Here is a 72089-nt window from a genome sequence, read left to right on the forward strand (position 1 = left end):
AAACTGCGTTTCCTCACCACATCTTGACCCACGGAAACACTTTCAAATGATCTGTGCCATTTTTACTGGGGAACCTACTTTCGGGGACTGTCATTGTTTGTAACAGTCTGCTATTGGTCAGTGTGACTAGAAATCCACTTACCCAGCCCCTGGCAGTGACGGTCTGACGGCCGCTCCCTGGGCGCTCCCTACTGGGGACAGGGTGGGAGTCCCAGTCCAGCACAGGGAGGTCTGGCAGCCGCCCTGTCTAGTGGGGGCCTCCTTTCCAGCCTAGACCCATCCCATGACGTTAAGCACCTGCGAGTCACTGACTCCCTCTCTCCTGTCCCAAATCCTTCTTGCCCAGTCTACACTGGGTTGCAGCCTCTTCCCAGACTTCTGACGTGGCCCCGATCCTGCAGGGAGGTTGACATGCACCAGCTCTTGCCTTACATCAGTGATCGACCTGGTTCCTACCATTTCCCACTTCTGCAGAGGGAGGCCCGGGTGTCCGTGCAGAGCTAGGGCACAGCCCCAATCCGAGTGGCAGTCACAGCTCGGGACCCTGCGCCGCGGCCCACGCTCCACATCTAGGTGGGTCTCAACACAGCTCCGACAGCCTCATGATGGGAGAAAGAGGGGCCTCACACACTTCCTCCGTGAGCTCGGAGACTCAGCGCTTCCCACCCACGTCAGTGCAGGAGAGCAGCTGGCCAGGGCTGGCTCGCACATCACTGGCCCGGGCTCAGCAGCTCCCACACCTCCCAGCACTGGCTCACCAGGAACCACTGGCTGTGCCTCTTGTACCCCCGGGCACTCACATGCAAATCACCCTGGGCGCTGGGGAACAAATCCCCCTCACAGGCTGGGCCGGCGCGGTGATCTTCATCCTGCAGAGCCATGCAGATGCTGTGGACCCTCCTCTGCCTGGTGGCAGCTCCCCTGGGTGAGGGTCTGGGGGCTCCAGGTGTTTACATGGGCCTCTTTGTGGGATGAGACATACTCACTGTGACTCTCTTTGTCCCCAGGTGTCCTGTCCCAGCTGACCCTGCAGGAGTCGGGCCCAGGACTGGTGACGCCCTCCCAGACCCTGTCCCTCACCTGCTCTGTCTCTGGGGGCTCTGTCACCAGCAGTTACTACTGGAACTGGATCCGCCAGCGCCCCGGGAGAGCGCTGGAGTGGATGGGGTACTGGACAGGAAGCACAAGCTACAACCCAGCTTTCCGAGGCCGCATCTCCATAACCACTGACACGTCCAGGAACCAGTTCTCCCTGCAGCTGAGCTCCGTCACCGCCGAGGACACGGCCGTGTATTATTGTGCCAGAGACACAGTGAGGGGACTACAGTGTGAGCCCAGACACAAACCTCCTGCAGGGGTGTGAAGGACACCAGGGGGCGCGCGGGGCTGCTGGCAGCAGGGGCCAGCCCAGGGCAGGTGCAAGGAAGGAAGGGGGTGGGAGAGCGGCTTTCTCCTGCCTTCATGACAGGTTTGAGGTCCTCTCCCCTTGCCCTGTTCTGCATCCCCCCCAGGAGGCTCCTGCTCTGCAGGGCTCTGGGACTTAATTTGTTGAAGGCCCAGAAATATCCACCTAAATCTGTTGAAAGATGCTTTGGGTGTTGCCATTGAGCAAGAACAGAGGAGAGAGCTGGGGGACTGCCCTGGACGGTGACACTCAGCACGCAGACTCCAAGCAGCACCGACAGCCGTCTTCTCAGGAGGAATGACACAGAAAACACACGTGCTGTCACCTCAGAGGAACTGGTGTGAAAACACCCATCAGGCGTGTTCTGTGCTGGCAAAGTGAGTAGAGGACATGGGTGTGCGCGTGCGGGTTTCTGCGGAAGGAAAGGAAGGAGAGAAAACATGAACATATGATGCGTAACTATTGTAACATGGCTTTGGGGTAACTTAATGGCTTTCATTAGCTGATGACAAGAAATTAGCCAAATAAAAGAGACTGATGACAGAATAGTGCAATAGTTATCTTCAAATATAAATTTGAAGCATTTGTAATATGTGCTTTATAAAATAAAATGTGATAAATCATAAACTTCAGGCAACTTTTTTAACTAAATTAATTCTTATAAAATGATGGGCAAAGAACCTTTGTTCAAAAACAGCTGCATGTGCGCTGACTCCGCTTCTGGTATACGTAGCTGCAAGATGAACTCTCTCCCTTGGCAACAACGGGAAATGCCAGAAAACCCACAAACTCACAGTTGTTGGGCCTGTCAGAGATGGGAAGTGCACAAGTGAGGCACTCAGCAGGACTCCACAGAGTGACACACCCTCTGGAGGAACACGGCAGTGTCCCCTTTGGTGGAATGTCGGCAGAAGAGAGGCTGTCACAGAAGTGGGTCGGTGAACACTGGGGGTCTTCGCCACCTGCAGGGGCTGCGCGTGGGAGCCCAGAGCCAAGGGCGACTCAGCGCCTTCTCATGGGTGGTCACTGGGTGCTCCTGGGACATCGTGGGCAGGGCGAGAAACCATGCAGACACCGTGGTGGAACGGTATACAGCCGGTGCTCAAATGCCGTGAGGACTGGCATGGGTCACCAACACCCAATTTTCTGCAGCTTGAATTCCCCCTTAAGTCTCTCGCTGACATTTATTTGGTAAAGGAATGGTATTGGGCGGTGGGATCTTCACGAGGTGGTTAAGTCAGGAGAGCCCTGCCACATGCGTGGACTGATGCCACTGTCCAGGGACTGGGGTTGCTGTAGGTCCCCCTCGTCCTCTGTCTCACATTCTTTTCTGCCATCGGATGGTTTCCCCCATGTTATGATGCAGCAAGGACTTCCACAACAGATGTGGCCCCTAGATATTGGAAATGTCTGCCTCCTGATTTGTAAGCAAAATGAATTCCCTTTACTTATAAATTCCCCAGTCTGTGGTATTCTGTTATAGCAGCAGAAACAAACTGAGACAGAAAACGAGCACCAAGAAGAAAGAGTTGTTGCTTCCACACACACACAAAATGGGGAGGCGGCTTTGGAACTGAGCAATGGGAAGAGGCAGGAAGGATTCGGAGGGTCAGGCTAGGAAAAGCCTAAATTGCCACACATGGAGCATTAAGGGTGTTTCTGGGGAGGAAGGGCTCCAAGAGGAGAACAGCTGAGGGAACACCTGAATTTCCCTAGAGCTTACCTAAGTGGTCGTGAACGGAATGCTGGTGGAAGTGTGAACATTACGTGTCATTCTGACGAGGTCCCACACAGAAATGAGGCACAGAGAACTGTAAATTAGAGTAGAAACATCCCGACTGAGGGCAAAAAAAGAGAAAGAAACATCCCTACTGTCCAGCAGCGTGGAACTGGCTGAACTGTGTCCGTGCCAAGCGTGTCACAGAAGGGGGGAATCGAAGAGTGACAAGCTAGGCTGTCTGGCAGAGGACGTGTCCAATCAGAAAAACATTAAGGTTGCTGTGAGACTACTTTTAACTGTTTGTTGAAAGATGTGAGAGAAAACAGGGTGGAACAATTTGGAAAATTCGCAGCCTGGCCACACAAAGGGTGCAAACTCACGTGTGGGTGTGGCCCGGCAATCATTTGCCAAAGAGACTGGCAGGCACAGAAGGGGAAGATTCCATCACATTTGCCAGGACAATGGGAGGAAAACTCTGACGGCATCTCAGGGATCTTCAAGGCTGCCCACTGCACCTCAGGCTGCAAGCACCAGGAGGGCAGGATAGTTTGAGGACACGGGCCTGGGGACCCCATTATGGCTTGCTGCCCAGTGCCACTTGGGGTCTCTGCCCCCTGCACCCTGGCATGGCACCCAGCAAGCACCCAGCTGTGGCTCAAGGGACCCAGTGTGTGGCTAAAGCCACAGCTCTGGAAGGTACAAGTGGTCAAAGTTGGTGGCATCCAGCTGTTGCTAATTGTGTGTGGTGGGGGCGTGGCTTCCTCTGTTGGAGTAAGTTGTCAGCAGGAGCAGGGGGAGGGGATGGAAAAGACAGTCAACAACCCTTGAACAAACTGACCTGCGGAGAAGACAGGATGAACAGTGTTACGATTGCTGTGATAACAGCTATAGCACCCCAGCCCAAAGTGGTGCTGATTACGATGATTATGGACACGGACTCAGTGAGGAGACCTGTGATTCCTATGGACAAGAGGAGTGGACCAACTCCAGACACAAGGCACCTTCAGCGAGATCAGCAAAGGGCGTCTACAGAGACCAGCCATATGGCAGACACTGATTGTACTGCCTGATGTTGTGAAATAGCCAGTCTCCCCCAGTCCTGTATACTGTTCAAAGTAATGTTTTTCTATGAACAATCCCTTTTCAAATAAACCAAAATGCTTAAAATATGAATGGATGAAACTTAAAACTACCTTGGTGAACCATAAAGCTGGGCAGAAAAAAAACATGGAAAATTTTGTTATTTCCAGTCTGTATATGAAAAAATAGGTCATCCAAGGGAAAAAAATAACTTTGATTAACTAGTGTTAAATAAAAAACTAGGTTTACTAAATATGTTAATCTATTCTTTTATCATAAGACTCAGCTTTCATTTTAAAGGTTTCCATAGAATTTAGTTATGTGATCTTTCAGCCATATGCTAGTTATTTTTTTCTCTAGCCAACATGTGTAAAAAGGGAAGCCAATTGCACGTGCAGATAATGTAGTATTCTTTTGTAACTCACGTCTTGAAATGTTCCGCAGTGTTAAGCAAAGTCTCCTCTTGCTTGATACCAAATAAATTTTGAAAGACCTATTTTGCCTTCTTGACACAGGGAACACCACGAGGATGCTGACGTTCCCTGTGACTGGGAAGCATTTCCCACACGCAGAGATCCCAGCGCAGCCCCTGCACTCTGTGCTCAGCCTCTGCCTGCCTTCAGACAGTGCACAGACTGTCCCCACATGGTGTGACTGATGTTATCAGCCACCTTCCCAGGATAACCTTCTTCCAATTACGCAATCTCACCTCCCATGCAGATGGAACACATTTGTTTTATCTTCACGGGCAGACTGAGGGAGCTCAATGTCCTGGCTGCCTCTGATTTTGCCAGTCACATTCTGCCTTTATCTCCTTCTAAGCAAACAATTGAACAACTTGCTCTCGCTGATGTGATTAACTAACATTATGGATGTCAAATCTCATTGATCTTTTTCACGAATCTTCCTGCACAACCAGTCACAGCCCGACTACCCAATATCCACTTAGACCTCCTCACTGTGACCTTGGCAATGCTCTGTCCTGGCATGTGAGCTCCACATCTCTGTCACATCCTCCTGATGTTTCATTCACGTCGACAAGCCACTTAAATATTACAAGTTCTCAGCCATTAGCTCAGTTAACTAAACTCACAAAACTCTAGGGCAAATAACATCACAGAGTCCCCCAAAATATATTAGTCTTGAAAATGCATCAGCACCCCCAAGCAGCTGACAGCTGTTCTCCTGGGTCCGAGGGTCAAGGACAATCATACTTCAGTGACTTTGCGGACTCCAACCAACGTTGCCCCACCAGTTTCAGTGCTGCTGTGTCAACGTCAGGCCTCTTCCAGCTTGGACATGGAGTACGACCAATTCTGCCTCCCAGCAGGCCTGACCTAGCTCCTCCTGCTAAGTGACTGAGCCGACAGTGACACACATCACCCCAGCCTGTCAGCACAGCCCCATCCTGCAGGGACACCCACTGTCCGCATGGTAGCAAGTTCATTACTTCTGACCACGTCCCCTCTGGAGAGGCAGCGATCTGTCCAAACCAAAATTTGACAGCATCTTAATGTGAGTTGGCTTTTCCTGCCACAGCGCTTCTGTCAGACCCACTGCTCAGCTTCCGACGTCTGCGTCTCTGACATACAATCGTGTACGGTGTCGTCCAAGAGCCTAGCATCTGTCTGTTGCTAGAGGATACGAGCTGCAGCCATGGAATGTGAGCACAGGGTCCAGTCACACCACATCCTTCAGATTTTCCCAGAAATACACAACAGGATAGAAAAACTAAAGGGCTGATTCAAGTCTCTACAAATAGTTCTCAGTAGGTCTGACCTACACATTTTATGACACTGTCACCCAGGAGGCCACAAGATCCCTAAACAAAAGCCCATTGCGGGGCTTCCCAGGTCACGAAGGATGCTGCATGTCCCCAACACAACGGGCGCCACAGAGCGCTTGGCACGTGGGTCTGCAAATGTGACATGGGTTTCCAGAGATTAATTCCGATCAACACACCGGTGGTGACAACTTGTGAAATCTTTCTTACTGCCACGATTTTAGGCTCTGATGGGTTAGAATTCCTGGTTCCCAGGGAAGATGACTCCAGTTGCAGGCACAATGTGCTCCCCTGAATCTGAGGCCTGGTCTGAGGCCATTCACTTGGGGTCCTCATGACTGTGGACCAGCCAATAATGAAAGGCCTCCTCCCACTGACAGACACTCACTCTGCTTTGCAGGCTAAGCTCGTGTACCCATGGAGGCAGGGCCGTCCCTCAGGACCAGGCAGATTCTGTGGTTTCTCCACTGCATCCCACACTGGGGAGGTCAAGTGCATCAGCCACATGACTGCGGGTGGCCGAGGGACCAAGGACAATGGCTCTGCAGTGCTCAGGCCTGAGTCACTCCATCAGGGAACAACACACAGCAACCCTCGCTGCAAAGTGCTGCCTTGTGTTAGAGGGATGCAGAGTGGAGGTGGGAGGGGACACTAGTGAATGTCACGTATGACCACAGGGCCACCTGCAGCAGTGGACAGTGGAGACAGACCACTCACACTCACACTGTGACGTCCACAATGGTTAGGGCTGGCTACTGTCCCTAGCATGTGACAGCCCCATAGACTATACCTGAGCCTGTGTGGACCTGCCTGGCAAGAAGGAAACGTAAGGACAAACTTCAGTGGATCCTTCTAGGCCCAACTCTTGTGCCCTGGACCCAACACACAGGTAGCAGCAGTTGCATATGACAATTTGTGTGAACCTGAATCCCCTCAGCTGAGTGAGACTCATGTCACAGTTAATGCACAACAGTGTGAAGGGCAGTGTAGGTTCTGTGGCCCAAAACTTGATGCAGCCTTGAAGTTGTAACACTAGTATGCAGCAAAATCACACCATGTTCTCATAACAGGGGGAGGAATTTGCAAATCCTACGAGGAATGTTCACATGTATCCTGGAGTTGGTTCAGGGGAGCAGTAGGGTCTAGTGATGGGGAGCACAGGCCAGATACAGCAGGTGCCTCTCACCAGATACGTGCTTGCTCTTGCATGCATTGCACAGCTCCTCTATGCTTCTCTTCTTACAACTTCATCTTTAAAATATGACCCATAACCTCCCCCAGGAGTCTAACCTCTTCTCTGGGCCCTGGCCTCCCTCAGCTGTCCCACCCCATGGCTTGCTATATAGCAGGGGACATGCAAATAGGGCCCTCGCTCTGCTGATGAAAACCAGCCCAGCCCTCACCCTGCAGCTCTGGGACAGGAGCCCCAGCCCCGCCATTCCCAGGTGTCCCCATTCAGTGATCAGGACTGAACACAGGCACTCACCATGGAGTCTGGGCTGCGCTGGGTTTTCCTTGTTGCTCTGTTACAAGGTAATTCATGGAGAACTGGAGATATTGGGTGTGTGAATGCATGTGAGTGAGAGAAACAGGGGTGTGTGTGACAGTTTCTGACCAGGCTGTGTCTGTGTTTGCAGGTGTCCAGTGTGAGGTGCAGCTGGTGGAGTCTGGGGGAGGCTTGGTCCAGCCTGGGGGATCCCTGAGACTCTCCTGTGCAGCCTCCGGATTCACCTTCAGCAGCTATGCAATGAGCTGGGTCCGCCAGGCTCCAGGGAAGGGGCTGGAGTGGCTGGCAGAAATTAATGGTAATGGTGGTAGCACAAACTACGCAGACGCCGTGAAGGGCCGATTCACCATCTCCAGAGACAACGCCAAGAACACGGTATATCTGCAAATGAACAGTCTGAGAGCCCAGGACACGGCCCTATACTACTGTGCAAGAGACACAGTGAGGGGACATCAGTGTGAGCCCAGACACAAACCTCCTGCAGGGTGCACGGGGCCACCAGGGGGCGCGAGGGACACAAGGAGCAGAGTTAGCCCAGGGCAGGTGCAGGTTGGGGGTAAGGGCTGGTTTCCTCTCAGGGTCGTGGCTTCCTCTCCAGAAAACAGTTTCTTCTGGGGAACTTCTCTGAATTCACCATTCTGTGTTTCCCTCTGCAGTCTCTGAGTTAGATATGTTTGTGGTCATGAGAGAAAATATTCTCACCTGCACAAAAGGCAGAGGTTGGGTTCCAGTCTCTTTCTCCTGTCCCCAAATGTACATTAATTATCAATCCTTCTGAATACCTCTGAGGGACATCTGGGTCAGACGGAGTCAGCGTCCTAAGCAAGAGAGGTAAGACCCTGTGGTGCTCAGAGTCCCAGCACGAGGCTCACATTGATTATACTGGACACAATTCAAGGGCAGAGGGACCCACCGACATTTAGTGTAGATGTTGACTCTGATGGTGTTAGACGCCTACACACACGCACACACACACATGCATACACACACTCACACACTGAGTGCACATGGGAAGGGTGAGTCTCTCCACCACGGAGGTGTCTGCAGAGCAGGGCAGCAAGACAGTCCCAAGTGGCTTCATAGAACAAGAGGGGAGACTGGCTCAGGTTTTCACAACAGTTCCCTGGTGCAAAAGGGAGGGTGCTCTCACTGCCAGTAAGGATCTCCAGGGGTCTGGGCCTGTGACAGCCATCTGGTGAGAAAGCACCTGTGATTCCTTCCTGGGATTCCCATGAGTGGGGCAAACAGGCAAGATGAAGGATGGGCCTTCAGATGCCAGTGGACAGACAGCAGCTAAGAGACTCTGACTTCGTATTCCACTCAATGACTAGGAAATATTTAAAAAAAAAATTTTGAAAAGGAGGAAAATGCCATTATGGGTAAAAAACAATACGATCAGCAGGAAAAAAGAAGACATTTCATTAGTATGAACAAATGATAGTACTAATGAGGATGAGCAGGAGGAGGAGTTAAAAAGGGTCTTGGTCCAATGTCATAGGGAAAGCTTTTCACTGTCCAAGCTCATCAGCTTATCCTGAAGGCTGTGGGTCTGCTGTGGGCTTCAAAATTCCAGAACTTCCACAGGTTCTACAAGGATGCTCAGTTTGACATTCTCTACCACAGCAGCCTTCCAAGTGTCTAGAATTCTGAACTGATGCTGTCGTTGTGGATCATGAACCCGAGGGTTTCCTCCCTGGAATTGTACTGCTCGGTTTCCCTTAAAGTCTTTAATAATATTTGTTCCAGTATGGCTCAAGACCAGTATTTTCCTGATGTTTCTCCAACACACACTCTGTGCTGGATGAACACGACGAGAGACTGCTGAAAAGATGTAGTAAAAAGACCCTGATTCTGTGGTGATTGTGGTGTCTCTAACATGTGAACTGCTTACAAAATTGTTTACTCTTGCATGCGATAGGGAAAATGCTAGCAGTTGTGGTAAAATCTAAATGTTTGTTCAGTCCAGCTACCAAGTCATGGGGTAACAACTGATGTGTCCTGGAGGGACTGGACCACAATGCTGTAAGCAAGTGCTCATGGTACAATGGAGAAGGAGTTCAAGAATTGCTTAAAGCTGTGACACTTATATTCCATAATGCTAATTAGATCAATGTTTTCAGAAGATTTCCAATGAGTGGACGGTGTGATACGTGAGCAGTGGTGATGCCGCACAAGCTTAGACGGCATCACAAAGTAAGTTTAGGCTGCTTGTTCTGGGGAATGACCTCCCACAGCACTTCTTTAATCCCCATATTATTTTTTTGCATGATTCCTGTTTACTTTAGTTGGGTCTCTAGGATTTAGAAGTCTATCTCAAAGTTCCTTACCTTTGGTTAATTTTGATAGGTTTTCCAGAACTTTTGTTTGCAAAATATCCCAAGTTCATGGACTACTCTAAAAACATACCAATTCAATCCCAGTTTTCTGCTAATTGACAAGTACTAAAAAGGGCAATGACTTCTCCCACATGGGCTGATTTTACCTCCAGTTGAGCACAACATTGTAATGGAAATTTTTCTTCCGTAATATGAATCTCTGTTTAATAACTTCCAGTCTTATTACTGAAGTTTGATTGATCAACAAATAATATTGTCTCAAGGGTCTCAATGAGAATCTAATCCAAGAATATACAGAACTTTTCTCTGATGCAGACAAAATAGCTCTGTGCCCACACTTAGCTTTCAGCCACGTGTCCTAGCACAGAGTGAACCTCATGCCACTGTTGACCTCAGTGGAGGCTCCTGACTAGGAAATCAGGTACTTTTGATTTTAATGCCTGTAGACCGTCATATCTGGATATTTTAGCCAAAAGTAATGGCCACATGAAGTAACTAATCACTAAGGAAAATCATAATCTAATGAAACAAGAAGCCGTGATGTGAGTGGCTCCATCTTTGCCAATTTCAAAAGTTCATCCACACAAGGAGCTTCCTGTCTCAACGTTTCACACTGATATGCAGAAAACGTTCACTTCTTCCCCCAGACCCCCCTTGTGTGGATGTGATGAGAGAGTTTTCAGGGTCCCACAGATAGGACAAGGTTGGAAGAGGAGAAGACACCTTTCTGAAATTTCCCCTGGAGGATCAGCAAGGTCACAAAAGAGACTCTCTCCTGCCTCCATGACTAGAACTCTGTCACACGCCCACATGCACACGAATTCCTGATGGGCATAAATGCTACAATGATGAGGCTGACCATTTTATCACATAAAATTACTGGAAACTGACATAAATATTTTCTTTTCCTTCCTATGTTTTTTTCTTCTTCTTTGTTCTTTTGGAAAGAAGGTCCTGTTGTGCCACCTAGCCTACAGAACAGTGCCATCATCATAGCTCACAGCAACCTCAAAGTAATGGACACAAGTGATCCCACTGCCTCAGCCACCCAAGTATCTGGGACTACAGGTGCACCCACAGTGGCCGGGTTAGATACATATATGTATAAAGCATTGTCTCACTGTCCTGCCAACCAGACTGACCTCAAACTCTTCACCTGAAGTGACCCCCCTACTGGGGCCTCCCAAAGCGATGGCTTTACAGGCATGGGTCACAGCACATGATCATATTGAATAACTAACTTTCCTTAATCTAAAGTTAATTACTTTTTGATCATTACCTGAACTTTCACTGAAACATTCCTAGTGTGATTGAGTTTCATTTTCATTTCCAATGTTCAAAACTGGGGCTCCATGAGAGTCCCACAACTCAGGCCCTTTACCTGGAGCTCAGGTGTGGCCCAGGCTGTGGCTCCTGTGGGACCTGGGAAAGATTGATGAGACTGTGTCATCCACCATTGCTGGGAACCTCCTGCTGTCACCTGGGCCTGGACTCACGTTGGAAATGCAAGTGGCCATTAGTAGCTGAGAGAATGAGATTGATTGGTCAAAGTGGGATGTGTCCACTGAGACTCTCACAGAGTCACCTTCCTCACCTGTGGCATCAGGGAGACCTGCAGGTGGAAACCTCAGTGTGCTGAGAGCTCTGTGGTGGCATCCAGGTCCTTGTGAGTGGAGTCTTTGTGGCTCCATATGATGACACAGCACCCTGGAGTCAAGGCCCTCCTGTGTGAAGTGTCTGCCCCAGATGGACCTTTTTCTAAGAGCCTCCTCATCCTCCCCCCTCTGCTCCTCCTGACTGCCCTCTCCTATGTTCTCCTCCTTCCTATGGAGAGCAAAATCATTCCTTGTTTTTATTCTCACACCCATCGTTATCAAGAAGGACCTAAGGTCATGTATTGAACAAGGATTTCTCTATAAAGCACATGGGATTCACAAAAGATTTCTTCCACAGTGTGGTGTGTCATCATGGGAGACACTTGTGGAAAACGAGGGGCACCATCAATCTTACCAAGAGATCTCCATGCTTGAGAAATTTTTATGTCTATCTGGAGACACAGATGCATCCTCATTGCAAGTAGAGAAGGAATTTATAGCACGAGAGCCTTTGTGGCATTCTATGGGCCTTGCCTCTGCGATGGCTTCAGAGTAAGACAGTGAAGGGTGAGAACATGACAGTGTGTTTCGTGGAGTGTGGAGGAAGGCAGAAGAATGCCAGGGCAAAGGGGAGTGCTCTGATTTGCAGTTATTTTGTTTAGTTACTGATGGGGAGAAGACCACCGAGGCTTAGGGACCCCATTTCTGAGGCTGTGGGAGGACAGGAGGTGAAGGGATGCTGCCTGAGCAGGAGCCAGAGATAAGGGCAGAAGTTAACTGCCTAGTTGGGGGACATTCCAGCGATCTGGGAGTACAGCAGAGCAGACTCCCACCTTAAAGCCTGAGGGGCCTCATGCCTAAAAAGCCACGGAGCGGCTTGATATGAAAACCACACATGGCTATAAAGGAAGATTGCAAAATGTCAGCCCTGGAAAATGGACCCCAGACTCCCACCCTTAAAAAACACCAGATTGAGCTCCCTCCCTCCCCTTTCTCAGTAAAATGCCTCAGTTGATGGGGAGCTAACCTCCCAGTCAGAAGTACTAATCTCTTTGTTCCTCAATCGAATGGGCCACAGCTGCTGAGTTCAGAGATACTATCTGTACATAGCTTAAGGCGTAGTTGTGCTTAGTAATGAGCTACGTGTTCCTGCTTCTATAGACAAGAGTAATTAGCTAAGGCATCTTGTGACTTTTAGGGGAGACTTGAAACTTCTACACATTGTAACCCACAAGCTTTTCACGTGAAATCATTGTAATCTATAGCATGAAACAGGGAATAGACACAGGTGCTAGATTTCAGTCAATGCCACCAGGCTCACGGGAATGCTGGTGGCCCCTGACTTCCCTGCACCCTTTCACCTTACTTTTTCTGTCCGTGTCTTTGTCTCTCCCATCTTTGCAGCCCACAGTGCCTGGGGACCCGGTCATATCACGGGCTTCATGAACCCCCGATAGTTTACAGTATTTTTATTCTTCAAGATTGGTAGGGAGTGAAAACATACTGTATTTATGTAAAGCCCAGGAAAGCTTCTGGGCTCAGGTGTTGGTGAGTGGATACGATGCTGCAGGAAGCTGTCTGTGCCCCTGTGGGGGACAGAGGGAAGTGTTCACTCAGCCTGTAGCCCAGGACCAGGGACGAGGTGACAAAGAAGGCAGGTGTCCTCCTGGGGAGACCAGGACTTGGTCATTCTGTTGGCTATGTCAGCATGGGCTTGGGCAGGGGCACCAGGGTTTGTCCCAGAAAAATGGCATCTGATGAAAAGTCCTGATGTTAAGAGAGTCTGGGGTGGAGTGAGTTACGGGAACCTGCCCGGGCGGTGGGGGGTCTCCTATGAGGGCGTGAAGGGCATAAGGACACGACATATAGGTGCAATTCTCAATAGAAGTAGCAAACATATTTCATCAGAATCACTGAATGCTACAAGAGAAGATAATCCAGTAAACGTGTGAGGATAATATTTGAAAAACTGAAAACAAAGAATATTTTTCCCAGATATTTTTTCATTCAAAAACAAGGAAGAAATTTTTTTAAAATCCCAGACAAACAAAAGGTAAAGGAGTTCTTTACCAGTAGGCCTGCCTTATACGTGCCAAAAGGAGGGTTTTTACCTGAAAAAGTCCATTGATTAAAAACAAAACTTATGAAAGCATAAAACTTAATGATTTAATTAACATAGACACATATGAAGAGTACTCTATAATGTTGGTGTGTCAAACAATTTTAATCTCCTATAAGGGTCAAAATACAAAATTATCAATAACAACTCTCTTAAAATTATGTAAACTCTGACATCAGAAACATAAAATGTTATGGCTGTGTGTAAAAGTGTAAAATTTTTGATATGCAATGACAATTTAGTTGTTATCAATTGAAAATAGACACTTCTAAGTGTAAGGTGTTTTATGTAAGCCCCATGGTAACAACAAAAGTAAATTCTATACTAGGCACACAAAAGAATAATAGAAAGTATTCAGAGCATACCACTACAGAAAACTGTCAAACCACAAAGAAGTCAGCAAGAAAAGTAGAAACCACAGATATATCTATAAAACGTCCAGCAAACAAAACATAGGAGTAGTCACTACATATTGGAATTACTCGGAATATAAATGGATTAAATTATCCAATGAAAAGAAAGAATGACTGAAAGGTAAAACAAATAAATGAATAAAAAGACTCAACTATTCCTCTGGTACAAGAGACACACCTAACTTTTAAAAGTACACATAGACAGAAGTTGAAGCTATAGAAAAATAAATTTCATGAAAATGAAAACCAAAATAAAGTAGAGGTAGTTACACTGTTATGGTCTGAGATGTGAGAAATGACCACCTAAGGACCGAATTGAGCCAAATCAGGAGTCCTTATTAGCGGGCCAGCAACTACCCTCTGTACCGCCCAAAGGCGGCACAGAGAGCAGCAGTGAGCCTTTGAAACAGAAAGTTTTTATACTGTAAGTTTGTGGGTGGACAATTACTAAGATAGAGTAAGCACGTGTACAAAAAGCCTTGAGTAAGCATTATATCATTTTCTTATCCTTGGTGTAACAGGATCTGGACAGTTTGGGCTCTGGGCTGTATCTTGTTCATGCAAAACATGAGTGTTGTAATGGCTTCACGCAAAACGTGGGGGCTGTAATCACTTTATGCAGAACATGGGTGTTGTAGTCACTTAGAAATTTCTGTGTTGGGGGTAGCAAGCAGGAGCAAGCAGGTTTACAGAAGCAGAATGGCAGATTAATGATTTTTCGGCGCGAAACTCAGACTAAGAATACATACACGAAACACAATAGACTTCAGCTCAGAAGTAGAAATTAGAGAAAAAGAAGGACCTTGCGTAATTGTAACTTGTGAATTCATAAAAAGGATATCCCTTTTGTAAATAAATACCCCCTATCATCAGGGCACTGAAATATGAAAAGCAATTACGTAAAAAGCTGAAGGGATGAAAAGACTGCAATACAACAGAGTAGGAGACTTCATTGCCCCATTTTCAGCAATAGGCAGATCATTAAAAGAGGGAAAAAAAAGAAAATATAGGAGACTTCTTGATTTTTTTTTTTATTTATTTATTTTATTTTTTTTTTATTTTTAAATATTTATTTCTTTTTTTTTCTTTTTTTTTTTCAATTTAATTTTACAGAATCAAAGAGTCTAACAGTATATCTTGTTAGATACAATATGTCCTCATAATGTATACATTATTTCTTGTACAATGATATGAAATAATATGCGAAATATTCATGATAAATTATTAAGTGAACAGTGCAAGTTAAAAACAATAGTTTCATATTTTTTCCCCACCCCCCCTTTCCCGAGTCAGCACCTTCAAGTGTTACCACTCCCCAAACGGTGCGCAATGCACTCATTGTGTAGGCATACCCCCATCCCCTCCCTCACCCCCCACCTCAGTCTGATGTCCAATTGGTGTCGTTCCCAGATTTGTATTTAGGTGATGATCAGGGAAACCAATTTTCTGGTGAGTACATGTGATGCTTGTTTTTCCATTCTTGGGATACTTCACTTAATAGAATGGGTTCCAACTCTCTCCAGGAGAACCATAGAGATGTCGTATCTTCATCATTCCTTATAGCTGAGTAATATTCCATGGTATACATATACCACAGTTTACTAATCCAATCATGTATTGATGGGCATTTGGGTTGTTTCCACATCTTTGCTATTGTGAATTGTGCTGCTATAAACATTTGGGTACATGTGCCTTTGTTACACAATGACCTTTTTTCCTTTGGGTATATGCCCAGTAATGGGATTGCTGGGTCAAATGGCAGGTCTACTTGAATCTGTTTAAGATACCTCCATAATGCTTTCCACAGGGGTTGCACTAGTTTGCAGTCCCACCAGCAATGTATTAGTGTTCCTGTCTCTCCACACCCACGCCAACATGTGTTGTTTTGGGTTTTTTTGATAAAGGCCATTCTCACTGGGGTTAAGTGATATCTCATTGTGGTTTTGATGTGCATTTCCCTGATGATTAGAGATGTTGAACACTTTTTCATATGTTTGTTAGCCATTTTTATATCTTCTTTTGAAAAATTTCTATTCATGTCCTTTGCCCACTTTTTGATAGGGTTGCTTGATTTTTTCTTGCTGATTTTCCTGAGTTCTAAATAGATTCTTGTTATCAGTCCTTTATCTGATGTGTAGTATGCAAAAATTTTTTCCCATTCTGTAGGTGGTCTGTTTATTCTCTGGACTGTTTCTTTGGCTGTGCAGAAGCTTTTTAATTTAATCATGTCCCATTCATTTATTTTTGTTGCTGCTGTGATTGCCTTGGGGGTCTTCTTCATAAATTCTTTGCCTAGGCCAATGTCTGTAAGCGTCTTTCCTACATTTTCTTCTAGAATTCTGATTGTATTACGCCTGAGGTTTAAGTCTGTTATCCACCGTGATTTGATTTTTGTGAGAGGTGAAAGCTGTGGGTCCTGTTTCAGTCTTCTACAAGTGGCTAACCAATTCTCCCAGCACCATTTGTTGAACAGGGATTCTTGTCCCCAGGGTATATTCTTTCCCGCTTTGTCAAAAATTAGGTGACTATATGAGGATGGTTCTATATTTGGATTTTCTGTTGTGTTCCACTGGTCTGTGTCCCTGCACTTGTGCCAATACCAGGCTGTTTTAAGAACCACGGCCTTGTAGTATTGTTTGAGGTCTGGCAAATTAATACCTCCCATTTTGTTTTTGTTGCTTAAAATTGCTTTTGCTATACGGGGTCTTCTTTGATTCCATACAAAGTGTATAATTATTTTCTCTATGTCTGTAAAGAATGATGTTGGTAATTTAATAGGGATTGCATTGAATCTGTAGATCACTTTGGGTAGTATAGACATTTTAACAATGTTGATTCTTCCGATCCACGAGCATGGTATATTTTTCCATCTATTTGCAAGTTCTGCTATTTCTTTTCTCAGTGTTTCATAGTTTTCCTTATAGAGGTCCTTTACCTCTTTAGTTAGATATATACCTAGATATTTTATTTTCTTTGTTGCTATTTTGAAGGGTATTGTGTCTTTAATTTGGTTTTCCGATTGACTGTTATTGGCATATATAAATGCCTCTGATTTGTGTATATTAATTTTGTAGCCTGAGACTTTGCTGTATTCGTTAATCAGTTCCAGGAGTCTCTTGGTTGAATCCTGGGGGTTTTCCAGATATAACATCATATCATCAGCAAAAAGTGAGAGTTTGATCTCTTCCTTCCCTATTTGGACTCCCTTGATTCTGCTCTCTTGCCTGATAGCTCTCGCAAGGACTTCCAATACTATGATGAAAAGTAATGGAGACAATGGGCAGCCCTGTCTGGTTCCAGTTCTAAGTGGGAGTGCTTTCAGTTTTTCCCCATTCAGTATGATGTTGGCTGTGGGTTTGTCATATATGGCTTGTATCATTTTTAGGTAGGTTCCATCAATGCCTATTTTGTTAAGCGTTTTTATCATAAAAGGGTGTTGAATTTTGTCAAATGCTTTTTCTGCATCTAATGAGAGTATCATATGGTTTTTGTTTTTGCTTCTATTTATGTGGTGAATTACATTGATAGATTTACGTATGTTGAACCACCCCTGCATCTCGGGGATGAAGCCCACTTGGTCGTGGTGGATTACTTTTTTGATAAGTACTTGGATTCGATTTGCTAGTATTTTATTGAAAATTTTTGCATCTATATTCATGAGGGAAATTGGTCTGTAGTTCTCTATTTTTGTTGTGTCCTTTCCAGGTTTTGGTATTAATGTTATATTGGCTTGGTAGAACGTGTTGGGGAGAACTCCATCCTTCTCAATATTGGAGACTAGTTTATGTAGGATGGGCACCAGTTCTTCTTTGTATGTATGGTAAAATTCAGGTGTGAACCCATCTGGACCAGGGCTTTTCTTTTTGGGAAGGTTTTGTATTGCTGTTTCGATTTCAGTTCTTGATATTGGTCTGTTCAGGTACTCTATTTCTTCCTGGTTGAGCCTGGGAAGACTATGTGTTTCTAAAAATTTGTCCATTTCCTCCATGTTCTCCAGTTTGTATGCATAAAGATTTTTGTAGAATTCATAGATGATATCTTGTATCTCTGTAGCATCGGTTGTGATTTCTCCTTTCATGTTCCTAATGGAGGTTATTAGAGATTTTACTTTTGTGCTCTTGGTTAGTCTAGCCAGAGGTGTGTCTATTTTGTTTATCTTTTCAAAGAACCAACTTTTTGTTTTATTAATTTCCCTTATAGTTTCTTTGTTGTCCTTTTCATTTAGTTCTGATTTTATCTTAGTAATTTCTCGCCTTCTGCTGGGTTTGGGATCATTCTGTTCTTCTTTCTCCAGTTCTTTGAGTCTATTCGTTAGGTTGTCTATTTGCATGTTTTCTGTCTTTTTGATATAGGCATTTATGGATATGAATTTTCCTCTCAGGACTGCTTTAGCTGCATCCCATAGATTTTGATAAGTTGTATCTCCATTGTCATTTAATTCAAAGAAATTTTTGATTTCCATCTTGATTTCTTCTTTTATAGAATAATTATTCAGGAGAAGGTTATTTAGCTTCCATGACTTTGAGTAAGAGTGAGGGTTTCTGTTTGTGATCATTGTTACTTTTATTCCGCTGTGATCTGAGAAGATGCATGGTATAATTTCTATTTTTTTGAATTTTTGAAGACATGATTTATGTCCTAGGACATGGTCAATCTTAGAGAATGTCCCGTGAGCTGATGAGAAGAATGTATATTCTGTGGACTTTGGGTAGAATGTCCTATAGATGTCAGCCATGCCCATTTGTTCTAGCATTCTATTTAGGTCCATTATGTCTTTGTTTATTTTCTGTTTAGAGGATCTGTCCTGTACTGTCAGTGGGGTGTTAAAGTCTCCAGCTATTACAGTATTGTTATCTATCATTTGGTTGAGATCTAGTAGGGTTTGCTTTATGAATCTAGGTGCACCTAGGTTGGGTGCATATATATTGAGTATAGTCATGGCTTCTTGATGAATTGTACCTTTAATCAGTATGTAGTAGCCATCTTTGTCTTTTATTATTTTTGTTGGTTTGAAAGCTAAGTTATTGGAAATTAAGATTGCCACACCAGCTTTCTTTTGGTTACCATTTGCTTGAAATATCGATTTCCATCCTTTTATTTTCAGTCTAAATGCATCTTTGCAGGTTAGGTGAGTTTCTTGAAGACAGCAGATACTTGGATTGTATTTTTTTATCCATTGGGCCAGTCTATGTCTCTTGAGCGGGGAGTTCAAGCCATTCACATTTATTGAGAAAACTGATAAGTGAGACAGTTTTTTGTTCAGCTTGTTGGGTAGAACTTCATTGTGATGTTTTCTCTCCTGGGCCATTGTGGTATCTGGAATTTGATCTTTAGCTCCTGAGTAGTTTTACATTTGTGGATCTTTCTTGTGCTGATCCGTGTGTAATTCTCTTTGGAGTACTTCTTGGAGGGCTGGTCTTGTCTTGGTGAATTCCCTCAATCTTTGTTTATCTGAGAATGTCTTGATTTGTCCTTCGTATAGAAAACTTAGCTTAGCTGGGTACAAGATTCTAGGCTGGGCATTATTCTGTTTCAGAAGCGTGAAAATGGGGCCCCAACCTCTTCTTGCTTGTAAGGTTTCAGCTGAGAAATCTGGCGTAATTCTGATGGGTTTTCCTTTGTAAGTTACTTGTTTCTTTCTCCTTACAGCTCGGAGAAGTGACTCTTTAGTGGATATTTTGGTCAGCCTGATGACTACGTGGCGTGGTGTTTTCCTATTTGCTATGAATCTCCCAGGGGTCCTTTGAGCTTCTTGAATCTGTATGTCTAGAGTATTGGCAAGGCCTGGAAAATTTTCCTCGATTATGTCTTCAAATAGCTTGTCCAACCCTTGCTTATTATCTTCTTCACCCTCAGGAATGCCAATAACTCTCAAGTTAGGTTTCTTCACATAATCCCACATTTCTTGAAGACTCAGATCATTTCTCTTACTTTTTCGATCTATCTCTGTGACTGACTTATTTAGTTGGAAGGAGTTATCTTCAATTTCTGAGATTCTTTCCTCTGTTTGATCTACCCTGCTCTTGAGACTTTCCACAGTGTTTTGTAGCTCTCTGAGTGAATTCTTCACTTCTAGGAGTTCAGTTTGGTTTTTCTTCAATATTTCAATTTCTTTAGTGAATTTTTCCTCCAAATCCTATATTTTTTTTGTGTTTTCCTTGTGTTGTTTATCCATTGATTCTTGTATATTATTCAGCTTGTTTATAATCCATAATTGGAATTCTTCCTGTGACATGTTGGTGTTTTGAGTCTGGTTTGTGTCAAATGGTTGGGAGCTGGTATTTCTCTTTGGGGATGAGCTTTCCATTTGATTCTTTGTGCTCTCCGTGTTTTTTCGCTGGGCCCTTCCCATCTAGATTTATCCTTGGATCCTTACTTATAGATTTAGTCTGGTTAACAGGACTCTTTGTGCTCTATTCTTAGGCTGTGAAACAGTCTAGGTATGTTGCTTCTTTTGGCAAGAGGGGGAGACTGTTGTGTATTGTTTAGAGATTTTTCTGTTTCCGTTGGGGGACTGCTTCCGATGGGTCCAATCCTAGAGGATTGGAGTGATCCAGGACCGCTTTGGTGAGATAGGACACTGTGTTGTGGTCTTTCAGAAGGCAGGCAGGGTCCACACTAATAGTAGACCGAAATTCTCTTTGTTTGTTTGTTTGTTTGTTTCCCTTTGGTTCTTCCTCTATAGGGGAGGTTTCTGACTCTATCTGCAGGCAAGATACTAGCTATGGGGAGAGGACGGTGACCTCGCTTGCTCAGCGCCCCAGTTGCTGTAGTTCCCACGGGCAAAAGTCTATCTTGGCCCAATGTCCCCAGGGATCAGGTTCCACACTCTCGCTTTTGGAGAAGTATTCAGTGTTTACACTTCGGCGGGGATCCTATATAAGGTCCGTGGACCAGGGGAGAGGGCCGTCCAGGGAGCCTCTTGGTACCCTATTGCTCCGCAGTGACTTGGCTGTGGGCCCTAGAATGGCGATTGCGTGCCCGCAGATCTCCGGCCCTGGGGGTGACTGCTCAGGATCCGGTATGTACCAGAGCCAGGGACCTGGCCCGTTCCGAAGCTCACCGTGGGTCCCCAGTTAGAAGGCGAAAAGAGAGGAGAAAGAGAAGAAAAAAAAAGAAAGAAAAGGAAAGAAAGAAAAGAAAGAGGAGAAAACGAAAGAGAAAAGAAAGAAAAAGAAAGAAAGAAAAAGAGAAAAAAAAAAGAAAGAAAAAAGAAAAAAAAAAGAAAAACACAAAAAGCCAAACCAAAAAACACCAAAAACGCCAACAAAAATGAACAAAAACAAACTACATAGCACCTCACCACACCGCAAGGCAGAAAGATACACAAATCTGAGGTATATAATTCAGCGACTCAATGTTTTTTTGTTTGTTTGTTTGTTTTACGCCTTAGCACAGCTCTGCCCCTTCACTTCCGCTCGGCTGGGTCCGGAGCGGCCATTAGATGTTTTTGTTTTTACGCCTTAGCACAGCTCCGCCCCTTCACGCCCGCCCGGCTGGGTCCCGGGCGGTTTCGCAGTGGATTTCAAGATGGCGTCTGCGCGCCCGCACAGCTCCGAGGGTGGTGGGGATCCAACCTCCGCGCTCAAAAAGGCGCAGCAGCCAGAGGCCCAGAGGGCAAAGGTGCCCGCCGGGGCTGTCCGGCTCGTGAGCCGCCGGAAAAAAAAAAGAAAAAGAAAAGAAAAGGAAAAAAAAAAAAAAAAGAAAGCCAAAACCAAAAAAAACAAACACAAACACAAACACAAACAAACAAAACCCAGAAGAAATTTACCAAGAATAAAATATACAGTTCGGCGAGCCTATTCTTCTTGTTCGTGGTTTTTTTTTTTTTTTTTTGCCTTAGCGCAGCTCTGCCCCTTCACCCCGAGCGCGGCCCCGGCATATCCCGCACTCCTGGCGTTGGTTCAGAGACCAGCGGAGGGCGCCGGGCAGAGAGAGCCGCTCGGCACTTTATGGCTCCCGAGCGGTTTCGCCCTCGCTTTCAAGATGGCGCCTGCAGAGCTCCGGGGCTGGAGGAGACCGGCTACCCGGCAGGCGGAGACCGCCACTGCCTGGGGGCTGGCGAGCAAGGACGCGCACTGGGGGTGACCGGCTGGAGAACCGCCAAAAAAGGAAGCACGGGCAGAAAGAGCCGCTGGGCACTTTTTGGCTCCCGAGCGGTTTCGCCCTCGCTTTCAAGATGGCGCCTGCCGAGCTCCGGGGCTGGAGGGGACCGGCTCCCCGGCAGGCAGAGACCGCCACTGCCCGGGGGCTGGCGAGCAAGGACACGCACCGGGGGTCACCGGCTGGAGAACTGCCGAAAGAGGCAGCACGGGGTACGACGCTATTTGCTGTCCGGGAGTCTTTTGTGTTTTTCCGCCCTGGGGCAGATCCGTCCCTCCTCGCCAAGCGCTGTCTCAGCTGAGATCCCCCAGGTTCTAAGGTAATTTCACAAAAAAGCCTCCTGTCTGCAATGCGCCACGTATCCCTCAGTGATTCTGCGCTGGCCTGGGTCAGGGCTCTGTTCAATTGGGAGCGGAGGGCTAGCCGCTTTCCCGAGAGGCTGCTCCCGCCCCGGCTGGGGGCGGGTGTATCGGACCCGCGCTCCGCTGGCTAGTGTCTGTCCCGCGTTCCCAATTTTCGTTCACCTCAGACCTCACTCGCTCTGTTTGTCCCACGCTGATTCTCCGTGGATTCACACCGCTGTTCCTGTGTGGGAGCGGTCTTCTAGCGTTGTGGCAGGTCCGGATCGATGCCTTCCTTCCCGGGAGCGCAGATTCAGGCCGTCACCACCACTCCGCCATCTTTGATCTCTCGAGACTTCTTCATTTTAAACCAACTTCCCTAACAAATATATGTGGGACACTCCATCCATCTATAGCAGAGCAGGACGACTGTAGTTAAGAAATTAATATGCACTGTACACTTTCAAGTAGCTGGAAGAGAGCATTTTGCATATTCCAAACACAAAGAAATCATAAATGTCTCAGATTATAAATTTGCTATTTGCCTGATTTGATCATTAGACATTTTATACACATGTAATATAAAAAATCTAAAATTATTAAGCAGATTTAAAAATGTTAAAAGTCCTTTCTATTTAGATAGGATGGTATTGTCACACAGTAAAAATAAACCAACACAGAGCTGAAAAATGTATATTACTTTACCTTTCAATAGTACATTTCCTAAAAATGATACATGCATTCAGTTTTACAAAATATATTTAATTGTATTTTATAATATTGGTTGGAATGGACACACTTTCACATAGAAAAATATAATCTCCACTTTGGAGAACTACTTCATAGCATGAATACAGATATTTTCAACTGAACCAAGTGGAAAGAGTAACATTGGGGCAGTGCCCGTGTGTGTGTGTGTGAGTGTGTGTGTGTGTGAGGTGTGGGAGCCTTTGCAAGTGCACAGAGCTACGTCCATGGTGGATGTGTTGTGTGTGCGTGTGTGTGTGTGTCTATGTGTGTTTATGCACCTTCAAATTCTAAGAGATTCTTGGGGATGTTACTTGGGGTTAGTTATAATATTTGGAAAATTGTTGCCTATATAATTCTTCAAAGATTTATTTTTGTCTGTTTGTTTTTAATTTTCCTTTGGAATGTGAAACATACATATTACAATTTTCATAGTGATATTCTGTCTTCTTCACTCTTTTTGTCTATGCAACTTGGTTTGTGTCATTCCCAATGACACTTTCTTAAGTCCCTGGTTTCATTTTTGGGCTGAGCCCACTCTACTGACGAGTGTACCCAAGGCTTCTTCAATTCTCAAGCACATTGTTTGATTATTTCATGTTTTACGTTTGATTCTTGATGTTTCCATCTGTCAGCAGCAGGCACCTGTCTGATCCTACAGTCTGCCGATATTTTCCCTTAGAGATTTTTGTGTATTAGCTCTAGTTGTTTTAAATATTCTGTTGATTTAGATCATTCTAATATGGTGTCATTTCAAAATCACATTCTGATCATTTGTCCATTATGACTTTTGTCTTCCTCTTGGAAATGTTTTCTAATTTTTGTGGGTAGCCAGACACATTGCACTGGACAGTTGGTGGGGCCTCATGACCCATGCTGTATTTATGCATCTTCTCCCTGCAGTTTCTCATACCCTACCTTGACTAGGCCTTTCTTGTGGAGGTTTCTGACCATCTCCTCGGGGCCACATTTGGAATCAGTTTCTGCCATGGCTACCACAGTTGAAGGCTGTTCCTTCTACGTCCAACAGAGGCTTCAGATTCCTCCAGTGACCCCGGTTTCTGTTTCCTGCTTGGCTGTATGTTTGCACCTTGTGCTGTCCTGCAGAGGTCTGTCTGTGTCAGCTCTGCCACACGCAGTCCCCTGTGATGTCCCCCTGACATTTGTCAATGGATGGACGGGGTGGGCTGAGGTGGGATTGTCTGCCCTTCAGCAGAGCTGTATTTCTAGTGGGCTGGGGGTCCTGGATCTGGCTGCTGCCTCCAGGTGTCCCCGTCTCTGCCCCAGAGGAGGTGATGGTCCAGCATCTTGCCCGTCCTCCTGGAGTACAGAGTCCCTGGTTGTCCCTCATTGTTCTGTCTCCCAGCTGCAGGGGTTCTCCCTCGGTGTCCTTACCTTCCAGGTGTGCTGCCCTTCCCTGCAGATCGAGGCTTTTATTCCACAGGGAATGGGGAGGTGGCTCTGGGCCTAACCTTGGTGGGGACCTCTGTTCCCTCCCAGGTCCTACAGTGTCCATCTGCGCCCCCAGGATGCCAGTTTTGTAGGTTTTGCGGCAGATCAATTCTCAGTTCCACAGTGGTGATGGGGATGGGTCTGGATGCACTTCCTAAGTGTGTGCATCCCTCTTTCCCAGAGAGTTTGTGACTGTGCCTGTTACAGAGGACAGAGACAAGAGGAGGGGAATCCCCTTAAACACGTGGCCCCTGAGCATTGCCCAGCAGGATGCCTTCACCATGCTCAGCCTCCAGCAGTCCAGTGCACGCTGGCAGCTGCATCCTGCCGTAGCCTGCATTGTATATGGCAGCCCCTGCCCCAGAGCAGCGAACTCCCTGGCTCTGTCACTTTCTGCAAAACTCATCTCTCCCCACCTCGGGATAGTTTTTAGTCTTATAACACCGGTTATCTGAAGTCCTAAATAATGTTTGCAAAATTGCAACTACTGCAGTTTATCTGTTGTAGTCAAAGTTGTTATAAGAATAAAATAAAAAAAAATGTTTCACTTGTGTACACCTTCAAGCTGAGTAGCAGGTTTATTTGTAAGACCCAGAAAATTAAATAAAAATGTATGTTGATCACATCTTAGCAGAAAAAGCACTGTAAATGTGATGATGGGATATTACTCCTTGTTAATATCTGTGAACATTTGCTGCGCACCACAGCACCACTACGTTTGCTGGTCTTTATGCTGAGTTCATAAGAGGATGGACTACACTATTCCATTGTTATGTATTCTAGAAAATAAAAACTAATGTACTTTAACAAGATCAGTATCTGCCCAGGAGATGGAGGAAGAAGGTTAGTGGACAGAAGGGAAGACAGAAGAAGAGATGGAAACATTACCGAGAATTGATTTGTCACTGTCCTAATAATGATTATGGATGTGTGAATTTTTGTCAATTACACACTCTAAATATATGAAGTTCTCCCCATGTCAATTATAACTCATAAAACTGATTTCACATAAATCCTAAAAATACTATTGGTAAGAAGTCTTACAAAGATAATATGTTACGTGTCCAAACATGTTGAAAATTCAGCAGCATCCTCCTTGGCCTCTGCCTATGTTGGGGTAAAGTCCAGGTGTGGAAAACCACACATGTTCTCATGACAGAGTTCTTGAACCCACACTAAGCTGCTCAGCTCTGTGCAGGAGATGGTTCATGGGTCAGGCGTGTGCAGTGCTGAGGAGCACAGGCTCAGATCCCAGAACTCACTCTCCCCAGACTGAGCTCCTGACACATTACACAGGCCCTCGATGCCCTGGGGTGACTCTCACGTTTGTAATATGGAACAGAGATGGACACTTAGAGTACATGATCCATGTCCATGTGGCAATAGGAAGTACGATGATGGATGCTCAGTATTTACCAGATTACAATTTCCTAAGAAGAGCTTACATTGTATCAAATGTTGCTGTGGTCATACACCCTCCCCCCAGACACTCACTTCTGATCTGGACCCTGCCCTCCCTCAGGCGTCCCACCCCAGAGCTTGCTATATAGCAGGGGACATGCAAATAGGGCCCTGCCTCTGCTGATGAAAACCAGCCCAGCCCTCACCCTGCAGCTCTGGGACAGGAGCCCCAGACCAGGCATTCCCAGGCGTCCCCATTCGGTCAACAGGACTGAACACATTGACTCACCATGGAGTCTGGGCTGTGCTGGGTTTTCCTTGTTGCTCTGTTACAAGGTAATTCATGGAGAACTAGAGATATTGGGTGTGGGAGTGGATGTGAGTGAGAGAAACAGGGGCGTGTGTGGCAGTTTCTGACCAGGCTGTGTCTGTGTTTGCAGGTGTCCAGTGTGAGGTGCAGCTGGTGGAGTCTGGGGGAGGCTTGGTGCAGCCTGGGGGGTCCCTGAGACTCTCCTGTGCAGCCTCCGGATTCACCTTCAGCAGCAACTACATGCACTGGGTCCGCCAGGCTCCAGGGAAGGGGCTGGAGTGGGTCTCAAGAATTTATGGTAATGGTGGTAGCACAAGCTACGCAGACACCGTGAAGGGCCGATTCACCATCTCCACAGACAGCAGCAAGAACACGGTGTATCTGCAAATGAACAGTCTGAGAGCCGAGGACACGGCCCTGTACTACTGCACTAGAGACACAGTGAGGGGACATCAGTGTGAGCCCAGACACAAACCTCCTGCGGGTGCGCGCGGGGCCGCCAGGGGGCGCGCAAGACACAGGAGCAGAGTCAGCCCAGGGCAGGTGCAGGTGCAGGGTAAGGGCTGGTTTCCTCTCAGGGTCGTGGCTTCCTCTCCATAAAACGGTTTCCTCTGTGGAACTTCTCTGAATTCACGATTCTGTGTTTCCCTCTGCAGTCTCTGTGTTAGATATGTTTGTGCTAATGAGAGAAAATATTGTAACCTGCTCAAAAGGCAGACAGTGGCTTCCAGTCATGTTCTCCTCTCCCCAAATGGACATGAATGATCAACACTTCTCAATAAGTCCGAAAATGAATAAAAGATTTTTTTCTTGGACAGCACAATGCAGCACAGCATACAGAAGTACACGTTCCTTCTAGGCGTCAAGCAGGATAAAGCACCTACTGGACGTCAGGGGCAGACGGAGTCAGCGTCCTAAGCAAGAGCAGGAAGACCCCGTGGAGCTCCCTGTCCCAGCACCAGGCTCACAACATCGATTATATCTGACAGAATTCAAGGGCAGAGGGACCCACCGACATTTAGGGTAGATGTTGACTCTGATGGTGTTAGACACCTGCACACACAGGCAGGCACAGATGCGCACACACACACACACACACACACACAGGCTGCCACAGATGCACACACACACACACACACACACACTGAGTGAACACGGGAAGAGTGAGTCTCTCCACTACTGAGGTGTCTGCAGAGCAGGGCAGGCCTCTCAAAACAGTTCCAAGTGGCTTCGTAGGGCAGGAAGGGAGACTGGCTCAGGTTTTCACAACAGTTCCCTGGTGGGAAAGGGAGGGGGCTCTCACTCCCAGGAAGTGTCTGCTGGTGTCTGGGCCTCTGACAGCCATCTGGTGAGAAAGCACCTGTGATTCCTTCCTAGGATTCCCATGAGTGGGGCAAACAGGGAAGACGAAGGATGGGCCTTCAGATGTCAGCGGACAGACACCACGTAAGAGACTTTGACTTCTTATTCCACTCAACAACTATTAAATATTTTTACATTTATTTGAAAAGCAGGGAAAGGCCTTTATGGGTGGAAAACAATGAGGTCTGCCAAAAAATAGAAGACGTTTCATTAGTATGAAGAAATCATAGTACTAATGAGGATGAGCAGGAGGAGGAGTTAGACAGGGTCTTGGTCCAATGTCATGGGGGGAAGCTTTTCACTGTCCACACTCATCAGCTTATCCTGAAGGCCCTGGGTCTGCTGTGGCCTTCAAAATATCAGAAGGTTCACAGGTTCTACTAGGATGCTCAGTTTGACATTCTCTACCACAGCAGCCTTCCAAGTATCTAGAATTCTGAACTGATGCTGTTGTTCTGAAATGTGAACCCGAGGGTTTCCTCCCTGGAATTGCACTGCTGTGTTTCCCTTAAAGTCCTTAATAATATTTGCTCCAGTATGGCTCAAGACCAGTATTTGCCTGATGTTTCTCCATCACACACTCTGTGCTGGTTGAACATGATGACAGACTGCTAAATAGATGCAGTAAAAGGACCCTGAATCTGTGGTGATAGGAGTGTCTATAATGCATTAATTGCTTTCAAAATTATTTACTCTCACAAGCAATAAGGAAAATGCTAGTAATTGTGATAAAATCTAAATGTTTGTTCAGTTGCTACCAAGGGAAAGTGTAACAACTGATGTGTCCTTGAGGGACTGGACCACAATGCTGTAAGCAAGTTCTCATGGTAGACTGGCGAAGGAGTTCAAGAATTGCTTAAAACTGTGACATTCAAATTTCATAATGCTAATTGGATAAACATTTTCAACACTTACAAAATATTTCCAATGAGTGGACGGTGTGTTACATGAGCAGTGATGATGCCTCACAAGGTTAGACAGCATCACAAACTAAGTTTAGGCTGCTTGTTCTCAGTAATGACTTCGTACAACACTTGTTTAACCCCCATGTTATTTTTTGCATGATTTCTATTTACTTTAGTTGGATCTCTAGGATTTAGAAGTCTATCTAGAAGTTTTTTAGTTTTTTCTTCATTTTGATACATTTACCAGAACTTTTGAGAAACCCTTTTGTTTGCAAAATATCCCAAGTTCATGTACTATTTTAAAAACATATGCATTCAATCCTGGATTTTGGCTAATTGACAAGCACCAAGAAGGGCAATGACTTTTGCCACACGGGCTGATTTTACCTCCAGTTGGGCTGATTTTACTTCCATTTCCAATGGAAAGTTTTCTTCGGTAACATGAATCACTGCTTAGTAACTTCCAGGTTCATTATTGAACTGTGATTGATCGACAAATACTATTGTCTGAAGTGTCTTAATGAGAATCTCATCCAAGGAATATACAGAACTTTTTCGCTGATGCAGACAAAATAGCTCTGTGCCCACACTTAGCTTTCAGCCACGTGTCCTAGCACACAATGAACCGCACGCCACTGTTCACCTCACCTGGAGCTTCTGACTAGGAAATGAGGTACTTTTGATTTTAATGCCTCTAGACCATCATATCTGGCTATTTTAGCAAAAATTAATGGCAACATGAAATAACTAAACAATAAGGAAAATCATAACCTAATCAAACAGGAAGCCAGATGTGAGTGGCTCCATCTTTGCCAGTTTCAAAAGTTCATGCACCCAAGGAGCTTCTTGTCTCGACATTTCACACTGATATGCAGAAAACGTCCGCTTCATCCACCAATCCCCTCTTGTGTGGATGTGCTGAGACTGTTTTCAGGGTCCCACAGATAGGACAAGTGGTGGAAGTGGAGAGGACACCTTTCTGAAGTTTGCCCTGAAGGATCAGCAAGGTCACAACAGAGACTCTCTCCTGCCTCCATGACTAGAACTCTGTCACACGCCCACATGCACACGAATTCCTGATGGGCATAAATGCTACAATGATGAGGCTGACCATTTTATCACATAAAATTACTGGAAACTGACATAAATATTTTCTTTTCCTTTTTCTGCGGGGAGTTAGCTAAGCTCCCCTCTAAATTTCGGGACCCTCAGACAGGGGTTGTCACAAAGGATGAATAATTAGTAGGAAACAGAAATAAAAATAATACACAGAGACACAGATATAATTTATAAAGTAAAGATTTATGAAGTTAGATAAGGCAGGGTGCCCAGAAAGTTATATTTGTTCCCACAGAAATGCAACTCAGACTGAATTTTTACAGAGATACTTACAGGGCAGATACAGGTTCTCCTTCCAGTGAACCCCATGCTGAGTGTCTCTTACTGAGAAATGCAGCCCTTGGCCCCAGGAAATGTCAGGCTGACACCATTAACAGAATTGGGTGCAGGGTAATCACACGGCTAGTGGTCCTGGGCGAGGGTTGGGTTTGGAAAGACACACACATGCGCTGGATCCAGGCAAGGTGAGTTGCTGCACCTTCCAGACTCAGAGTTCTTAGGGAATTTCTCATCAAGTGATTCCGTCACTCAGTTCAGGAGCCATGTTGAGGTCACTGCTCGGCTCTTTTGCTCGCAGACTTCAGATTAGGCAGAGGGAGGACCTCAGTCTGCCTTGGGGGGAGAAAGCACATGAAGTTGGGTGATGCATGTCACCCAGCCCTGCCATTGTGGCCACTTAATTCATGGACCATTCGGGCTGCGCTGGAGTCGCTGGTCGCAGAGGGCGACTGTTGTCCACTGGCTAATCCCAGGCACGTGAGTGTCAGTGTGATGGCACAGGGAGTGCACTCTGCAGATGCCGGGACAAAATGCAGAGGGCTTCTCGCCAAGGCCCGGACAGCACACTCATGCATAACCCACATGCTAGTCACGGGTGCTGCCTGCAGGGAGAAAGAACCAAGAGGATCAATTTCATTACCTGGTAACACACACCCAAATGTCACATGGCTCTTTAAGATTGAACAAGAAATGCTCTACAGGTGGCCCAGGTCCGAGCACAGGTGTCATCCGGACACTCTCAGTGGTGCCCACATGCAGGCCCACCTCCCACGCAGGCTTCGCTCCAGTCCCTGCACCAGCCCTCACACAGGGGACTGGGGACCAGTCCTGTGTCAGATCCTCTACCGTACTGGCTGGGGGAGGTAAATTACAGTGTGGGTTACGTCTGTTATCTGCTGTGAATTAATCTTTGTGAGTGGAGAGCACAAGAATTATGGAAGAAAATGTTGGAAAACTCTTCTACGTACAAGCTTATGCCACAAGATTATTAAGACCACAATGGTAATCACGGCAACAAGAAAAATTAACATATGGGTCTTGATTAATGTACACCAGGGTCCCTTGTAGGGATTCCTTGGTCACAAGGAATGGAGCATGTGCCGGGCCCTACAGAGTGCTGTGGCATCTGGGTCTGCTAAACAGTGGTAGGGGCGAGATTCATTCCTATCCACACACCATGGTGACAACTTGAGAAATCTCTCTTTTTATTGCCCCAATGTTAGGCTGTGATTGATTAGAAGTTCTGCTTCCCAGGAAGGATCACACCTATTGGGGGAACAGTGTGCTCCCCTGAATCTGAGACCTGGTCTGAGCCCATTCAGTCGTGAGGACCACCCAACAACGACAGGCCCTCTCCCACTGATCGACACTAACTCTGCTTTGGAGGCTAAGCTTGTGTACCCATGGAGGCAGGGACCATCCCTCAGGCCTAGGCAGATTCTGTGGTTTCTCCACTGCGTCCCACACTGGGGAGGTCAAGTGCATCAGCCACATGCCTGCGGGTGGCAGAGGGACCAAGGACAATGGCTCTGCAGTGCTCAGGCCTGAGTCACTCCATCAGGGAACAACATGCAGCAACCCTCACTGCAAAGTGCTGCCACGTGTTAGAAGGTTCCAGAGTGGAGGTAGTAGGGGACACTAGTGAATGACAAGTAGGACCACAGGGCCACCTGCAGCCATGCACAGTGGAGTCTGGGCACTAACACTCACGTCGTGACTTCCACAAAGATCAGGGCTGGCTACTGTCCCAAGCGTGTGTCAGCCCCATAGACTGAACCCGGGCCAGTGTGGACCCACCTGGCAAGAGGGAGATGTCAGGACAAACTTCAGTGGATCCTTCTTGGCCCCACTCATGTGCTCTGGGCCCAGCACAGAGGAAGCACAGTTGCATTTGACAATTTGTGTGAATCCGAATCCCCTCAGCTGAGTGAGACTCATGTCACAGTTAATGCACAAACGCGTCAAGGGCAGTGTGGATTCTGTGGCCCAAAGTTCATTGCAACCTTGAAGTTGTAACACTAGATGCAGCAAAGTCCCATCATGTTCTCATTAGTGAAAGGGGATACTGCAGACCCCATTAGGCATGTCCACACTGGTGCTGGGGATGGTTCATACGCGCAGTAGGATCTAGTGTCGGGGAGCTCAGATACAGATACTGCAGGTAGCTCTCACTAGACACGTCCTTCCTCTTGCACACATTGCAAAACTGCACCATCCTTCTCTTTGTAGTTTCATCTGTGAAATATCATGACCTATGAACTCCTCCAGGATGCTCACCTCTTCCCTGGGCCCTGCCTTCTCCGCAGGTGTCCCCACTCAGGGCTTCCTATATAGCAGGGGACATGCAAATAGGGCCCTCCCTCTGCTGATGAAAACCAGCCCAGCCCTCACCCTGCAGCTCTGGGACAGGAGGCCCAGCCCCGCCATTCCCAGGTGTCCCCAGTCGGTGATCAGGACTGAACACAGTTACTCACCATGGAGTCTGGGCTCAGCTGGGTTTTCCTTGTTGCTCTGTTACAAGGTAATTCATGGAGAACTATGGATATTGGGTGAGGGAGTGGATGTGAGTGAGAGAAACAGGGGTGTGTGCGGCAGTTTCTGACCAGGCTGTCTGTGTTTGCAGGTGTCCAGTGTGAGGTGCAGCTGGTGGAGTCTGGGGGAGGCTTGGTCCAGCCTGGGGGGTCCCTGAGACTCTCCTGTGCAGCCTCCGGATTCACCTTCAGCAGCTACTGGATGAGCTGGGTCCGCCAGGCTCCAGGGAAGGGGCTGGAGTGGGTCGCATACATTAGTTACGATGGTGGTAGCACAAGCTACGCAGACGCCGTGAAGGGCCGATTCACCATCTCCAGAGACAACAGCAAGAACATGGTTTCTCTGCAAATGAACAGTCTGAGGGCCGAGGACACGGCCCTGTACTACTGTACCAGTGACACAGTGAGGGGACATCAGTGTGAGCCCAGACACAAACCTCCTGCGGGGGAGCGCAGGGCCACTAGGGGGCGCGCGGGGCACAAGGAGCAGAGTCAGCCCAGGCAGGTGCAGGGGACAATAATGGTTCATTTCCTGTCAGAGTTTGGCGCGTCTCCTCTACAAATTTTATCCTGGGACCTATATTCCTTTGTGCCTCTTTGCTCATCACAGTAATGTCTGAATTGGAAACATGTTGTTGTAGTAAATGAACACACTCTCACCTGCACACACGGCAGAACGTCACTCACGTGGGCAGAAATGACCCTGCTGTTACCACAGGGGTCAGAGTCCTGAGGAAGGAAGCCCAGGGGAACCTGCTGAGCATTTTCCAACCAGACTCAGCGCACAGACCTCAGTGGGACTCCCTGAGTGGCACAGTCTTTGGGATTCAGGTTGGGACATGTAGGGACCTGGGCAGGGTCAGTGTCCCATAAAACCTAACAGTTTCAAATTGTTCTCTCCTCATTTAAACCTGTACATCCCTGATGCAGAACTGAATCAGTTATATTTTTCTCTGCAAGTCTGTTTTCTTTCTCCCTGGGTTCTATTTTCAAAACTTACTCTTCTTCTTCTTCCCGCACAAAATGGAGGGTGTGGTCTCTGTGTCTAAATCCCAGGGCTCAGGCCCTTTAGGTTGAGCTCAGGTGTGGCCCAGGCTGTGGCTCCTGTGGGACCTGGGAAAAATTGATGGGACTGTCTCACCCACCTTTCCTGGGACCCTCCTTCTGTCACCTGGGAATGGACTCACATTGGAAATGTAAGTGGCCATTAGTAGCTGAGAGAAGAAGTGTGATTGGTCAAAGTGGGATGTGTCCACTGAGACTCTCACAGAGTCACCTCCATATCTGTGGCATCGGGGAGACCTGCAGATGGAATCCTGAGTGTGCTGAGCACTCTCTGGTGACCTCCAGATCCTTGTGAGTGGTGTCCTTTGGCTCCACATTATCACACCCCACCCTGCAGTTGAGTTCCTCCTGTGTGAAGTGTGTGCCCAAGATGGTCCTTTGTCCAACAGCCTCCTTATCCTCCCCCCTCTGCTCCTCCTGACTGCCCTCTCCTATGTTCTCCTCCTCCCTATGGAGAGCAAAATCATTCCCTGTTTTTACTCTCACACCCACCGTTATCAAGAAGGAATCAGGGTCATGTATTGAACAAGGATTTCTCTATAAACCACATCGGATTCACAAAAGATTCCTTCCACAGTGTGGGGTGTCATCATGGGAGACACTTGTGGAAAACGAGGGGCACCATCAATCTTACCAAGAGATCTCCATGCTTGAGAAATTTTTATGTCTATCTGGAGACACAGATGCATCCTCATTGCAAGTAGAGAAGAAATTAATAACACGAGAGCCTTTGCGGCATTCTATGGGCCTTGCCTCTGCGATGGCTTCAGAGCAAGACACTGAAGGGTGAGAACATGACAGTGTGTTTCGTGGAGTGTGGAGGAAGGGAGAGGACTTCCAGGGCAGAGGGGAGTGCTCTGCTTTGCAGTATTTTTTCTTTAGTTACTGATGGGGAGAAGATCACCGAGCCTTAGGGACCCCATTTCTGAGGCCGTGGGAGGACAGGAGGTGAAGGGATGCTGCCTGAGCAGGAGCCAGAGATAAGGGCAGAAGTTAACTGCCTAGTTGGGGGACATTCCAGCGATCAGGGAGCACAGCAAAGCAGACTCCCACCTTAAAGCCTGAGGGGCCTCATGCCTAAAAAGACACGGAGTGGCTTGACACGAATACCACCCATGGCTATGAAGGAAGATTGCAAAATATCAGCCCTGGAAAACGGACCCCAGACTCCAACTCTTAAAACACACCAGGTTGAGCTCCTTCCCTCCCCTTTCTCCGTAAAATGCCTCAGTTGATGGGGAGCTAACCTCCCAGTCAGAAGTACTAATCTCTTTGTTCTTCAATCGAATGGGCCAAGCTGCTGAGTTCAGAGATACTATCTGTACATAGCTTAAGGCGTAGTTGTGCTTAGTAACGAGCTATGTGTTCCTGCTTCTATAGACAAGAGTAATTAGCTAAGGCATCTTGTGATTTTTAGGGGAGACTTGAAACTTCTACACATTGTAACCCATGAGCTTTTCACGTGAAATCATTGTAATCTATAGCATGAAAAAGGGAGAAAAACGGGTGCTAGATTTCAGTCAGTGCCACCTGGCTCATGGGAATACTGGTGGACCCTGACTTCCCTGCACCCTTTCACCTTACTTTTTGTGTCTGTGTCTTTGTCTTTTCCATCTTTGCAGCCCACAGTGCCTGGGACCTGGTCATATCACAGGCATCATGAACCCCCAATAGTTCACAGTATTTTTTTTCTTCAAGATTGCTAGGGAGTGAAAACATACTGTATTTATGTAAAGCCCAGGAAAGCTTCCCGGCTCAGGTGTTGTTGAGTGGATACGATGCTGTAGGAAGCTGTCTGTGCCCCTGTGGGGGACAGAGGAAAGTGTTCACTCAGCATGTAGCCGACGAACAGGGACGAGGTGACAAAGAAGGCAGGTGTCCTCCTGGGGAGAGCAGGACTTGGTGATTCTGTTGGCTATGTCTGCAAGGGCTTGGGCAGGGGCACCAGGGTTTGTCCCAGAAAAATGGCATCTGATGAAAAGACCTGATATTGAGAGAGTCTGGGGTGGAGTGAGTTACGGGAATCTGCCCGGGGGGTCTCCTATGAGGGCGTGAAAGACATAAGGACACGACGCATAGGTGCAATTCTCAATAGAAGTAGCAAACATTTTTCATCAGAATCACTGAATGTTACAACAGAAGATAATCTACTCAAAGTGATGGGGAAAATGTTTAAAAAACTGAAAACAAAGAATATTTTTCCAACATATTTTTTCATTCAAAAACAAGGAAGAAATTTTTTAAAAATCCCAGACAAACAAAAGGTAATGGAGTTCATTACCAGGAGGCCTGCCTTATAAGTGCCAAAAGGAGGGTTTTTAGATGAAAAAGTCCATTGATGAATAACATAACACATACGAAAGCTCAAAACTTAATGGTATAATTAACATAGAGACATATGAAGAGTACCGTATAATGTTGCTGTGTCAAGCAATTTTATTCTCCTCTAAGGGTTAAAATACAAAATTTTCAATAACAACTCTCTTAAAAATTATGTAAAGTCTGACTTCAGAACCATAAAATATAATGGCTGTGTGTAAAAGTGTAAAATTTTTGATATGCAATGACAATTCAGTTGTTATCAATTGAAAATAGACATTTCTAAGTGTAAGGTGTTTTCTGTAAGCCTCATGGTAACAACAAAAGTAAAATCTATACTAGGCACACAAAAGAAAAATAGAAAGCATTCAAAGGATACCACTACAGAAAGCCGTCAAACCACGAAGGAGTCAGCAAGAAAAGTAGAAACTAAGGATACATCTATAAAACGACCAGCAAACAAAACATAGGAGTAGTCACTACATATTGAAATTACTAGGAATATAAATAGATTAAATTATCCAATGAAAAGAAAGAATGACTGAAAGGTTAAACAAATGAATGAATAAAAAGACTCAACTATTCCTCTGGTACAAGAGACACACCTGACTTTTAAAAACACACATAGACAGAAATTGAGGCTATAGAAAAATAAATTTCATGAAAATAGAAACCAAAATAAATCAGGGGTTGTTATACATACATGAAACACAATAGACTTCAGCTCAGAAGTAGAAATTAGAGAAAAAGAAGGACCTTGCATAATTATAACTTGTGAATTCATAAAAAGGATATCCCTTTTGTAAACAAATACCCCCTCTCATCAGGGCACTGAAATATATAAAGCAGTTACATAAAAATCTGAAGTGGTGAAAAGCCTGCAATACAATAGAGTAGGAGACTTCATTGTCCCATTTTCAGCAATGGGAAGATCATTAAAAGAGAAAATAAATAAGAAAATATGAGACTTCTTGATTTTAAACCAACCTCCCTAACAAATATACGTAGGACACTCCATCCATCTATAGCACAGCAGGACAACTGTAGTTAACAAATTAATATGCACTATAAACTTTCCAGCGCTGGAAGAGAGCATTTTGCATATTCCAAACACAAAGATATGATAAATGTCTGAGGTGATAAATTTGCTATTTGGCTGATTTGATCATTAGATATTTTATACACATGTAATACAAAAAATGTAAAATTATTAAGCGGAAATTAAACATTTTAAAAGTCGTTTCTATTTAGATAGGATGCTATTGTCACACAGTAAAAATAAACCAACACAGAGCTGAAAAATGGATATTATGTTACCTCCAAATAGTACATTTCCTGAAAATGATACATACATTCAGTTTTATCAAAATATATTTAATTGTATTTTATAATATTTGTTGGAATGGACACACTTTCACATAGAAAAATATAATCTCCACTTTGGAGAACTACTTCATAGCATGAATACAAATATTTTCAACTGAACCAAGTGGAAAGAGTAACATCGGGGCAGTGCCCGTGTGTGTGTGTGTGTGTGTGTGTGTGTGTGAGGTGTGGGAGCCTTTGCAAGTGCACAGACCTACGTCCACAGTGGATGTGTTGTGTATGGATGTGTTGTGTGTGCGTGTGTGTGTGTGTGTGTGTGTCTACGCATGTTTATCCAGCTTCAAATTCTAGGAGATTCTTGGCTGTGTTACTTGGAGTTTGTCATAATATTTGGGAAAGTATTGCCTGTATAATTCTTCAAATATTGATTTTTGTCTGTTTGTTTTTAATTTTCCTTTGGAATTTGAAACATATCCATATAACAATTTTCATAGTGATATTCTGTTTTCTTAACTCTTTTTGTCTATGAAACCAGGTTTGTGTCATTTCCAATGACACTTTTTTAAGTCCCTGGTTTCATTTTTGGGCTGAGCCCATTCTACTGACGAGTGCACCCAAGGCTTCTTCAATTCTCAAGCACATTGTATGGTTTTTTCATGCTTTACGTTTATTTATTGATGTTTCCATCTGTCAGCAGCAGGCACCTGTCTGACCCTACAGTCTGCCCATATTTTCCCGTAGAGATTTTTGTATATTCATTGTGGTTGTTTTAAATATTTTATTGAATTAGATCATTCCAATATGGTGTCATTTACAAATCATATTGTGATCATTTGTCCATTATGACTTTTGTCTTCCTCTTGGAAATGTCTTCTAATTTTTGTGGGTAGCCAGACACATTGCACTGGACAGTTGGTGGGGCCTCATGACCTATGCTGTATTTATGCATCTTCTCCCTGCAGTTTCTCACACCCTACCTTGACTAGGCCTTTCTTGTGGAGGTTTCTGACGATCTCCTCGGGGCCACATTTGGAATCAGTTTCTGCCATGGCTACCACAGTTGAAGGCTGTTCCTTCTACGTCCACCAGAGGCTTCAGATTCCTGCAGTGACCCCGGTTTCTGTTTCCTGCTTGGCTGTATGTTTGCACCGTGTGCTGTCCTGCAGAGGTCTGTCTGTGTCAGCTCTGCCACACGCAGTCCCCTGTGATGTCCCCCTGACATTTGTCAATGGATGGACGGGGTGGGCTGAGGTGGGATTGTCTGCCCTTCAGCAGAGCTATATTTCTAGTGGGCTGGGGGTCCTGGGTCTGGCTGCTGCCTCCAGGTGTCCCCGTCTCTGCCCCAGAGGAGCTGATGGTCCAGCATCTTGCCCGTCCTCCTGGGGTACAGTGTCCCTGGTTGTCCCTCATTGTTCTGTCTCCCAGCTGCAGGGGTTCTCCCTCGGTGTCCTTACGTTCCAGGTGTGCTGCCCTTCCCTGCAGATCGAGGGTTTTATTCCACAGGGAACAGGGAGGTGGCTCTGGACATAACCTTGTTGGGGACTTCTGTTCCCTACCAGGTCCTACAGGGTCCATCTGTGCCCGCAGGATGCCAGTTTTGTGGGGTTTGTGGCAGATCCATTCTCAGTTCCACAGTGGTGATGGGGATGGGTCTGGAGGCACTTCCGAAGTGTGTGCATCCCTCTCTCCCAGAAAGAACCTTCGCAAGAGGGAGAGTTTGTGACTGTCCCTGTTACAGAGGACAGAGACAAGGGAGGGGAATCCCTTTAAACACGTGGCCCCTGAGCGTTTCCCAGCAGGATGCCTTCACCATGCTCAGCCTCCAGCAGTCCAGTGCACGCTGGCAGCTGCATCCTGCCGTAGCCTGCATTGTATATGGCAGCCCCTGCCCCGGAGCAGCGAGCTCCCTGGCTCTGTCACTTTCTGCAAAACTCATCTCTCCCCACCTCGGGTTAGTTTTTAGTCTTATGACATCTGTTATCTGAAGTACTAAATAATGTTTGCAAAATTGCAACTACTGCAGTTTATCTGTTGTTGTCAAAGTTGTTATAAGAATAAAATAAAAAAAATGTTTCTCACTTGTGTACACCTTCAAGCTGAGAAGTAGGTTTATTTGTAAGACCCAGAAAATTAAAGTAATGTATGTTCATCTACATCTTAACAGAAAAAACAGTGTAAATGTGTTGATTGGATACTACCCCTTGTTATCAACTATGAATGTTTGGTGCACACCACAGTACCACTGTGTTTGCTGGTCTTTATGCTGAGTTAATAAGAGTACAGACTACACTATTCCATTGTTATGTATTCTAGAAAATAAAAACTAATGTAGTTTAACAACATAAGTATCTGCCCAGGGGATGGAGGAGGAAGGTTAGCAGACAGAAGTGAAGACAGAAGAAGAAATGGAAACATTACTCAGAATTGATTTGCTCACTGTCTTCATAATGATTATGGATGTGTGAATTTTTGTCAATTACACACATTAAATATATGACATTCTCCCCATGTCAATTATAACTCATAAAACTTATTTCACATAAATCCTAAAAATAATATTGGTAAGAAGTCTTACAAAGATAATATGTTACGTGTCCAAGCACCCTGAAAATTCAGCAGCATCCACCTTGGCCTCTGCCTATGTTGGGGTAAAGTCCAGGTGTGGAAAACCACACATGTTCTCATGACAGAGTTCTTGAACCCGCACTAGACATGCTCAGCTCTGTGCGGGAGATGGTTCATGGGTCAGGCGTGTGCAGTGCTGAGGAGCACAGGCTCAGATCCCAGAGCTCACTCTCACCAGACGTGAGCTCCTGACACATTACACAGGCCCTCGATGCCCTAGGGTGACTCTCACATTTGTAACATGGAACAGACATGGACACTTACAGCACATGATCCATGTCCTTGTGCCAATAATAAATATGATGATAGATACTCAGTATTTATCACATTACGATCTCATAGGAAGAATTTGTAATGTACAATATACTATTATAATTCTCATACAACTTCAACCAGACACTCACATCTTATCTGGGCCCTGCCCTCCCTCAGCTGTCCCACCCCAGCACTTGCTATATAGCAGGGGACATGCAAATAGGGCCCTCCCGCTGCTGATGAAAACCAGCCCAGCCCTCACCCTGCAGCTCTGGGACAGGACCCCCAGGCCCGGCATTCCCAGGTGTCCCCATTCGGTGATCAGGACTGAACACAGACACTCACCATGGAGTCTGGGCTCAGCTGGGTTTTCCTTGTGGCTCTGTTACAAGGTAATTCATGGGGAACTGGAGATATTGGGTGTGGGAGTGGATGTGAGTGAGAGAAACAGGGGTGCGTGAGGCAGTTTCTGACCAGGCTGTGTCTGTGTTTGCAGGTGTCCAGTGTGAGGTGCAGCTGGTGGAGTCTGGGGGAGGCTTGGTCCAGCCTGGGGGGTCCCTGAGACTCTCCTGTGCAGCCTCCGGATTCACCTTCAGCAGCTACTGGATGAGCTGGGTCCGCCAGGCTCCAGGGAAGGGGCTGGAGTGGGTCTCAGCCATTAGTAATGGTGGTAGCACAAACTACGCAGACGCCGTAAAGGGCCGATTCACCATCTCCAGAGACAACAGCAAGAACACGCTGTCTCTGCAAATGAACAGTCTGAGAGCCGAGGACCCGGCCCTGTGCTACTGTACCAGTGACACAGTGAGGGGACATCAGTGTGAGCCCAGACACAAACCTCCTGCGGGGCAACGCGGGGCCGCCAGGGGGCGCCCAAGACACAAGGAGCAGAGTCAGCCCAGGGCAGGTGCAGGTGGAGGGTAAGGGTTGGTTTCCTCTCAGGGTCGTGGCTTCCTCTCCAGAAAACGGCTTCCTCTGGGGAACTTCTCTGAATTCACGATTCTGTGTTTCCTTCTGCACCCTCTGTTTTAGATATGTTTGTGGTAATGAGAGAAAATATTGTCACCTGCTCAAAAGGCAGACAGTGCCTTCCAGGGACTTTTTCTTTTCCCCAAATGTACATTAATTGTCAACACTTCTCCCTAAGTCCAAAAATCATTAAAAGATTTTTTTCTTGGACAGCACAATGCAGGACAGCACACAGAAGTACACGTTCCTTCTAGCTTACAAGCAGGATAAAGCGCCTACTGGACGTCAGGGGCAGACAGAATCAGCGTCCTAAGCAAGAGCAGGAAGACACTGTGGAGCTCCGTGTCCAGCACCAGGCTCACAACATCGATTATATCTCACAGAATTCAAGGGCAGAGGGACCCCCCGACATTTAGTGTAGATGTTGACTCTGATGGTGTTAGACACCTGCACACACAGGCAGGCACAGATGCACACATACACACACACTCATACACACACAGTGAACACGGGAAGGGTGAGTCTCTCCACCACTGAGGTGTCTGCGGAGCAGGGCAGGCCTCTCAAGACAGTCCCAAGTGACTTCGTAGGACAAGAGGGGAGACTGGCTCAGGTTTTCACAACAGTTCCCTGGTGGGAAAGGGAGGGAGCTCTCACTACCAGGAACGGTCTGGTGGGGTCTGGGCCTCCGACAACCATCTGCTGAGAAAGCACCTGTGATTCCTTCCTAGGATTCCCATGAGTGGGGCAAACAGGAAAGACGAAGGCTGGGCCTTCAGATGTCAGCGGACAGACACCAGCTAAGAGACTCCGACTTCTTATTCCACTCAATAACTAGGAAATATTTTTAAAATTCTTTTTGAAAAGCAGGCAAAGGCCATTATGGGTGGAAAACAATGAGGTCAGCAGGAAAAAAGAAGACATTTCATTAGTACAAACCATAGTACTAATGAGGATGAGTAGGAGGAGGAGTTATACCGGGTCTTGGTTCAATGTCATGGGTGAAAGCTTTTCACTGTCCAAGCTCATCAGCTTATCCTGAAGGCCGTGGGTCAGCTGTGGGTTTCAAATTACCAGAAGGTTCACAGGTTCTACAGGGATGCTCATTTTGACATTCTCTACCACAGCAGCTTTCCAAATGTCTAGAATTCTGAACTGATGCTGTCGTTGTGAAACATGAACCCGAGGGTTTCCTCCCTGGAATTGCACTGCTGTGTTTCCCTTAAAGTCCTTAATAATATTTGTTCCAGTATGGCTCAAGACCAGTATTTTCCTGATGTTTCTCCAACACACACTCTGTGCTGGTTGAACATGATGAGAGACTGCTAAATAGATGTAGCAAAAGGCAGCCTGAATCTGTGGTGATAGGAGTGTCTATAATGCATGAACTGCTTTCCAAATTGTTTACTTTCACATGCAATTGGGAAAATGCTAGCAGTTGTGGTAAAATGTAAATGTTTGTTCAGTGCAGTTACCAAGTCATAGGGTAACAACTGATGTGTCCTGGAGGGACTGGACCACAATGCTGTAAGCAGGTGCTCATGGTAGAATGGGAAAGGGAGTTCAAGAACTGCTTAAAACTGTGACATTCAAATTTCATAATGCTAATTCGATCAACAATTTCAGATTTCCAATGAGTGGATGGTGTGATACGTGAGCAGTGGTGATGCCTCACAAGCTTAGACGGCATCACAAAGTAGGTTTAGGCTCTTGTTCTGGGTAATGACCTCCTACAGCACTTGTTTAATCCCCATGTTATTTTTTGCATGATTCCTGTTTACTTTAGTTGGGTCTCTAGGATTTAGAAGTTTATCTCGAAGTTTCTTACATTTTGGTTAATTTTGATAGGTTTTCCAGAACTTTTGGGAAACTCTTTTGTTTGCAAAATATCCCAAGTTCATGGACTACTGTAAAAACATACCAACTCAATCTGAAATTTTTGCTAATTGACAAGCACTAAAAAGGGCAATGACTTCTCCCACATGGGCTGATTTTACCTCCAGTTGAGCACAACATGGTAATGGAAACTTTTCTTTCGTAATATGAATCACTGCTTAATAAATTCCAGTTTTATTACTGAAGTGTGATTGATCAACAAATAATATTGTCTCAAGGATCTCAATGAGAATCTAATCCAAGGAATACACAGAACTTTTCGCTGATGCAGACAAAATAGCTCTGTGCCCACACTTAGCTTTCAGCCACATGTCCTAGCACACAATGAACCACACGCCACTGTTCACCTCAGTGGGGGCTCCTGACTAGGAAATCAGGTACTTTTGGTTTTATTGCCTCTAGACCATCATATCTGGCTATTTTAGCAAAAAGTAAAGGCAACATGAAATAACTAAACAATAAGGAAAATCATAACCTAATGAAACAAGAAGCCAGGATGTGAGTGGCTCCATCTTTGCCAATTTCAAAAGTTCATCCACCCAAGGAGCTTCCTGTCTCAACGTTTCACACTGATATGCAGAAAACGTCCGCCTCATCCTCCAGACCCCCCTTGTGTGGACGTGGTGAGAGTGTTTTCAGGGTCCCACAGATAGGACAAGGGTGGAAAAGGAGAAGACACCTTTCTGAAATTTCCCCTGAAGGATTAGCAAGATCACAACAGAAACTGTCTCCTGGCTCCGTGACTGGAACTCTGTCACACGCCCACATGCACACGAATTCCTGATGGGCATAAATGCTACAATGATGAGGCTGACAATTTTATCACATAAAATTACTGAAAACTGACATAATTTTTTTTCCTTTTTATTTTTTTTTTCTTCTTTTTGTTCTTTTGGAAAGAGGGTCATGTTATGCCACCTAGGCTACAGAACAGTGTCATCAACCTAACTCACTGCAACCTCAAAGTAGTGGGCACAAGTGATCCCACTGCCTCAGCCACCCAAGTATCTGGGACTACAGGTGCACCCACAGTCACTGGGTGAGATACAAATATGTAGAAAACATTGTCTCACTGCGCTGCCAGCCAGGCTGACCTCAAACTCTCAGCCTCAAGTGACCCCCCCTACTGTGGTCTCCCAAAGTGATGAGTTTACAGACATGGGTCACAGCATATGATCAGCATATTCAATGACTAACTTTCCTTTGCATAAAGTTAATTACTTTTCGATCATTACCTGAACTTTCACTGAAACATTAATACTGTGATTGAGTTTCATTTTCATTTCCAATGTTCAAAACTGGGGCTCCATGACAGTCTAGTGCATAAAACATCCCCCCTCAGACACTCACATCTCATCTGGACCCTGCCCTCCCTCAGCTGTCCCACCCCAGAGCTTGCTATATAGCAGGGGACATGCAAATAGGGCCCTCCCTCTGATGATGAAAACCAGCCCAGCCCTCACCCTGCAGCTCTGGGACAGGAGCCCCAGCCCCGGCATTCCCAGGTGTCCCCATTCGGTGATCAGGACTGAACACAGACACTCACCATGGAGTCTGGGCTGCGCTGGGTTTTCCTTGTTGCTCTGTTACAAGGTAATTCATGGAGAACTGGAGATATTGGGTGAGGGAGGGGATGTGAGTGAGAGAAACAGGGGTGTGTGTGGCAGTTTCTGACCAGGCTGTGTCTGTGTTTGCAGGTGTCCAGTGTGAGGTGCAGCTGGTGGAGTCTGGGGGAGGCTTGGTCCAGCCTGGGGGGTCCCTGAGACTCTCCTGTGCAGCCTCCGGATTCACCTTCAGCAGCTATGGGATGAGCTGGGTCCGCCAGGCTCCAGGGAAGGGGCTGGAGTGGGTCTCATACATTAATGGTAATGGTGATAGCACATACTACGCAGACGCCGTGAAGGGCCGATTCACCATCTCCAGAGACAACAGCAAGAACACGCTGTCTCTGCAAATGAACAGTCTGAGAGCCGAGGACACGGCCCTGTACTACTGTGCGAGAGACACAGTGATGGGACATCAGTGTGAGCCCAGACACAAACCTCCTGCGGGGGCGCGCGGGGCCACTAGGGGGCGCGCGGGGCACAAGGAGCAGAGTCAGCCCAGGCAGGTGCAGGTGGAGGTTAATGTCAGGAGCACAGGAGGTTAAAGTCAGCTTTCCAGCAAAAGTTTAAGTCTCCCTCTGCATCTTACAGTTTCCCTGAGAGCCTGTCCGTGTTCAGAATTCTGTGCCTACCAATGATGTCTTTAAACGTGAAGCATTTCTTATATTAGGAGAAATCATTCTCATATGCCACCAAAATATTTACCATTCATGGAGGCGGGAAAATGCACAGGGGTCTGGGTGAGGCTGGGGAAACTGTCTGCCCAGGAGCAGTGTGACATCCAGGGACGGAGAAAGGGGGGACGTTAGTGGAACTTCCTAACGACACTGCAGTCCAAGCAAAGTGTAACAGAAGCATCGGTGCCTCTCTGAGCCTCAGTTTCTCTTAAAAGGACCACAGGGTCTCCCAGCCATGACTGTTATTTAGGGTCCTGCCAGGATGTGTCATCACCTGGACGCAGCCCCCACAGGACGTGGGTCTTTGCACAAACCAGGAGGGGATGGCGGAGAGTGGCAGCAGGGTGCCTGCTCCTGGACCGCCCGTAGGTGGGGGTGGAAAGGTCAATCCTTGGGGCGCACACACTGCTCACAGATTTTCATAAAAGATAATACGGTTCTGCATGAGCCTCTCAGATGATCTATAAAAGCAAGCAAGTAGTCCCAAAACAATTGTAATTTTGATATTTGCCACATGTTTCCTTAAATTTCTCCTGGCTCAGTGTGTCCATTCACACGAGGAATTGTTCTCTGCAGCGTGACCCACTGGTTCTCACAGCCAGTGGTTTCTGTCCATGTGCAGAGACTGCGGAGACCCCAGTACAGTTTGGGGAGTCAGACACTTCCCCGTGCAGGAGCGAGACAGCCCCACTCCAGGGGAAGGGGCGCAGGTCTGATTGCGGGGGTCAGAATTACGATAACTGGATTTTATTCTGAATATTTCCCTCACGCATGATAGGATCATAATTCAATCCTTCTCCCCCTGGCATTCCTTTTTCTTTCTTATATGGTCACATGCTTGGGGAGCATAAACTCTTGCCATATATTTGCACAAATCAAGCCTCAAAATCTACTGAATTATTCTAGGAAACTCAGAGACTGAACAGAACTGGATTTTTCATTCTTGCCAAAATGTCAGTGTCTGGAAATGTCGACGTGTTGCCCAGAACCCTGTGGGCACCAACAACTGCACTCCTCAGTGCCCATCCTTGGGGCTGACACGAGGAACCCGCCTGTGACCTGGGAAGACGGAGACGACCTTGACCAACGTCAGAGCCATCATCTCTCATCGCTGTCGTATTCTGGTGGGATCAGTCGTTTTCTCTTTCCTTTCTGACATTATTTATTTGACTACTTTCTCCTTTCCTCCTAGTTAGTCTAGCTGAGTGTTTGTCATTTTTCATGTTTCAAAAGGAGGAAAAATCAGTGACTTCTTGATCTTTCTAGTGTTTTAGTTCTTATTTCATTTATTTCTCCCGTTGGCCTTAAAGGCTCGTGAATACATTAATGAGAACTAGATCGAGCTACTGCTTTTTTTATTCTTGAGACAGAGTCTCTCTCTGTTGCCCGGGCTAGAGTGAGTGCCGTGGCGTCAGCCTAGCTCACGGCAACCTCTTGTGCGCCACGTGACCAAGGTGGCATCTGTGTGGCCTGTGGACTGACATCGTACAATAGGGCCATCCTGGGTGGGTGCAGGTGATCCCAGCACATGACACACTGTTCCTGGCGGGATAACTAACCCAGTACGGGAGATAACAGACCGTTGGCCCTGTAAGGTAAGTTCCTTCCCTTGAAGAGCAAAGCGGACTCTCCGGGTGAAGAACTGATTCTCTATACCCGAGTCCTGCTGCTGTGGCCCTATGGCCTCGGGGATGTGCACGCATGTCACGCACCCTGCCCAGGCCACAGGAGAAGCAGGGACAAAGGGAGGCCCTTCTGGTTCTCACTCCAGTTGCCCCTGCTGTGCAAGATCGGGGAAACACCTTGGAAGCTGTATAGGTTTCTGTTAGAGTCTGAGTTTTGTGCCGAAACATCAGTAATCTGCGATTCTGCTTCTGCAAACCTGCTTGCTCCTGCTTACTCAAGACAGTACCCCCAGCACAGAAATTCCTAAGTGACTACAGCACCCATGTTCTGCGTAAAATGATTACAGCCCCACGTTTTGCATAAACAAAATATGGCCCAGAGCCCAAACTGCCCAGATCCTGTTACACCAAAGATAAGAAAATGATACAATGCTTACTCAAGGCTTTTTGTACACGTGCTTGCTCAATCTTAATAATTTTCCACCCACAAACTTACAGTATAAAAACTTTCCATTTCAAAGGCTGCCTGCTGCTCTCTGTGCCGCCTTTGGGCAGTGCAGAGCGTAGTCGCTGGCCGGCTGATAATGACTCCTGATTTGGCTCAATTCAGTCTTTAGGTGGTCATTTCTGGTATCTCAGACCATGACAATTTCCTTCGCCCTCAGAGTTCCCTTTGGACCTCAGAGACACTAAGGAACAGGGTGGACACAAAGGAGAAGGGAACAGACGCAGGGGAGAAGGAAGGGACTGGTCCCAGCAAGGTGGGCGTCTTTACGTGGTTACTAGGGAAAGAGGCGGCTGAGGAGGACAGGGATGGGTGGACACAAACGTATAAAGCGGCACCATGAGCTGTTGGGCGGAGCCATGGTGATCCCCCCAAGTCTGTGGACATTCGGAAGCCTAAGCACATACTCCCTGTTCATGCTTGTCTGCAGGAATGTGGAAATGCAGGGACAGAAGGACTTAGCCACTTGCCCTGAATGCCGTGGGTGCCCGTCTGGCAAATCAGCAAGGTGAGGATGGTTGGAGGCCGGAACAACCGTCCTCACCCCCAGCCGGGTGCCCAGGCCCCGATCACGCTCCTGTGCAAAGTGCCAGCTGGTGAAGGAGAGTGACAGTTCTTGTCAAGCGGCATTTATGCGTGAACTCCTCACTCCATAGTCTTTCCAGGCTGCATCCTATAGGTTGGTCTTTTTCTCTTTCTCCCATATGTGACTCTGTTTAGATTCTGACAACCTCCTCTACTGGGTCACAGAGAGGGGTGGGCGAGATGGAGCCCCGGTCAGTCCTGCGGGCACCTGGACCAGAGTGTGTGGGGAGGATGGGGGGTTATTGGGGCCTTTCTCTGCCCCTCCCAGGAGGTTCAGTTCAGCCCCTGCTGCCCCCGTGGTGCTGGGCTGTGCGCCCTGGGGAGTCTCCCCTGCGGGGCAGGGCAGGGCAGGTGCAAACTCAGGAGGGGAACATCCCGTTTAAACCCACTGCACAGTGGGTCTCCCTCAGCACCCCGCTGGGGTCTTCAGGACCACCCTTCCTGTCCTCCAGGATGGGATCTGCCCGCTCCTCCCTTACCTGAAGGTCATTCCCAGCCCAGGGATTGGGTCCCACAGGGAGTGGGCTTCAGACCCCCGATCTGAGTCCTGTATCTCCCACACAGGGGTCTGCACACAGGTGCAGCAGGTGCAGTCTGGGCAGAGGGGACAAGGCCTGGGGAGTCTCTGACAGTCTCCTGCAGGGCATCTGGACACTGCGTTGTCAAACACCGCATCAGCTGCGTGTGCCACATGCCTGGGAAGGACCTGGTGTGGGTGGGGATGACCTATTCTAGTGATTCAGATGCCCACCAAGCCCGTCCTCCCAGGGCCACGTCACCTTCACCACGGACAACCCCATCAGCACTGCCTGGCTGCCGTGGAGCTGCCTGAAGGCCTTGGATGTGGCCGTGTCCTCCTGGGTGAGACACAGCCAGGGGACATCCATGGAGCTCAGGGACAAGTCTCCCCTCAGGGGTTCGCACAGTCAGCCCTGGGCAGGTGTGGGTGGAGGGGAAGGGCCGGTTTCCTGTCGGGGGGTCGTGGCTTCCTCTCCATATAACCATCTCCTCTGGGGGACTTCTCTGAGTTCCTGACCCTGTGCTTCCCCCTGCAGTCTCAGATACATTTGTGGTAACGACAGAAAATATTCTCACCTGCTTAAAAGGCAGACAGTGCCTTCCAGACACTTTCTCCTGTCCCCAAATATACATTGACTATCAACACTTTGGAATAAGTTGTAAATGGATAAAAGACTTTCTCTTGGACAACACAATGCAGCACAGCACGCAGAAGCTGGCAAGCAGGACACAGAGCCCGGGGGACATCAGGGGCAGACGGCTCCTCCCCCAGCTGGAGACCCCAGAGGGGCTCATTTCCCAGCTCAGGAGCAGGTGTGGAGGGAAACTGAGGTTTCCTTTCAGACCCTGGGGTTACCTGTCTCTGCCTCTCACTCTTCTTCCTCAGGAGTCCCGGGTTTTCTCCTTGTAATGCCCTGGTCTCGTTCATCTGAAATGGGATGACTCAGGACCTGAATTCAATGCAATTTTAAGCCTTAATTTTTTTCATTTTTCCGCTCTCCATAAACTTTCAGTAGAATATTTGGAGTATGAAATCAGCCACCCGCAATCCACACCCTTGTGCCATGAAGGGTTTTGTGTTTCCTGCACTGTGTTGGTCATTCAGGAGCAAACACTTCTCTGCAGAGATGATTCCGTATGTGCTGGGGATTTGTTTGGCCCTTGTAATTTTTTTTTTTTTTTTTTTTTTTTGGTGGTTCACGGGAATAGAATTTATTCTTAATTTCAACACAAAATTTTAGGTTCCAGGAATTGTTTAGAATTCATGATCTACCCAGCAATATAAATTTTGATAGTATCATGAAAATTACTATAGATTTTACTAGACTACATTCTAGGGAGGCTTTTGCTTTGATTTCATCGTAAATGTGTTACATGTGTTATACTTATCCAAATTTATTGCATAAAAATGACAGCACGTTGACATCTTACTTGCAATGGTGAGTTCAAGACACCATGCTTCCTAGACTTGATTTTCTGATCATAAAATATTTTTATAGTCTGAGGAAAAAGTGTGCTATTACTTTGCCAGAAATGTAACACTTTTTACAAGTACTATTAATAGTTTGGTAGATGGCTATGTTTCTAGGAATATGCAAAATTATAGAATAAACTTGGTAAATTCCTGAGGAGCTTATTTTACTCTATAACATGCAACTTTAAGTATTTTGCATTAAAATAAATGCAAGTGCATTATGGAGTAGAATGTAAAATTTGTGTAAACTTTTTTTTTTTAGCTTTTTTTTAATTTCAGCTTATTATGGGGGTACAAAAGTTCAGGTTATATATATTGCCCATGTCCCGCCCATCCCCCGAGTCAGAGCTTCAAGCGTGTCCATTCCCCAGACAGTGCGCATCACACTCATCATGTAGTAATACACCATCCCCTCCCCGCACCCCCCAACTCTGTCCGATACCCAATTGGTGTTATTCCCAAATGTGCACTTAGGTGATGATCAGGGAAACCAATTTGATGGTGAGTACATGTGGTGCTTATTTTTCCATTCTTGGGATACTTCACTTAATAGAATGGGTTCCAACTCTCTCCAGGAGAACAAACGGGATTCTATATCGCCATTATTTCTTTTCTTTTTTTTTTTTTTTTTGTTTTTTTTTTGAGACAGAGTCTCACTCTGTTGCCCAGGCTAGAGTGAGTGCCGTGGGGTAAGCCTAGCTCACGGCAACCTCAAACTCCTGAGCTCAAGGGATCCTCCTGTGTCACCTCCCGAGTAGCTGGGACTACAGGCATGTGCCACCATGCCCGGCTAATTTTTTTTTTCTATATTTCTTTAGGTGTCTATATAATTTCTTTCTATTTTTAGTAGAGATGGGGTCTTGCTCTTGCTCAGGCTGATCTCGAACTCCTGAGCTCAAATGATCCACCCACCTCGGCCTCCCAGAGTGCTAGGATTACAGGCGTGAGCCACCGCGCCCGGCCCATTATTTCTTATAGCTGAGTAATACTCCATGGTATACATATACCACATTTTGCTAATCCACTCCTGAATTGATGGGCATTTGGGTTGTTTCCACATCTTTGCAATTGTGAATAGTGCTGCTATAAACATTCAGGTACAGGTGGCTTTTTCATAGAATGACTATTGTTCTTCTGGGTAGATGCCCAATAATGGGATTGCTGGATCGAATGGTAGGTCTATTTGAATCTGTTTAAGGTATCTCCATATTGCCTTCCACAGGGGTTGCACTAGTTTGCAGTCCCACCAGCAGTGTATGAGTGCTCCTGTCTCTCTGCATCCATGCCAATATGTATTGTTTGGGGACTTTTTGATAAAGGCCATTCTCACTGGAGTTAAGTGATATCTTATTGTGGTTTTGATTTGCATTTCCCTGATGATTAGAGATGTTGAGCATTTTTTCAGATGTTTGTTAGCCATTCTTATATCTTCTTTTGAAAAATTTCTATTCATGTCCTTTGACCACTTTTTGATAGGGTTGTTCGATTTTTCCTTACTGATTTTCCTGAGTTCTAAATAGATTCTTGTTATCAGTCCTTTATCTGATGTGTAGTATGCAAAAATTTTTTCCCATTCTGTAGGTTGTCTGTTTATTCTCATGACTGTTTCCTTGGCTGTGCAGAAGCTTTTTAATTTAATCAGGTCCCATTCATTTATTTTTGTTGTTGCTGTGATTGCCTTAGGGGTCTTCTTCATAAATTCTTTGCTTAGGCCAATGTCTGTAAGAGTCTTTCCTACATTTTCTTCTAGAATTCTAATAGTTTCACACCTAAGGTTTAAGTCTGTTATCCACCGTGATTTGATTTTTGTGAGAACTGAAAGCTGTGGGTCCTGTTTCAGTCTTCTACATGTGTCTATCCAGTTTTCCCAGCACCATTTATTGAATAAGGATTCTTTTCCTCAGAATATGTTTTTGTCTGCTTTGTCAAAGATTAGATGGCTATATGAGGATGGTTTTATATTTGGATTTTCTGTTCTGTTCCACTGGTCTGTGGCCCTGCACTTGTGCCAATACCAAGCAGTTTTAATAACCACAGCCTTGTAGTATAGTTTGAAGTCTGGCAAATTAATATCTCCCATTTTGTTTTCATTGCTTAAAATTGCTTTTGCTACATGGGGTCTTCTCTGGTTCCATACAAAGTGTAAAATTATTTTTTCTATATCTGTGAAAAATGATTTTGGTAATTTCATAGGGATTGCATTGAATCTGTAGATCACCTTGGGTAGTACAGACATTTTAACAATGTTGATTCTTCCGATCCACGAGCATGGTATGGTTTTCCACCTACTTACATGCTCTGCAACTTCCTTCCTCAGTGTTTTGTAGTTCTCCCTATAGAGGTCCTTTACCTCCTTAGTTAAATATATTCCGAGGTAGTTTATTTTCTTTGTTGCTATTTTGAAGGGCATTCAGTCCTTAATTTGGTTCTCTGTTTGACTGCTATTGGCATATGTGAATGCCTCTGATTTGTGTGTATTGATTTTGTATCCTGAGACTTTACTGAATTTATTGGTCAATTCCAGGAGTCTCTTGGTTGAATCCTTGGGGTTTTCTAGATATAACAGCATATCATCAGCTAAGAGTGAGAGTTTGATCTCTTCTTTCCCTATTTGGACTCCCTTGATTCTGCTCTCTTGCCTGATAGCTCTTGCAAGGGCTTCCAATACTATGTTGAAAAGTAATGGAGACAATGGGCAGCCCTGTCTGGTTCCAGTTCTAAGTGGGAGTGCTTTCAATTTTTCCCCATTCAGTATGATGTTGGCTGTGGGTTTGTCATATACGGCTTGTATCATTTTTAGGTAGGTCCCGTCTATGCCTATTTTGTTAAACATTTTTATCACAAAAGGGTGTTGAATTTTGTCAAATGCTTTTTCTGCATTGATTGAGAGGATCATATGGTCTTTATTTTTGCTTCTATTTATGTGGTGAATTACATTTATAGATTTGCGTATGTTAAACCATCCCTGCATCTCTGGGATGAAGTCCACTTGGTCATTATGCATTATTTTTCTGATAAGCGCTTGGATTCAATTTGCTAGGATTCTATTGAGAAGTTTTGCATCTATATTAATAAGAGATATTGGTCTGCAGTTTTCTTTTTTTGTTGCATCCTTTCCTGGTTTTGGTATCCAATGTTATATTGGCTTGCTAAAATGTGTTGGGATATGTGCTGGGGTATGTGTTGGGGTATGTCCTGGGGGTTTGTTCAGCCCCTGGAAAATTTAAACTGCAATCCCTTTAGCAAGTGCAGCTTCCAGCGATCCAGTGCCTATGTCCAGTGTCGTCTTGTCCCAGCCCACATGCCGCTTGGTGGGCTGTGCCTAATAAGCTAATGCTCTGGTCCTGTTTCTCCCTGCAAGTCCTGGTCTCTCTGCAGATTTCAGGTTTGTTCTTGGTCAAATAACTTCTGCTATTTGAAATATTAAATAAAATTTACTCTCTACAGCTTCTGCAGTCATGCTTTGTAGATGACGATGATGTTGCTATTGTTGTGGCTGATGTAAGAAGAAGAGCTTTTTCTCAGCTGTCTACTTCTCCCAGGTGAAGATAACCTTTATCCTTAATGTCAAGAAATTGGAAACAATCAAAATATTAATCAGTAGTTTAATACATAAGCATTTTGTGCAAATGATGCATCAGGACACTACATCAACAGCAATGGCTGTGTCGTGCTCACTGCAGCGTGGCCGCGTCCACAGTGTGTGCTGTGAGTAAAATAGGCAAAAAGCACCTGCTATGTGATTCCACTATTGTAAATTCTAGAGAGTGAAAACTGAAGTAACGTAGACTATATTAGCACTTGCCTGGGTAAAGGGAGGGAGAGGGAAGGAGAAAGGAGGAGGAATTTTTAAAGGACAAGTGTAAACATTGAGGCCAAGTGCAGTGGCTCACGCCTGTAATACTCGCACTCTGGGAGGCCGAGACGAGAGGATCACTCAAATTCCAGAGTTTGAGACCAGCCTGAGCAAGAGCTAGACCCTGTCTCTACTAAAAAAAAAAAAAAAAAGAAAGAAAGAAATTAGCTGGACAACTGAAAAATTATATACGTAAAAACTTAGCCGGGCATGGTGGCGCATGCCTGTAGTCCCAGCTACTCAGGAGGCTGAGGCAGGAGGATCACTTGAGCCCAGGAGTTTGAGGTTGCTATGAACCAGGATGATGCCACGGCACTCTAACCCGGCAAGAGAGTGAACTCTCTCTCCAAAAAAAAAAACTAGATGTAAATATTGAGGGAAATCAATTTCCTCAATATCTCAGACAGGGTGATGGTGACTTCAACACTTTTAATTTGCACAGTTAAAATATGTTAATGAAACTGTACATCATTTATACATCACTAAATATGAACAGTTAAATAGATGATTTGCTAGGGAAGGATTGATGGACAAATAGGTAAAAATAAGTGAAACATTAAGTACATTAAAATGCTTCTGCTTTGACCCTGTGTATTCCCAATATTTTGCACATATTATTTAAGTAAAAACAGGAAGGCATAAATTTGCTTTATATTCTCATTACAGAGTCAAGGGGCCAGACATGCCAAGGGGACAAGCACCCTAGGCATGTCCAGCCCTGGTCTGCAGTGGGTTCCAGAGATGGGATTATAGGTGCAGACACTGAGCCTAAATCTTCCCGGATATGTGCTCCTGGACATATCAGACAAGCTCTATATGCATCTAGGGTTACGTGTATGTCTGTAAAATACATGAAACACTGACACCTACAGCACATGTTTTATGTGTGTTTGTAAATTAGGTAAGTGAAGAGGAGTTAGTTATTTATCACAGTACAATCACGCAGTTTTTCTCTGGGTCTTGCCCTCCCTCGGCTGTCCCACCCCGGCACTTGCTATATAGCAGGGGACATGCAAATAGGGCCCTCCCTCTGCTGAAGAAAACCAGCCCAGCCCTCACCCTGCAGCTCTGGGACAGGAGCCCCAGCCCCGGCATTCCCAGGGGTCCCCATTCGGTGATCAAGACTGAACACAGACACTCACCATGGAGTCTGGGCTCAGCTGGGTTTTCCTTGTTGCTCTGTTACAAGGTAATTCATGGAGAACTAGAGATATTGGGTGTGGGAGGGGATGTGAGTGAGAGAAACAGGGGTGTGTGTGGCAGTTTCTGACCAGGCTGTGTCTGTGTTTGCAGGTGTCCAGTGTGAGGTGCAGCTGGTGGAGTCTGGGGGAGGCTTGGTCCAGTCTGGGGGGTCCCTGAGACTCTCCTGTGCAGCCTCCGGATTCACCTTCACTGATTACTGGATGTACTGGGTCCGCCAGGCTCCAGGGAAGGGGCTGGAGTGCCTCTCGGGCATTAATGGTGGTGGTAGCACATACTACACAGACGCCGTGAAGGGCCGATTCACCATCTCCAGAGACAACGCCAAGAACACGGTGTCTCTGCAAATGAACAGTCTGAGGGCCGAGGACACGGCCCTGTACTACTGTGCCAGAGACACAGTGAGGGGACATCAGTGTGAGCCCAGACACAAACCTCATGCTGCTGCCCATGGGGCCGCCAGGGGGCACGAGGGACACAAGGAACAGAGTCAGCCCAGGGCAGGTGCAGGGGAAAATAATGGTTCATTTCCTGTCAGAGTCTGGGGCTTCCTCTCTAGAAATTTCATCCTGGGACCTATAGTCTTTTATGACTCTGTGCTCGTCACTGTAGTGTCTGAATTAGAAGCGTCTTGTTGTAGTAAATGAACACACTCTCACCTGCACACAAGGCAGAACGTCACTCACCTGGGCTGAAATGACCCTGCTGTTACCACAGGGGTCACAGTCCTGAGGAAGGAAGCCCAGGGGAACCTGCTGAGCATTTTCCAACCAGACTCAGCTCACAGTCCTCAGTGGGACTCCCTGAGTGGGACAGTCTTTGGGATTCAGATTGGGACATGTAGGGACCTGGGACAATGTCACTGTCTCATAAAACCTAAGAGTTTCAAGTTGTTCTCTCCTCATTTAAAAGTGAACATTTCTGATGCAGAAATTATTTAGTTCAATTTTTTTCTGGAAGTCTGTTCTGTTTCTCTCTAGGTTCTGTTTTCACATCTTCATCTTCTCCTTCTACCCCTAGAAAATGGAGGATTTCATCTCTGTCTAAATCCCAGGGCTCAGGCCCTTTACCTGGAGCTCAGGTGTGGCCCAGACTGTGGCTCCTGTGGGACCTGGAAAAGATTGATGAGACTGTGTCACCCACCATTGCTGGGACCCTCCTGCTATCACCTGGGCCAGGACTCATGTTGGAAATGCAAGTAGCCATTAGTAGCTGAGAGAATGAGATTGATTGGTCAAAGTGGGATGTGTCCACTGGGACTCTCACAGAATCACCTTCAACACCTGTGACATCAGTGAGACCTAAAGATGGAAACCTCAGCGTGCTGAGCAGTCTGGGGTGGCATCCAGGTCCTTGTGAGTGGTGTCTTTGTGGCTCCACATCACGACACACCACCCTGCAGTCGATTCCCTCCTGTGTGAAGTGTCTGCCCCAGATGGTCCTTTGCCCAAGAGCCTCCTCATCCTCCCCCCTCTGCTCCTCCTGACTGCCCTCTCCTATGTTCTCCTCCTTCCTGTGGAGAGCAAAATCATTCCCTGTTTTTACTCTCACACCCACCGTTGTCAAGAAGGAACCAGTGTCATGTGTTGAACAAGGATTTGTGTCTAAACGACACGGGATTCACAAAAGATTTCTTCCACAATGTAGTGTGTCATCAGGAGAGATTCTCATGGAAAATGAGGTGCACCATCCATCTTATGAAAAAATTTCCATTCTTGAGTTATTTCCATCTCTACCTGTAGACACAGATGTGTCCTCATTGTAAGTAGGAAACAGCTAACTGTGTGAGAGGCTTTGCCACTTTGTACTGTCTCCGCCTATGAAATGGCTACAGTCAGACAGGAAGGTGGTAACATCATGGGGCACATCAGGGAGTGTGGAGAAAGGGACAGGACCAGCAGGACAGATGTGACTATTGATCCATTGGAGTCATTTTGTTCAGTTTAGCTATTCATACTATTTTTAATTCAAAATTCCTAAAGCATTAAAACACACTTGATTTATGTAAAGCCCAAGATAGCTGCAAAGCTCAGGTGTTGGTGAGCACATGTCATGGTGCGGGATGCTGTGGGTGGCCCTGAGGTGGCCACAGGTGAAGGGTCACTCAGCATGAGGGTGAGGAATATGGACATTATGGCAAAGAAGGCAGGTGTGCTCCTGGGGAGAACCGGATATGGGGACTCTGTTGGCTGAGTCTGCAAGGGCTTGGGCAGGGGCACCAGGGTCTGTCCTAGAGAAGTGGCATCAGATGAAAGGACCTGATGTTGAGCGATTCTGGAATAAAGTGAGGAGCACAGAAATCAGCCTGGGGGGCTGCCCCGAGGCCTTGAAAGAGGTTGCTTTATGAATGCGACATCATGACATGTGGATCAGAGGAGCAGAGAGCCACACTGTGGAGCAGCCACCACCCCGGACCTGTTAGATGAGATCATGTGTGTGCAGAAGCAGCACAGCTGACGCACGGCAGGAGCGGATGGCGTGGATGGGTGTGGCCGCACGTGTGTATCGTGGGAAAGTGTGATCCGTGCAGGGACAACTCAAGTCAGCGCGGAATCCTCTCTTCACAATATCGCAGCTTTGAACGTTCATATCTAGAGTTAGCAACATGCTTATTTTTCTTAGTTCATCTGCTCAAGGCAATAGTATATGTTTCAAGTAATTCCTGATTATTTTATGTTTTACTGATATTTATAGCTTATTTTTTTCAATAAATTTCCTAAACTGTGGCTGGGAGGCTGCATAAATATGCCCCTATCAGAAAATAGCAACCATATGTACAAGAGAAAAATGTTTCCCAGTTGCTGATTGCCAGGAGTCAGCCATTTCATTAAGATGCATGTGGTGACAGACTCTGGAGCACAAGATGACGTTTGCAGTCACCTACTGTGAGATGCCTTCATTCTCTCCCAGTGAAACACAGCAAATGGGGACGGCCACAGCAGACACAGCTGGGTTAATCTCCTCTGTTCTAAACTGCTCATCCATAATGGGTTTCACCTTTGAACAGTCTATTTTAACTCACATCAGCCTGTATTTGCTATTTTAAGGAGATGATACATGGGGTCTTGTTTTCTCATACCTGAGAGTAAGTCATAATGAAGTAACAGGGACCACAGACTAGGAGATGCCCCACCCCCCCGACAGTCCCACCTCTCCACAGGGATTTACCACTGATGCTCATGCCAGAGGGTCAGCTGAGGGATCTATTGTAGAGGCGGTGGTACCCAGGGCTGGTCGCAAATACAGTAAAAGGGGATGTGCTGAATATCAGGGCTTTGCATGTTTCCCTTAATTCTGAATTCATGAATTCATGAGACAGCCTGTAATACACAGTCACCATCATGGCTGAAAGCATAAGGGGTCGTTAATAATTTACATTCTAACTCATGAGAGCACCGGGAACGTCCACCTGGGCCTCTGCTTTCCTCAGTTGGAACTATTCAAACAATTTCTTTGCAAAGTTGTTTCCTTTGCTTGGTCTCCTCCCTCCATGTTTGTAACATGAAGCTTTCGTACTTTATCAGCTGCACCCACCGATGAGGCCACATCTGAGCTATTTTTCATATGAATTTATATTTAGAATTTTAAAATGAACAATTGTTGAAAAATATGTCTAAAAGAAAAGAAATAAAGGGCGCTGTTTTTTGTTCATTCCCATGTCAGAAGTCATCCATACCTTACAATAGATTTGATTGGTAGTACGTTTAGTTGGTTAGGGGAGCGGAAACATTTGTCCAGCCTAAGAGTACTTTATCCTCCTGAAACAAACCAGTTACTAACCATGGATTTCAGCTGATCATCCAAAGATAATTTGGCAGGGTGCCACACACGTAGGCTGCTAGGAAGAGCATTGCAGGGCTGAAGTGTGTTGGAATCCACATCTTCCTACAGCCCAGAGGTTCCCTCCATGGTTCTACAGGATGGGGCCCTTTCCCTGAAAGCCCTGGGGACAGTGAGCTCCCACCGAGGTGGCGCCTTCACCCTATGTCCCTGCAGCTCTGTCTATGCAAATCGGCCCCAGGTTCAAGGAGAGATATAGGCAGGCGTGTGAGCAAGACGTCCTGTGTCTTTGCTCCGGGAAGCACTGTCCTCACTGAGAAGCACATGGCCCCTCCACTGGCCCTGCTCTGCCTGCTGGCCGCTCTCCAGGGTGAGTGTCCCACGGTTTCAGAAACGGGGCGATGGGCATGAGGCCATGTGTCTGTGTCACTCACGCTTGTTCCCTGTCCGCAGGTGTCCTGAGCAAGGACCACCTTGTGCAATGGGGGGACGGAGTGGTGGTCTCCTCGCAGAAGCTCAGCCTCACCTGTGCTGCCTACACACGCTCCGTTTGGGAATATTCCGTGTCCTGGGTCCGCCTTCCCCACGGAAAGGGCCTTGAGTGGATTGGTGTGATCTGGACTAGTGGGAACACCAACTACAGCCCCAACCTCCAGTCCAGAGTCGGCATCTCCAGAAACACAAACAAGAACCAGGTGTTCCTAGAGCTGAGAAGCGTCACTGCTGAGGACGCAGGCACATACTACTGTGCCCAGAGCACAGTGCTCTGGATCCAGGGTGGGCCCAGACACGAACCTGCCCTGCAGCGGTGCTCAGGGCCTCCAGGGGGCGCTCGGGAACCACTGAGCCCTGGTCCCGGCACAGCATGTGGGTTTAGGGCTAATTTCCAGGCAAGAGGTTTTCTTTCCATGCCCTGCAAACTTCCTGATGTGCAGAAAAAACAACGATTTTAAAATATGAAAACTAAGAGGCACGTTCATTTTTAAGTAATGAGCTCATAAGTATGACACCCACATTGCTGAAGGACCAGTTATTGGAGTAACTTTAGCCTATGTAAGTGTTATAGCCTAGATTCGAGCAATGACCCCCTAAAGACCGAATTGAGCCAAATTAGGAGTCTTTATTAGCTGGCCAGCGACCACCCCTGTCCTGGGAAAGTCCGGAGACAGAGAATGGCCCCGATCTTAGAGTGGACAGGGGTTATATACCTTCAACACTAACAATACTAACAATACACATACAGCTCAGAACATGTTGATTACAATAATTCATAAGCAAGCAAACTTACAGAAGCAAATAGCATCCATTAAATCAAGGAACATTTCCTTGAGGAACATCCAAGGAACATTTTTCCAAGGAACTGGCAAGCGTAGTATAATGTAACTATACACACCTAATGATTTTAAACAATCACTTACAAGTTAATCTCTGTATAAATTTTTTTTTGTTATTCATGTATTCTTTTTTAACTTTACACAACAGTGAGTCCGTACACAAGATGGCTGCACTAACCTGCATACAAGATGGCTTCACTGTGGCTCACAGGGCTATAGTGATTACTGTGCCTCATCACAGTAAGCATGACAATAATCCTGAGAATGTAGAAGTGCAATCATTCTAATTTCATATATGAATAACTTTACATAAGAGCATTCTAAATGATCCCAAATATTCTTATTTTGTTTGACTAGTTCTTCATTTTATTACTTTGCTGTATTTCATTGATGTCTGTTTAAGAAGATCATACACAAATGGCCCCTGGTGCTGGTGAAAAACCCACAGCCTATGCACAGTCCCAAGGGTCCCTCTGGAGCTTCTCATTATGTCCATGTTGCAGCAGCAGAAGGAACTGTCTCAACAGTTCAGTCCATTTTTGTTGAGGGTTAGGGTCAAGGCGTGAGAACCCCCGGGAGTGGGACAGGACTTTGACAAAGAGCAACGTGTGCACACATCAGTTCACTGAGCAAAAGCTGCTCGACCTTAAGGGGGACATTCCACCGATCAGGGATGTCTGCAAACAGACCCCGCCTTGAAGCCTGAGGGCTACAGCCTGGATGTCTGCAAATGAACCTGGGCTTGTAATCCAAAGGCAGAGAGAATGATCAAAGGCTGTCAGCCCAGCAGATAAGAGAGTTTGCTATGCTAAGCCTGAGGCAATGTTCCTATCTCTCTCCTGAGTTCAAGTCTCAGTTAATGAAGAATTTGATAAAGTAGGAAGAAGTACGTGGTCTCTTTGTTGCCGTTGATATTATATGCTTTACTGCTAACCCATGAGGTTTTCACATGAAATCATTGTAATCTATAACATGAAAAAGAGAATAAAAACGGGTGCTAGACTTCAGTCAGTACCACCTGGCTCATGGGAATGCTGATTGTCCCCTGACCTCCCTGCACCCTTTCGCCTTACTTTTTGTGTCCGTATCTTTGTCTCTCCCATCTCTTGCAATGCACACGGCCAGGGACCTGGTTACATCGGGGGCATCGCAAATCCCTGATACATTGTTTCTTCCTCAAAGTCAGAAAGCCAGAGAACACTCAGGGGGAACCAGTATCAGCATAAAGACTGACTCCACCCTTTATGAGATCAGGTCTTTCATTAGGTATCCACCCTACTTGGTTGCCCTGCTATCAGGTGGCCAGTTAGCACCTGAAGGAGGTCTCTTAGGGGTGAGCACTGGTCTGCTTTGCTGGAAGGCTGAACTTTAGGCAGAGGCTTTCGCTCGCAGTCTGGAAGATGGGGAGCCCCGCTGGGGTCACTTATATGGCTAATTCCTGGCACCGAGCAGGTCAGCACTTCCACCTGCTTGGTTAGTGGGGTCCACCTGATGGTGGTGCACTCTGGAAGATACCAAGATGCATACACACATCCTCCTAGTAACCAAACACAACTGTACATTCATGAATAGCCTGTGCTCCAGAAAGAGACAGGGGCCTTCAGGGATAAACAAAACTGACGTGTTTCCTTATCTTGGAAAGACACTGCCAAATGCCATATGTGACCGAAAGAACATTAAATTAGGTATGTTTGACAAATGTCTGAAGGATGAGGGCGGGCAAGATAATGGGTCACCCTTAAAGGACTTCACCTGAGGAGGGCTCAATTTCCCATGCAAGCCTTTTCTCTTGGAACTGCACCAGGCAATCACAGAGGAGCTTGGAGCATCCTGAGATCACTACCAGTGGCGATGGCTGAGGTGCAGTATTATTATATTTAAAAAAAAAAAAAACCTGTGAAATCTTAATACATTATGGATTTTATTTAAAAAGCATTTCTGATCCTGACTGAGGTGTAAACAGCACAGTATTACAGAGGATGACCTTGTATTAGCCCCTGCTGGTTTTGAGTGAGATTTCAGTTTCTTCTTTCATGGGGAAGCCTGTTATGTTGAATTTGCCCTTTGACAGATGATCCCCCATCCCCTCCCTCTTCCCTGTACACAACTTCCCTTCTGCATCATGAGTTCTTATCAGGTGGTGGATTCCTCATCACCTCTGTCCTTTGTTTCTCTCCTGTCCAGAAATTAAGAGGTGAATGTGTCGCAGCCCAAAGCATTTCGAGGGCAAAAAGCATCAAAGGAAGACACCAGCCTTTAGCAGCCTATGCAGCCTGGGACCACAGATAAAGTCACCGTCACTTCCACAATCCTGCATCAAGACATGTCTGACAGATTTTATTAGCAACCTTCCCTAGAGAATTACATTTAAAAAGTACCGATCCCACTTCCCATCCAGATGTAACCTACCCATTTGTTCTTCATAGAGCAACTGAAAGAGTTGAATACATTGCATATTTCCTGGTCTTACAAGTTTAATTGTCTGTTTAACATGAGCTAATTTGTGGTCTGCTCAATCAAATCTGCAAACTACTTTCACTGGTATAAGTAGCATCCTCAATATCAAATATAATCAATAACTTTCCTGTCTCATTCTATATGGGCTCTTTATACCTTTAGTTCTCACTGGTCAATTTCAATGTATGGAATTTACTTGTTCATTTTCTTATGACACCTATATTTTCTTCCTTGTTATGTTCTTTTTAGGTTTCTTCCACATCTGACTGATATTTAACTTTATAATTTATTGGCTCTTAATGAAAGTAAGTAATCTGTCAATATTCTAGTGTAAGTAGCATTGCAAAGTCCAAATTTGCCATGTGTTAGTTTGTATTAGTCTATTTGGTGATGTTGTTATAAAAGATCTGAGACTGAATAATTTTAAATGAACACAAGTGTACTGGCTCAAAGTTCTGGAGGCTGGGAAGTCCAAGGTCAAGACACGGGCATCTGTTGAGGGCCTTCCTGCTGCAGCACCACAGGATGGAATGCAGAGGCCGGGAAAGGCACAAGGGGCAGAGTAACTGTGTATAACAGTGTCAATCCCATCCATGAGGGCAGGTCCCTCCTGGCCCAATCACCTCGTAAATGCCCCACCTTTTCCTCTGTTACTATGGCAATCACATTTCAGCATAAGATTTGGAGGTGACAAGCATTCCAATCACAGCACCAATCAAATGCATTAATATTTAAAGTGAACCAAAAGCTCCAGGCAAAGGAAAAAAAGATGATATCTCCTACTTTGCCATCTTGCTGACATTATTTGCCCATCTCTTGAAAGTGTAGATACAATTATAGTTTGGTTTAAGTCTGCCTTATTATGGCATTATGATCTGTGAGGGCATTTTGTTTGGGTTTCATATCATCTCTTTAAGTACAGGCCTCCACTATATAATAGCAAGCTCTCTGGGAAGTCAGACTGACTCTGAAAGTTCCTTACCTTTTTTTTTTTTTTTTTTTTTTTTCTGTTTTGGACAGTGTTTCTCACAGAGGTGGGAAACTATCTTTGTTTCCAAAGCATCCAATTCTCATTTACTACTGCAAGAGCACACCTTGTGTCCGTGCACGTGTGTGCTCTGGTGTGAGATGGCTCACAAACTCCAGTAAGTGCAATAAACACTACCATCGGGTCCCTTTTCACTGTAGGTATAAAACTATTTTACAGGAGAGTTTAAATTAGTACATCCTGCCTGATGACATTTGGTTTCACTTTTTTTTCCAAGTCAATAAGTTTATTCTTTTTTAATTTTCCTTATGCATTTTTTATGAGACAAGGTCATTCTCTGTTGCTCAGGCTAGAGTGCAGTGGCATTGTCATACTTCACTGCAACAGCAAGCTCATCAGCTCAAGAGATCCTCCTGCCTCAGCCTCCCAAGTAGCTAGGACTACAGGCATGTGCTGCCACACCCAGATAATTGTTTTATTTTCATGTAGAGATAGAGTCTTGCTATGTTGCCCAGGAAGGTCTCAAACTCCTGGCCTCAAGTAATCCTCCCACCTCAGCCTCTCACTGTGCTAGAATTATGAGCATGAGCCACAATGCCTGGCCACATTATTATTTTTAAATAAAGTTTATATTGTACATATTTGAGGTTATAACATGATATTGTCAGATATGATAGCATAGTGGTTACTACAATGAAGCAAAGGTACAAATCTATCATCTCAAGTATTTACTTTTTTTGGAAAGAACAGCCAAAATCTACTTTTTTAACAAAGTTCTCTAAAACGATGAAGTTTTTTTTAATTTCAGAATATTATGGGGGTACAAATATTTTGGTTACCTGTAATGCCTTAGCCTGACCCATGCCAGGGCTACCAGCATGCTCTTCCCCCACACAGTGTGCTCTGCATCCATTAGTTCTTAGTATGCCTCCCCCACCTGACTGGCCCCAATAAGTGTTAGTACCATGCGAGAATCTTAGTGTTGATCAGTTAGTACCAATTTGATGGTGAGTACATGTGGTGCTTGTTATTCCATTCTTGTTATACCTCACTTTGAAGGATGGTCTCAAGCTCTATCCAGGATAATATAAGAGGTGCCAGTTCACCACTGTTTTTTGTAGTTGAGTTTCCATGGCATACATATACCACATTTTATTAATCCACTAAGGTACTGATGGGAACTTGGGTTGTTTTCACATCTTTGCAATTGTGAATTGTACTACCATAAACATTCGAGTGCATATGTCCGTATTATAGAATGTCATTTTTTCCTTTGGGTAGATCTCTAGTAGTGGGATTGCTGGATCAAATGGTAGTTCTACTTTTAGCTCTTTGAGATACCTCCAAATTGCTTTCCACAGAAGTTGTACTAATTTGCAGAAGTGTAAGAGTGTTTCGATCTCTCCATGTCCATGGCAGCATTTTTTGTTTTGGGACTTTTTGATAGAGCCCATTCTCACTTGAGTTAGGTGATATCTCACTGCGGTTTTGATTTACATTTCCCTCCCTAATGAGCAGAGATGTTGAGCACTTTTTTATGTTTGCAGGCCATTAGTCTGTCTTCTTTTGAAAAGTTTTGGTTCACGTCCTTTGGCCATTTTTCCATGGGGTTACTTGATTTTTTTCTTGTTAATTGTGTTAAGGTCTGTATAGATTCTTGTTATCAGCCCTTTACTGGATGTGTAGCATGCAAATATTTTCTCCCATTCTGTAGGTTGTCTATTTTCTCTAATGATAGTTTCCTTGGCTGTGCAGAAGCTTTTTAATTTGATCAGCTCCTATTTATTTATTTTTCTTGCTGCTGTGATTGCTTTGGGTGTGTTCTTCATAAACTCTTTTTTTTTTTTAAGCTTATTATGGGGGTACAAATGTTTAGGTTACATATATTACCCTTGCCCCCCCTCCACCCCGAGTCAGAGCTTCAAGCATGTCCATCCCTCAGATGGTGCGCATCACACTCATTATGTATGTATATACCCATCCCCTCCTCCCCCCTCCCATCTGCCCGGTGCCTGATAAATGTTATTCCTATGTGTGCACTTAGGTGTTGATCAGTGAAACCAATTTGATGGTGAGTACATATGGTGCTTATTTTTCCATTCTTGGGATACTTCACTTAGTAGAATGGGTTCTTCATAAATTCTTTACCATGGCTGATGTGTCTAAGAGTTTTCCCAACATTTTCTTCTGGAATTCTTAAGGTTTCATGCCTTAGGTTTAAGTCTATTATTCATCATCGGTTGATTTTTGTGAGAGATGAGAGGTAGGGATCCAGTTTCAATCTTCTGCATGTGGCTACCCAGTTTTCCCAGAACTCTTTAGTAAATAGAGATTCTTTTCCACAATGTATATTTTTGTCTGCTTTGTCAAAGACTAGATGACAATATGAGGATGGTTTTGTATCTGCGCTCTCTGTCCTGTTCCAAAGGCCTATGTCTCTGTTCTTGTGCCAGTACCATGCTGTTTTGGTTACTGTAGCTTTGTAGTAATGCCTGAAGTCTGGTAGACTGATGCTTCCCAATTTGTTCATTTTGCTTAACATTGCTTTGGCTATACAAGGTCTTCTCCAGTTTCATACGAAGGATCGAAATACTTTTTCTAGATCTGTAAAGAATGATGATGGAATTTTGTTAGGGATTTCATTAATTCTGTAGATCATTTAGGTAGTATGTAAATTTTAACAATATTAATTCTGCCACTTCATGAGGATGATAGGGCTTTCCATCTGTTTACATCTTCTACAATTTCTTTTCTCAGTGTTTCATAGTTCTTCCTGTATAGATCTCTCACCTCCTTCATTAAATATATTCCTATATATTTAATTTTCTTTCATGCTGTTGTGAAAGGTGTTGCATCTTTGATTTGATTTTAGGCTTGATTGTTATTGGCATATATGCATGCTGCTGATTTGTGAGCATTGATTTTTGTATCCTGAATTTTACCAAATTCTGACCTCTTCTTCCCCCATTTGGACACACTTAATTCCCCTCTCTTGTGTGATTGTTCCAATCCTGACCTTAACCCTAAATGAAATTGAGAACAAAAAAACTATACAGAAGATTAATAAACCAAAAGTTGGTTTTTTGAAAAGATAAACAACATTCAGAACCCTCATCCTAGATTGAGAGAACTAGAAAGGAAAGAACTCCAATAAACTCAATTAGAAATGAAAAAGGAGAGGTCACTACAGACATCATGGAAATACAAAACATTGTCTTTGAATACAATAAAAATCTCTATGCCCCAAAACTGCAAAATGTGATGGAAATGGGCAAGTACTTAGAAACACACAACCTTCCTACACTCAATCAGGAAGAAATAAAATTCCTGAACAGACCAATAACAATCATAGAAATTGAAGCAGCAATTAAAAATCTTCCAACAGAAAAAAGTCTCACATCAGATGGGTTCACACCTGAGTTTTACCAAACCTACAAAGTTGAAATCATACTTGTACTGCAGAAATTATTCTACAACATTGAGAATGATGGTATCCTCCCCAGCTCATTCTATGAAACCAATATCACCTTGATACCAAAGTCAGGAAAGGACACAACAAAAAAAAAAAAAAAAAAAAAGAAGAAGAAAAAGAAAAGAAAAGAAAACTACAGACCAATATCCCTCATGAATATAGATGCAAAAATCCTCAACAACATCTTGACAAACCAAAGCCAACAGAACATCAAAAAAATAACGCATCATGACCAGGTAGGCTTTATCCCAGAGATGGAAAGTTTGATCAACCTATGTAAATCTATAAATGCAATTCACCATATAAATAAAAGCAAAAACAAAAACCATATGATTCTCTCAATAGATACAGAAAAAGCATTTGATAAAATCCAGCATACTTTCGTGATAAAAACTCTTAACAAAATAGGCATAGATGGGACATACCTTAAAATTGTTAAGGCCATGTGTGATAAACCCATAGCCAATATCAAGCTGAATGGGGGAAAATTGAAAGCATTCTTACTTAGAGCTGGAACCAGGCAAGTTTGCCCACTATTTCCACTTTTTTTTTGATAATGGAGTTTTATTAACTATAGTCCTCATGTTGCACATGACACCTTTGGATTTATTCTTCCTACATATGTGCTACTTTGCATATTTTTGACCTACACTTCCCCATTTCCAGTATCCCACTTTGTTCCTTGTACGTGCTATTTTATTCTCTATCTCTATGCACTTGACCTTTTTAATTTTTTTTATATTCCACATATAAATGAGACTGTGCTCTATTTTTATTTCTGTGTCTGGCTTCTTCCACTGACTGCAGGGATTCATGCAGCAAATCCACTCCAGGCCTATCCGTGTTGTGGCAAATGGCAGGATCTCCTTTTAATAAGGCTGAATGATATTCTATTTGTGTACACACCACATTTTCTCTGGTTGTACATCGATACACACTTAGTCGTGTCCCTATGGTAGCTATTGCAAATAATGCTGCAGTGAATGTGGGCGTGCAGGTATCCTTATGACATGGCAGTTTCACCTTCCTTGGGAAGATACTCAGAAAATGGACTGCTGGGTCATACCGTAGTTCTATTTTTAATTTATTTAGGAGCCTCAAAACTGCTTTCCATAATGGTGGGAATATAGATTGGCAAAACCAGTATGGAAATTACTTTCAGTTTTGAGTTACAATCCCCAAATGGATGACATTTGATCATGGTTCTCCATGGGAATCTTTGATAAATCTTATGGAAGTCCAGAAAACTTTCTTTCCTTGTTAGAACAATCATGAGTTTGCCCCTTATTCTCTTTGAGCCTGGAACTTGGCAAGTTGCAAGATTAAGGCCATTGGTAGATGTCAGGATGATGGAGCAGTGGACAGCAATGAGGGAGCAAGGTAGAGAGAGAGAGAGAGATGTAAAGAGAAGAATCAGCGTGATATAAGTGTTCTGTTTTCAGTCCTGGAACTTTATGTATGAGTGAGGAGCCAGGAAGTCAAGTGAATTCTAAAACTTGCTCACTCAAAGCATGGACATGATTCTCAGAGACCGATATTGCCCATCACAAAGGTGACAGTACAACCAGTGAAGTGTGAGGCTACGGTAACTGAAAAGTACCATGTTAACCAGGAAATTAGGTTAAAACAACAATGCCTTGCCCAGATTACTCACGCACAGGTACACAAAATATCTTTTTGTAGTAAGGTCTGTCTAGAAAAAAGTCTATTGAGTATAGGTCTTCAGATTACAGAGATCTGATTATGTTTGGTATCCCACAAGAGAATGTCTCCTAGTGATGACAGGTGTGTTAATTAAGTAGTGTCAAATTTCTTCTATTAGCATAGGCCTCCAATACTGTGAAATTCTGATTTTCTTCCTGGACCCAAGGATTGGTTCCCTGGAGTTTCGTGGATATGTGGATAAAAAATATCCGATGATATTCCTTCTGATGATTTGAGAGCAGATTCCCTCTCATATTTCTTCCACTTGATAAATTTTCATGGTGAAAGACTGTAAGAGGCTGTTACAAAATATGTAGTGACAAGGAAATCCTATCTGTCAGTGATAGCAGTGGACACAATACGTGAATCACTTTTGATGTTTTGCCACATCTGGATGCAATAGGGGAGAGGCCAGTGTTGGAGGGCACATGTCTCAATGCATCGCCCTTCCAGTGACCAGGTCAGAAGGCACTAACTGACGTGTCCCTGAGGGAGTGGACCGTAATGCCACAAGGCCTAGTGTCAGTACATTTGGCCAAGGAGTTTAATGGCTTCTAAAAATTTTTGTCATCTTTTCAATGTGTAGAAGATCACGGGAGGTAATATGAGTGCAGTGTTTGAGTGAGGGCACTGCATCGCAGATGTGTTTTCTAATGATTCCAGTAATAGGGGTGCTTTACCCACTTGGCAAACCACAGGCTGGACACACAACATAAAGTGGATTTACCAACTGAAACATCTGTATCATTTTGTCCAGGAATATTAAAAGGCATTTTCTCCCTGTAGTTTCTCATACCCTACATTGAGTAGGCCTTTCTTGGAGAGGATTCTGACCATCTCCTTGCGGCCACATTTGGAATCAGTTTCTGCCGTGGCTACCACAGTTGAAATCTGTTCCTTCTTCATCCACAAGAGGCTTCAGATTCCTCCAGTGACCCCGGTTTCTGTTTCCTGCTTGGCTGTATGTTTGCACCTTGTGCTGTCCTGCAGAGGTCTGTCTGTGTCAGCTCTGCCACACGCAGTCCCCTGTGATGTCCCCCTGACAATTGTCGATTCATGGATGGGGTGGGCTGAGGTGGGATTGTCTGCCCTTTGCCAGAGCTGTATTTCTAGTGGGCTGGGGGTCCTGGATCTGGGTGCTGCCTCCAGGTGTCCCTGTCTCTGCCCCAGAGGAGCTGATGGTCCAGCATCTTGCCCGTCCTCCTGGGGTACAGTGTCCCTGGTTGTCCCTATTGTTCTCTCTCCCAGCTGCAGGGGTTCTCCCTCGGTGTCCTTACCTTCCAGGTGTGCTGCCCTTCCCTGCAGATCGAGGCTTTTATTCCACAGGGAACAGGGAGGTGGCTCTGGGCCTAACCTTGGTGGGGACCTCTGTTCCCTCCCAGGTCCTACAGGATCCATCTGTGCCCCCAGGATGCCAGTTATGTAGGTTTTGCGGCAGATCAATTCTCAGTTCCACAGTGGTGATGGGGATGGGTCTGGATGCACTTCCGAAGTGTGTGCATCCCTCTCTCCCAGAGAGCACCTTCATGACAGAGAGAGTTTGTGACTGTCCCTGTAATAGAGGACAGAGACAAGAGGAGGGGAATCCCCTTAAACACGTGGTCCCTGAGCATTTCCCAGCAGGATGCCTTCACCATGCTCAGCCTCCAGCAGTCCAGTGCTCGCTGGCAGCTGCATCCTGCCGTAGCCTGCATTGTATATGGCAGCCCCTGCCCCAGAGCAGGTAGCTCCCTGGCTCTGTCACTTCCTGCAAAACTCATCTCTCCCCACCTTGAGTTAGTTTTTAGTCTTACAGCATTAATTATCTGAATTTTTAAATAATGTTTGCAAAATTGCAACTACTGCAGTTTATCTGTTGTTGTCAAAGTTGTTCTAAGAATAAAATAGTAAAATATGTTTCTCACTTGTGTACACCTTCAAGCTCAGTAGCAGGTTTATTTGTAAGACCCAGAAAATGTAAGTAATGTATATCGATCAATATCTTAACAGAAAAAATACTGTAACTGTGTTCATTGGAATACTACACCTTGTTATCATCTATGAATGTATGATACACAACACAGCACCGCTGTTACTCGCTTTACACTGAGTTAATAAGAGTACAGATTACATTATTCCATTTTTACATATTCTAGAAAATGAAAGCTAAAGTAGTTTAACAAGATCAACGTCTGCCCAGGGGATGGTGGAAGAAGGTTAGCGGACAGAAGGGAAGACACAAGCAGAGATGGAAACATTACCGAGAATTGATCTGCTCAAAGTCTTCATAATGATTATGGATGTGTCAATATTTGTCAATTGCACACTTTAAATATATGAAGTTCTCCCCATGTCAATTATAACCCATTAAACTTATTTCACATAAATAATAAAAATACTATTGGTAAGAAGTCTTACAAAGATAATATGTTACGTGTCCAAGCACCCTGAAAATTCAGCAGCATCCACCTTGGCCTCTGCCTCTGTTGGGGTAAAGTCCAGGTGTGGAAAACCACACATGTTCTCATGACAGAGTTCTTGAACCCGCACTGGACATGCTCAGCTCTGTGCGGGAGATGGTTCATGGGTCAGGCGTGTGCAGTGCTGAGGAGCACAGGCTCAGATCCCAGAGCTCACTCTTACCAGACGTGAGCTCCTGACACATTACACAGGCCCTCGATGCCCTGGGGTGACTCTCACATTTGTAACATGGAACAGAGATGGACACTTACAGCAGATGATCCATGTCCTTGTGACAATAGGAAGTACGATGATGGATGCTCAGTATTTATCACATTGAAATCACATAAGAAGAGCTTATAATGTATAATAAAGTATTACAATTGTCATACACCTCCCCCAGACACTGAGTTGTGATCTGGACCCTGACCTCCCTCAGCTGTCCCACCCCAGGGCTTGCTATATAGCAGGGGACATGCAAATAGGGCCCTCCCTCTGCTGGTGAAAACCAGCCCAGCCCTCACCCTGCAGCTCTGGGACAGGAGCCCCAGCCCCAGCATTCCCAGGTGTCCCCATTCGGTGATCAGGACTGAACACAGACACTCACCATGGAGTCTGGGCTGCGCTGGGTTTTCCTTGTGGCTCTGTTACAAGGTAATTCATGGAGAACTGGAGATATTGGGTGTGTGAGGGGATGTGAGTGAGAGAAACAGGGGTGTGTGTGGCAGTTTCTGACCAGGCTGTGTCTGTGTTTGCAGGTGTCCAGTGTGAGGTGCAGCTGGTGGAGTCTGGGGGAGGCTTGGTCCAGCCTGGGGGGTCCCTGAGACTCTCCTGTGCAGCCTCCGGATTCACCTTCAGTAGCTACTACATGTACTGGGTCCGCCAGGCTCCAGGGAAGGGGCTGGAG

General features: G+C 45.5%; 1 protein-coding gene across 1 annotated transcript; it reads left to right on the forward strand.

Annotated features, from left to right (window-relative positions):
• Positions 1-879: 879 nt before the first annotated feature.
• On the forward strand, positions 880-49035 carry LOC138379911 (uncharacterized). The gene is made up of 8 exons (XM_069464887.1): positions 880-925; positions 1008-1312; positions 7476-7521; positions 7626-7952; positions 26524-26753; positions 48412-48546; positions 48728-48820; positions 49015-49035. The coding sequence occupies exons 1-8, from the start codon at positions 880-882 to the stop codon at positions 49033-49035; spliced, it is 1203 nt and encodes a 400-aa protein (XP_069320988.1).
• The last annotated feature ends 23054 nt before the right edge of the window (positions 49036-72089 follow it).

This window comes from Eulemur rufifrons, unplaced genomic scaffold, assembly GCF_041146395.1.
Source record: "Eulemur rufifrons isolate Redbay unplaced genomic scaffold, OSU_ERuf_1 scaffold_220, whole genome shotgun sequence".
Lineage (NCBI taxonomy): Eukaryota > Metazoa > Chordata > Mammalia > Primates > Lemuridae > Eulemur > Eulemur rufifrons.

Coding starts and splice junctions, on each gene's coding strand:
- LOC138379911 (XM_069464887.1), top strand. CDS start 880: ATGCAGATGCTGTGGACCCTCCTCTGCCTGGTGGCAGCTCCCCTGG. Junction 26,754..48,411: donor ACTACTGCACTAGAGACACA/GTGAGGGGACAT, acceptor CCTGTCCTCCAG/GATGGGATCTGCCCGCTCCT. Junction 48,821..49,014: donor ATGTGGCCGTGTCCTCCTGG/GTGAGACACAGC, acceptor TTCCCCCTGCAG/TCTCAGATACATTTGTGGTA.